The sequence below is a fragment of the Benincasa hispida genome, chromosome 3 (assembly GCF_027475165.1).
Source record: "Benincasa hispida cultivar pf3 chromosome 3, pf3_genome.v1.1, whole genome shotgun sequence".
Classification (NCBI taxonomy): domain Eukaryota; kingdom Viridiplantae; phylum Streptophyta; class Magnoliopsida; order Cucurbitales; family Cucurbitaceae; genus Benincasa; species Benincasa hispida.
The window spans coordinates 14,611,206-14,683,294 of NC_143480.1; the positions used below are offsets into that span (position 1 = coordinate 14,611,206).

The 72,089-nt window shown below is 34.8% G+C and overlaps 3 protein-coding genes and 1 non-coding gene across 7 annotated transcripts; 1 reads left to right on the forward strand and 3 right to left on the reverse strand.

The window, feature by feature from the left end:
• Positions 1 to 24,474: 24,474 nt before the first annotated feature.
• LOC120074854 (small nucleolar RNA SNORD96 family) lies at positions 24,475 to 24,565 on the forward strand. The gene has a single exon (XR_005481130.1). It is a non-coding gene; the product is annotated as a small nucleolar RNA SNORD96 family (small nucleolar RNA).
• Positions 24,566 to 25,656: 1,091 nt separating this feature from the next.
• On the reverse strand, positions 25,657 to 27,806 carry LOC120072779 (Tetratricopeptide repeat (TPR)-like superfamily protein). The gene is made up of 2 exons (XM_039025269.2): positions 27,407 to 27,806; positions 25,657 to 27,110 (listed from the first exon to the last, which is right to left on the reverse strand). The coding sequence occupies exons 1-2, from the start codon at positions 27,724 to 27,726 to the stop codon at positions 25,811 to 25,813; spliced, it is 1,620 nt and encodes a 539-aa protein (XP_038881197.1). The 5' UTR covers positions 27,727 to 27,806; the 3' UTR covers positions 25,657 to 25,810.
• A 13,609-nt stretch (positions 27,807 to 41,415) lies between these two features.
• LOC120073145 (zinc finger CCCH domain protein) lies at positions 41,416 to 43,244 on the reverse strand. 3 transcript variants are annotated; one of them, XM_090312144.1, is made up of 4 exons: positions 43,105 to 43,242; positions 42,693 to 43,018; positions 42,324 to 42,608; positions 41,416 to 42,240 (listed from the first exon to the last, which is right to left on the reverse strand). In XM_090312144.1, exons 2-4 carry the CDS (start codon positions 43,000 to 43,002, stop codon positions 42,236 to 42,238), a joined length of 600 nt encoding a protein of 199 aa, XP_090168270.1. In that variant the 5' UTR covers positions 43,003 to 43,018; positions 43,105 to 43,242; the 3' UTR covers positions 41,416 to 42,235. The 3 variants fall into 3 exon arrangements, with proteins under 3 accessions (XP_090168270.1, XP_038881722.1, XP_038881721.1); XM_039025794.2 differs by having other exon boundaries at positions 42,087 to 42,608; positions 42,693 to 43,021; positions 43,105 to 43,244; XM_039025793.2 differs by having other exon boundaries at positions 42,087 to 42,608.
• A 155-nt stretch (positions 43,245 to 43,399) lies between these two features.
• SCL13 (SCARECROW-like 13) lies at positions 43,400 to 46,655 on the reverse strand. Of its 2 annotated transcripts, none has more exons than XM_039025792.2 (2): positions 46,468 to 46,655; positions 43,400 to 45,490 (listed from the first exon to the last, which is right to left on the reverse strand). In XM_039025792.2, the coding sequence occupies exon 2, from the start codon at positions 45,283 to 45,285 to the stop codon at positions 43,645 to 43,647; it is 1,641 nt and encodes a 546-aa protein (XP_038881720.1). In that variant the 5' UTR covers positions 45,286 to 45,490; positions 46,468 to 46,655; the 3' UTR covers positions 43,400 to 43,644. The 2 variants fall into 2 exon arrangements, with proteins under 2 accessions (XP_038881720.1, XP_090168269.1); XM_090312143.1 differs by lacking the exon at positions 46,468 to 46,655 and adding an exon at positions 46,315 to 46,465.
• Positions 46,656 to 72,089: the final 25,434 nt, after the last annotated feature.

Below are 72,089 nucleotides of genomic sequence, written 5' to 3' on the forward strand. Positions count from 1 at the left end.
TTTCTGAAGGCTGCCCTTGGTATTTATAGAGCATCCATGGTGAAAGGCGGCTTCTCTCTCATGGTTGTACAGATGGGACGACTTTAATTTCTGATTGATGCATCGAATATTTGTCACCGAAAAGCTAAATGTACTTGTGATCGTTATCGGTTGTCAACTTAATTCAGATTCGACTGTCATCAGTTTTCTGTCCCATCACGATTAATTAGCCTTTAACCCAGATGCGCCCACCATGTTGTGCTGACCAAGTTGCGCCGATCCTTCTTGGGCGAATGTTTACGAACACAATCATCGTAAAGCCTTGTGGTGAAGTTGCGCTCGACCAAAGATTTCCTATGATCGCAATTCTTGCATTGCGTCAACGCATATTCTGCACAAAAATACAAAAATCAACTGTTCTAATGCGATGAACGCATGCGACCGCGATATTATGAAATTGATACTTAATGGACGCAAATTAACATATTTCATTAATGTAATCCAACATTGTTTAAGAACTTAGCACTATGATAACTTGCATTTCTGCCCGTTATCACACCCCTAAATTTAAACAATGCATGTCCTCAAGCATAAGCTAAAGATTCCTTTAGCAAGTCAACCGTAATGTTCTTTTCCTAGATTTCTCAAGGGTACTTCGTTCAAATCCTATATACCAGAATTTCCCTAAGTCTTATTCAAGTCTCTTCTTAAAATATTTCTAAGACCTAGGGACTGCAAGATTACCTTTCAAAAGGACTTTACTAAATTCCAGAACATCACATGATTTTATCCTTGTATATTTCTTGTCATGATTATTTTTTTTTCTGACCTTGCGCTGATCCAAGTATCTTGCCTTCGTTTTGGCTTGCCTTCACGGGTGTCATGCAGACATCCAACTACAAGCAATGCACTCTTTCTCAAACTAAACTCATACCTATTTGGCAATGGAGTTGCGGTCATTTATTTATGCGTTGATCCTGGTGACTTACTTTCGTTTTTGCTTGCCCTTACGTGTGTCATGCGAACATCCAACTCCGGGTAAGTGCCTTTCACAACTTAACTCTTATCAACATGGGTTTCCCCTTGCGTTGACAGTGGAGTTGTTATTCTCAAATTTTTTTTATAGAAATAGTAAGGTCAAAAATAAATAGCTCACCCCCAAATTTAAAATGAGGCAATGTCCTCATTGCCAAAAGATTGAAATAAGTCATGCGTGTTCTTAGAATGCTTTGTAAAGAGAGTTTAAAAGAAAGCTAGCAAACCCCTAACTTCTAGAAATATTTCATGAGGTGATTATCTTAAGACTAAGTTGACTCTAGTATATACGAAAGAAATAGAAGCATATTTTTCATCATTGAAATCATACTTGGCAAAGAAACAGCATGCGGTAACCTACTAAAGTTATCTACGTCAAATGATTGCGATAATCAAAGAGGATGCGATGATAAAGCTTTTAAAACTAACACGTGATGTGATAGCGCAAAATTTGAAATAAAGATAAGGAAGAGTACACCCCTAAATTTGCGTTGTTGCCTGCATTGTGTATTGACGCATCCATCTTTGCGGCAATCTCTCTTCTTTGGATTGCGGTGATAGAGTGAGATAATTTGCTGCTTCGTATAACACCTCCGCAATCTTGTGCCTTAATCATTGTAAACAAACAAAGAGAGGATCAAATGATTTTAAACAAAATAACAATTTTTTTTTTAGAAAAAGAAATGAGTAAGAAGTAGGTAGCTAAATGATAATAAAAGTGACAAGGAATAAGATTTCACGAATCAAGTAAGGGGTATTCCGGGTTTTTCAGCTTCACGGAGGCCTTTTCTGGCTAGAAATCACCTCCGCAATATGCCTTAACTCGCTGTCCATTAACCTTAAATGTCTGACTTCCATCCTCAGTGATTAGCTCCACCGCACCATGTGGAAATATTTCTTTAATGATGAAGGGTTCGGACCAGTGTGATTTTAGTTTTCCCAAGAAGAGCTGCAGACGTGAGTTGAAGAGCAAGACCTTTTGCAGGACTTAGAGGTTCTTACCGCATGTGCATTTGTTATGTCAGCGCTTGGTGTGCTCTTTATAAATCTTCGCATTTTCATATGCGTTGTTCCTTCATTCTTCTAGCTCGACCAGTTGCATTTTTTGCGCTTCTCCTGCTTTCTTCAAATCAAAATTCAGTTTCTTTACCACCCACAATGCCTTATATTCCAGCTCCAAAGGCAAATGACACACCTTGCCAAATACCAACGCATATGGGGACATACCTATTAGTGTTTTAAATGCAGTCCGGTATACCCACAACGCATCGACAAGCTTTGTTGTCCAATCTTTCCGCAAAGGCCTTACTACCTTCTTAACTATCAGCTTAATTTCTCGATTGGACACTTCAGCCTGACCATTCGTTGCGGATGGTATGCGGTGGCCACTTTGTGGAGGATGTTGTATTTACGCAACAGCTCTTTGATATTATGGTTGACAAATGGGATCCTTCATCACTTATGATAACACGGGGAGTGCCAAAACAAGTGAAAATATGTTTCTTCAGGAATTGGGAGACGGCCGCCGCATCACTTGCGGTGCATGCTATTGTCTCTACCCACTTGGAGACATAATCGACGGTTAATAAAATGTAATGCTTACCACTCAAACGGAATGGCCCCATGAAATCAATCCCCCATACGTCAAATAATCAAGCTCTAAGATAGTGTTCATTGGCATTACATTTTTCCATGAAATGTTACCTGTGTGTTGGCACCGATCACATTTCATTGCATAGTCAGCCACATCCTTGAACAATGTAGGCCAAAAGAATCCACTCTGTAAGACTTCGGCTGCGGTGTGCTGCCCTCCAAAGTGCCCACCATATAGTGAGTCGTGGCATTGTGATAATATGCATTGTTGAGCAGCATTTGGTTCGCATAATCAAAAAATCTGGTCTGCCCCTCTTTTATACAGATTCGGCTCATCTCAATAATAATGTCTACATTCATGCTTGAGCTTCTTCTGTTGGTGGTAGGTGTAATCTTCGGGAAATTGCTCGCAAACCAAATAATTGACTATGTCTGCATATCAGGGCAATTCTTCTATATGGAACAGCTGCTCATCCGGGAATACGACACTCACCTCAGACTCATTGCGGTCAACCTCAGGATTTTCCAGTTTAGATACGTGGTTCGCGACTTGATTCTTTGTTCCCTTCTGGTCAATTATTTCTATATCAAATTCTTGAAGGAGGAGAACCCATCCGATCAACCTCGTCTTTGCGTCCTTCTTTGTCATTAAGTATTTGATCGCCGAGTGATCAGTGTGGATGAGTACTTTTATTCCCAACAGATATGCCCGAAATTTTTCCAACACAAAAGTTACCGCCAAGAGCTCTTTCTCTGTGGTGGTATAATTTATTTGAGCAGGGTTTAATGTTTTACTCGCGTATGCGATGGGGTGCAAGATTGTTTTTCTCTTTTGTGCTAAAGCTGCTCCCATCGCATACCCACTTGCATCGCACATTATTTCAAATGGCAGTGTCCAATCCGACGCAATCAATACGGGTGCGGTAATCAGCGCATTTTTCAAAACTCTAAATGCGTTGAGGCAGTTGTTGTCAAACTCAAATTTCCTGTCAGCCTCTAACAACGCACTCAATGGTCATGCTATTTTAGAAAAGTCTTTGACAAATCGTCTGTAGAATCCAACGTGCCCCAAGAAGCTTCGTACAACCTTCACGCTAGTTGGAGGTGGAAGTTTTTCAATTGCTTCGATTTTTGCTTTGTCCACCTCCAACCCATCCCAAGAAACCTCGTGTCCCAACATTATGCCCTTCTTCACCATGAAATGACATTTTTCCCAGTTGAACACCATATTCATCTCTTCGCATCTTTTCAGTATCTTCTCCAAATTGGCTAGACAGACTTCATAAGTGTTCCCATAAACAAAGAAGTCATCCATAAATATTTCCACAGAGTCCTCAAGATAATCTGAAAAGATGGCCATCATACACCTTTGGAATGTGCTTAGCGCATTGCAGAGGCCAAACGGCATGCAGCGAAAAGCAAATGTCCCATATGGGAAGGTGAATGTGGTCTTGTATTGATCTTCTGGAGCTATCATAATTTGATTGTATCCAACATAACCATCCAGGAAGTAGTAGAAGTCATTCCCTGCTAGTCGGTCTAGCATTTGGTCAATGAATGGCAGAGGGAAATGACCTTTCTTTGTGGTCGCATTCAGCTTGCGGTAGTCCATGCAAATGCGCCATCCAGTGATGGTTCTTTGTGGTATTAATTCATTATTCTCGTTCGAGACTACAGTCATGCCGCCCTTATTCGGCACACACTACACAGGGCTAACCCACATGCTATCTGCTATAGGATAGATAATGCCCGCATCCAGCCATTTAATGATCTCCTTCTTGACGACCTCCTTCATCGCAGGGTTGAGTCTGCATTGATGTTCAATTATTGCTTTATGGTCATCTTCAAGACGAATGCGGTGCATACAGTATGCAGGGCTAATTCCTCTAATGTCGGCGAGCATCCAGCCAATTGCTCGTACATGCTTCTTTAGAATGCTCATCAACGCATTCTTCTGCCCCAAAAATGCGTACTTTAAATGGGTTGGTAGGGTCTTGAATTCAAGTGTTGGTGGCTCCACTAAGGAAGGTTGCGTTGTTTTTCTTTCTTCTTTTTCTGTTGGCTCTACTTCTTACTTTGCGATCATTTCTTCTTCCTTGCTTTTTTTTGTTATGATCGCATTGTAGGTAGCAATGGATGTGCTGGCATCCTCTTCTTCATTCTCTTCATCAAACTTTTCTTTTTTAATTGAATTCTGGTCATCATCAAAGTCATGCAAGTCTTCTTCATCTGAAAACTTCATGGCACGAATTATGTTAAACTTGAGCTTCTGTCCGTTGATACTCAAAGTGATTTCCCCTTTATGCACGTCAATTTAAGCACGACCCGTTGATAGAAAAGGTCGCCCTAGAATGATGGGCACATCGTTGTCGACCTCGTAATCTAAAATGATGAAGTCGGCTGGTAGGATAAATTTGTCAATGGTTATCAGCACATCCTTAACCTTTCCCTCTAAATGCATCAGAGATCTGTCGGCCAGTTGAAGAGTCACTATTGTGGGCACAAGTTGCCCCACATTCAATTGTCTAAAGATTAACAGAGGCATCAAATTTATGTTGGCTCCCAGGTCACACGGGGCTTGTCCGATGTATAGTCCTCCTATGGAGCATGGTATAGTAAAGCTCCCAGGATCGCTCATCTTCGGTAGAATTATTAATTCTGAACTTTGTGTTAACGCCACCGTGGTAAACTTTCCAACTCCCCTCTTCTTAGTTACCATATCCTTCAGAAACTTGGCGTAGGTAAGCATCTCCTCAATCGCTTCACTAAAAGGAATGTTAACATGTAATTGCTTTTGCATAGATAAGAACCGTTGGTACTGTACCTCTTCGTTCTTTTTCTTTCTTAGTCTCTACGGGAAAGGGGGTAACTGAACTTTCACGGTTCCCATTTCAGTTGGCTTTGAGGTTAACGAAACCTTCGGTTCTACTGCTTCTTTTTCTTTTTCTTCTTCTTGCGTCACCGCAATCTCAGGTTCAGCTGCAATGGAAGTGTTCAACTAAGCTCCTTCTTTTCTCCCTCCACAGTCTTCCCACTGCGTAATGTCACAACCTGACATTGCTCTTTACCTGATCCCCTCGGGTTACGTGGAAGTTCAGTTGAACTCGACAAAGCCCCTTGCAGTCTACTCTTCAGCTCACTTGCAATCTGGCCCATCTATAATTCGAGATTGTGGATAGACGTAGCCTGACTTTGAAGCACGGTCTCGTTTTTCTCTATGTATTGCTTCAACAGACTCTCTAAAGAAGAGGATTGCGGTGGTTGTGAGCTACTTGCTTGGTTGCTCGTTTGACCGTTGTTGCGTGGGAAGAATCCTGGTGGCCCGTCTTTCTACGCCACAGGTTGGAAATTCTGTTGTTGATTCTTTCAAGAAAAATTGGGGTGGTTCCTCCACCCGGGGTTGTAGGTATTCGAAAAAGGGTTATTTTTTACAAAGTATACAGATTGTGGATTTTGCGGGCAATCTTCCATCGCATGCCCATCATCGCAAGTCGCACACCTTGCGGTGTTTTGACTGATTGCATTGATTTGCCCAGTTTGCGGTGTTGGACTGCTGATCGCAATTCCTTGGATTAAATTCATCATTGTGGTCATCTGGTTTTGTAGTGAAGCAATAGCACCATTATTTGCGTCAGTGTCTTTGAGTTTCAATCTCTGGTCACTCTCTCTCAAATCTTCATGGTTCTTAGAGATGCGATCTAAGATATTCTTCGCCTCCTCATATGTTTTATCAAGCAAACCACCAGCAGCTGTCGCATTGGCAACGGTCTGCGAAGCAGGATTCAAACCATGATAGAAAATCTCCATTTGAAGATAGTCTGGCAACCCATTGTGTGGACAGTCTCGGACCAACCTCTTAAACCTTGCCCAAGCATCGCTGAACGATTCGTCCATGTCTTGTTCAAAATTTGTGATAAGTTTCCTTCGTCTGGCATTCTCAGTAGGTGGAAAATACTTCTTCATAAACTTTTCCATGACTTGTTCCCAAGAAGCGATCTCTCCCGGCTCAAGAAAATAAGCCCATTTCCTAGCCTGATCACAGAGAGAAAATGGGAACAAAGTTAGTCGAACTTCTTTGGCAGAGATGTTCAGAAACACAAAAGTATTGCAGATTTCAATAAAGCTTAAGAGGTAGACGTACAGGTCCTCGCCACGCCTTCCTCCAAATTGACCTGTAGTCTAGATCATCTGCAGCATCACCGACTTCATTTTGAATCGGCTTCTGTCGAGGGCAGGCCTCATGATTCCTGGAGAGAAATCATAGAGGTTTGGCGATGCATAGTTCCTAATGGGTCTATTGCGATCGTTTGCCAACAGGATTGGATTCTCCATGACATTGTTATCATTTGGTGCTTCATTTCCAAGCTGCTCCGCCATCTTTTCTTTATCTGACTGTGGTTGATGTTGGCGGTCTCTCAATCTTTGTCTAAACATCCTCTCAATCTTCGGGTCATAATTTTCCAGAGATTGAGAGTATGCAAAGAAATCAAAAAAATTATCGTTAGCAAACTATTTTGTCGAAGTCCCCGGCAACAGCGCCAAAAACTTGATGCTCGATTTTATGAAGTGGAAATGTGGATGATATGCGTTGGTGAAATTGCGTTGTGCACTCAAGTTTCCCCAGCGGAATCTAAGTGTAAATTCCTCTGAGTTTCCTGGTAAGTCCAGAGTTGAACACAGGGACTTATGAAAACAGATTGCGTTGGTAGTTTTTATGAAAACCTTGCGTAACCAAGTAAATAAATTGTTGATTTGTTATTGATTGAGTTAATGAGAAAATAAACAAATGCGGCAGATTTGAGAAAAGGCAATTATGTGATAGATGCAATGAGTATGCAATGAACGGGTTGAGAAGATCTTTAGCTAGCATTGCTTGGGAATGCGTTAGACTATGCGATCATGTTACAACCATGCACAGCAAGTCATTTTCCAATGCAAATGCAATGCTCCTAAGTCTAAGATGCATGTGTTGAATGCAAAAGTGTCCATAGAGCTTATCCCTAAATCTCTACTCTTGTCTTATGCGATGATGCAAAATGCATAAAAGCAAGGTGACCACATACAATCATATCCTATCTCTAGGATGCATGCGATGCGTTGATAACAAATAGTGCTCATTCCTAAGCTTCTATCTCTTGATTATGCGTTCTAACCTGGCTCTTCCGAGCCTAGATTCTAATCTGACCTTCCCAAGTCTAGATCCCGTCTTTAAACTACCCTCTCGAGTATTTCTAATGGATGAATGAAGCATACATAATACAAGATAATTACAAAGCATGAAGATTCCCTAGTTGTGCTAGCTAAATGCCTCTCAATCCATTCAACTGGTTTAGCTACTCATGCATAAATAACAGAGAGTGAACAGATATAGAGAAGGAAATTCCATTTTTATAAATGAGTTTGAGTACAAAATAACAATGGAAGTTAAAGGTAGAGAGCCTGATAGCAATTCCTTGCTGATCGAGGCTTTTACACTGCAATCTCTATTCGGTTCTAAAGATGTTCCTGCTTTCGCAGGCATCGGCCCTCTCTCTGTCCTTAAAGCTTCCGGCGCTCTCCCAAGCTTACCGAAACGATCTTCCGGCACAACCTCCTCCTTCGCGTCTGCCTTAAAATGAAAGAAAATTATGAACAAGACGTGCATATGAACTTCGAACTAAGGAATGGTGAACTGATCAACCCCTTTTCTGAAAGCTGCCCTTGGTATTTATATAGCATCCATAGTGAAAGGCGGCTTCTCTCTTATGGTTGTACAGATGGGACGACTTTAATTCCTGATTGATGCGCTGAATATTTGTCACCAGAAGTTGAATGTACTTGTGATCGTTATCGGCTGTCAACTTAATTCAGATTCGACTGTCATCAGCTTTCTGTCCCATCACGATTAATTAGCCTTTCACCCAGATGCGCCAACCATGTTGCGCTGACCAAGTTGCGCCGATCCTTCTCGGGTGATTGTTTACGAACATAATCATAGCAAAGCCTTGTGATGAAGTTGCGCTCGACCAAAGATTTCCTATGATCGCAATTCTTGCATTGCGTCAATGCAGCACAAAAATAAAAAAAATCAACTGTTTTAATGCAATGAACGCATGCGACCGTGATATTATGAAATTGATGCTTAATGGACTGAAATTAACATATTTCATTAACGCAATACAACATTGTTTAAGAACTTAGCACTATGATAACGTGCATTTCTACCCATTATCATCTACTCAAGAGATTGAAGGCCAATTTCATGGAATTAGCAAGGGTTAAGTGGAATTCTTCAGAGGTATACTTGTTGAAACCCTTTTCTGTTTTAAAACTTATTTTAGCATGCTTTGTACTCCAATTAAGTGTAATTAGAGTGCTTAGTTATTTTCTTTACTTCCGCTTTATGCATGTTTATTCCTTCAACCTAGCATACTTATCTTTCAATTGACATTTGCAAGGCTGCCACCTGGCTTCCTTACTAGTTAATTAAGCTGAACTCCTCAGCTTAACTTCATCGCATGGCCTTGCGGCCACTTAAGCCTCTTCCTGTCAGCGCATACAAGGTTAGTCGCATACTTCCTTCATACCACTTTGTTGAACTTAGCCATAACATCCCCTTCTCAGACCTTTAACCGCATAGTTAAACAAAACAGCCCGCATGGCGCCTCATAGCTCCAACATACGGAGTCTTCTATTTTCTCTAAGTGTCAACTTCTTCCTTTTTCACCCAAGAAATCCACATTCCATACTAAGCATAATTTCTTGCCCTTTTTCTCAACTTGTCATTGTTTAACCTTCTCAACTTTCTTTGCGTCGACTGCTTTACAATCTAAGTGCATCATTCAGTAAGCATACTTAGCTTAATTTTGCATTAATCTTAATACACATCTTTAATGAGAACTTAAACTTAATTAACTAGTAAAACAAGTTCGGGAGTTTACAATTTACCTTCCCCTTAAAGAAATTTCATCTTCGAAATTTGCTCTGAACTTCTCACGTGAATAGGTATGGATATTTGTTTTTCATCTACTCTTCAGCTTCCCATGTAGCTTCCTCAACTTCATGATTCATCCATAAGATTTTTTCTAGCGGAATAGTCTTGTTCCTCAACACCTGCTCTTTCTTGTCTAAAATCTTAACTGGTTCCTCTTCATAAGATAAATTCTCCTTCAGTTGCAATGGCTTCTTTTGGAGAATGTGAGTAGGGTCGGATCATATTTTCTTAACATAGACATATGGAAAACATCATGTATCTTGGATAACTCAGTAGGTAATGCTAACCTGTAAGCTGCTGATCTTAGTCGTTCAATTATCTCGTAAGGTCCTATATACCTTGAACTTAGCTTACCTTTTCTACCAAACCTGAGTATTGATGCGTCATTTTATGTGGTGAAATTAATGAAATGAATTGTGGTGATAAGACTACGTTGAGCAACAAGTTTTCTCAGCAGAATCCAAGTATAAACCCCACTGAGTTTCCTGGTAAGTCCAGGGTCAAACTCAGGGACTAGGGAACACGGTATGCGGTGGTAATTTTTAAGAAGACTTTGCAGTAACCAATAAATCAAAGAGTTTTTTTGGGTTATTGTTTTCGGTATAAAAAGTATGCGGCGAATTTGAGAAAATATTGATTATGCGGTAGATACACTGAGTATGCAGAGGAACGGGTTGAGAAGGTCTTTAGCAAGCATTTCCCAGCAATACATCAAACTATGCGATCATGCTACACTCATGCGACAACAAATCATTTTCTAATGCAAATGCGGTGCTCCTAGTTCTAGGATGCATGTGATGAATGCGATAATGTCTATAGAGCTTATTTCTAAGTCTCTACTTTTTGCCTATGCGGTGATGCAATATGCACACAAAGACAAGGTGACCGCACACAATCTTAACCTACCTCTAGGATGCATGCGATGCGTTAATAGCAAACAGTGCTTATTCCTAAGCTCCTATATCCTGATTATGTGTTCTAATCTGACTCTCTCGAGCCTAGATTCTAACCTGACTTTTCCATGCCTAGATTCTGTCCTTAGACTACCCTCCCGAGCATCTCTAATGGACGAATGATGCATACATAATACAAGATAATCACATAGAATGAAGATCCCCAGTTAAGCTAGCTAAGTGCTTTTCAACCCGTTCGACAAATTCAGCTACTCATGCGTAATAAACAGAGAGTGAACAGATATAAAGAAGTAAATTCCATTTCTATAGATAAGTTTAAGTACAAAATAACAATGGAAGATAAGTATAGAGAGCCTGGTAGCAATCTCTTGCTTCCCAAAGCTTCACTGTTAACTCTATTCTGTTCGAAAGATGTTCCTGCTTCTGCAGAAGTTGGCCCTCTCTCTGATCTCGACGCTTCTGGCACTCTTCTAAGTTCACCAGAACGATCTCCCGGCACAATCTCGCTTCTCTCCCTTCCGCCTTAAGTAAAAGAAAAACTAAGAACAAGGCTACTTCTAACTATGGAGAGAATTATCTGACTATCGAACTAGACAAACAGACGAACCCCCTCTCTGAAGGTTGCCTTTGGTATTTATAGAGCATCGGGGTGAAAGGCTTATTCTCTCTTATGATTGCACTGATGGGATGGCATTAATTCTCTGTCTGATGTGCCGAATATTTGTCACCGAAAAGTCAAGTGTACTTGCTACAGTAGTTCATTAACGACTTGTCAACTTAATTCGGAATTAACCGTCATCAGCTTTCTGTCCCATCATGATTTATTGTGCTTTTCACCTTGATGCGCCCACCAAGTTACGCCGGCTCTATGCAGGAATCCTTCTTGAGCAGATATTTGCAAGCACAAATCACCGTAAAGCTTTGCAGTGATGCTGCGCTCGACCGTTGATTTCTTGTGATCACATTTTTCACATTGCGTCAACACATATTCTGCACAAAAATACAAAAGTTAACTGTTTTCGTGCGATGAATGCATACGACCGCAATATTATGAACTTAATGCTTTTTGGACGCAATTTTATATATTTTTATCAACGCAAACCTTTATTGTTTAATAATAACTTAGCAATGTAATAACGTGCATTTTTGTCCATTATCAAGTATCCCTTTCCATGGGGGTAACTTCAGGAATACTCGATCTCCGATTTCGAACTCTAACTCTTTTCTTCTCTTATCTGCATAGCTCTTCTATTTGTCATGAGCTATTTTCAAATTTTTCTCTTATTAACTTAACATTTTCTGATGTCATTTAAACCGATTCTGGTCCTATCAATTGTCTTTCACCGACCTCATTCTAGCACAATGGAGTTCTACAAGGTCTTCTATACAAAGCCTCATACGGTGCCATAGCACTACTAGAATGGTAACTATTATTATAAGCAAATTATGCTAACGGTAAGTGTGTATCCTAGCTACCTTAAACTGCAATCCACATGCTCTCAACAGATGTTCCAGGGTCGGAATTGTTCGTTCTGACTGTCCACCCATCTGTGGATGAAAGGTTATACTAAAATGCAACTTAGTACCAAGTGCCTTTTCTAAACTAGGCCAAAACTTTGAGGTAAACCTTGGATCTCTATCTGATATAATAAATATTGGAGCTCCAAATTAGTTCACAACTCGATCAACATATAACTTAGCCAGCTACTCAAGGGTAGATGCGACTCTAACAAGCAAAAACTTTGCTGTCTTTGTCATCCTATCTACTATTACCCAAATGCTATCATAATCACTGGGTGTCCTAGGTAAACCAAACAGAAAATTTATGTTCACATGTTCCCATTTCCATGTAGGTACTGGAAATAGGTTCAACAATTATGAAAGTCTCTGACGTACTACTTAACCTACTGAAAGATCAAACATTTTTCTACATGTCCTTCTTTATTCCTGGCCACCAATAAGATTTCTTTAATGTCCTGTACATCTTGGTGCTACCTGGGTGCATAGCATAGGTTGAATCATGTGCCTCTTCTAGCACTGCATTTTTCAGCAGCTCATTGTTAGGAACACATAACCTTTCATCCTTCATCAAAGCTCCATCCTCTCTCAAAACAAAATCTGATCTCTGCTGTTGTTTAACTTATTCGATCAACTTATTGAGATTATTGTCTGCCATTTGAGTCCCGATGATATCATCTACTAATGTAGGTCTTACCTGGAAATGAAGTATAATTTCTCCTAAACATCCTACTGTTAATGCTGCAATAGCTCCTTTAAATTCCTGTAATAACATTTCCTTTAAAGAATTGAACATGTCTCTAGAACGGTTTGATTTTCTGCTCAAAGTATCTACTACCACATTAGCCTTACCTGAATGGTATGTTGGGGTTGATGACCTAAAGTCTCGTGTCCTATAGTTTGTAAACTGTTTGTACGAACACTTGTGTTATTAATATATGATATTTACTTCACATCTTGCATTTTGCTCAATTGCTTGTTTTATTTGCTTTACCATAAACCAATAAACATAAAATCCCTGGTTATCTGTATGTGACTCAAGCATGTATGCGGTGACATACAAGTAGATCATGTCTTGAGTGATAACCAAAATGGTCTGTAGTATATGGATATAGGAGGGAAACCTTATCCTGGTAACGCTACAGATGCGGCCGATTTCGTGGAATGATCACAAGTGTTGTGACTTGTCACAGATGGTCTGATTCTGATCATTCGTGTTGGGGACATGTGGGCGGGGGCGTCCTATACAAAGAGTTTGTATAAGAGCTGACCACAAAGTGTTAATGTCTCATTATATAACACCGTTCATGACAGAAACTTCACTTCACTAGGATGACCATAGGTAACATGACCTCAATCCTAAGTGAGTTGGGAACTCCTGTCATTGAGGGCAGTCCTTTGATTTATATGGGTGCGAGTGGCCAGGTCGTCGATTCAAACCTACCATTTGGGGATTTGTCTGATTTGGGAGCTAGGAACTCAGCTACACAAGATAGAATTGACTCCTTCCCCGAGGCAGGGGTAAGTAGATAAATAGCTCCCTTAAGGGCTGATTTCGGGGTTTGAACGATGTGGCGCCACACACCTTCTCTTAGCTCGAGAGATGTTCACACATAGTTGGACTATGTTGTATTGTTCATTAGAGGAATCACTGGTACTTAAGAAGTGAGATGTAACCACAGGGACAAAACGATAATTTGACCCAGCTGTACTTACGAGCATCTGTGAAGGGTCATCGTACTTATAATTGGTTATATCCGATGGACACAGAAATATATTTGTGGTAAGAAGAGTTCAGTTGTTGGTCTTTAGTGGAATGCCTGACAGTTAACGGATGGTGAATCTCGTGGCTAAAGAGTTTAGTCGACTATTCACGGACCGTTGGAGCTTCGAGCCACAGGTCCATTAGGTCCCCTGGGTAGCTTGGATAAAGTCGAGAACCATTGTTTGGGTTAATTTGAAATGTTCATATTGACAAGAAGAAGTTCGATTATATATGATATAATTGAACTAGTTAATTATATATGATATAATTGGCTAAATGTATGAGATACATTATTTTTTTTAGGAAATTAGATATAAATATGATTTATATCAAGTAGAGGAGAAAATACTATAGTAGATATGTAATATCAAACTATAGGATAAAAATATAATATGATTATATTTATTATTAATTAATTGGTTAATTATATGATAATTAAGCCAATTTTTCACGTTTGGACGTAGGTTAGTGGAATGCGTCGGTTATTGTAACCGATGAAATAAAAATGAAATTGTTTCATTTTGAATCATTCGTCAAATCGTCCAAAAGAAAAGAAGAGAGCGTGTTGGTAAATCGTAAACAATCGCTTAAGCAAATTGAAAGCCTATACGATAGTAGCTCTACGCCTAGACGATCGTCCACCTCGCGCCTAAACGATCGCACACTAAGTCTTAAACGATCAGATAGCTTCCCTAAACATCGTATAGTGTGTCATGTTAGCTAAACGATCGTATACCTTTTCCTAAACGATTGTTTAGTAAAATCTACACGATCGTGTAGTTTCTCCTAAACGATAAGCATCTTGCTATGTGATAGCGCTTTTTTCCCTCCCACTTGCTTATCGCCTACATGATCCATGCTTCCTCCTTCCTCTACCAAATTCACCAAAGACCACGCTTTGGTTCTCACTCCGAGAATACTTGGGGCTCTTTTCTGGTAGTGTCGTACCCGCGGCGTTCGTGTTCGTGTAGTTGTTTGTGCTGTTGTAGTCGATGCTGCTACTGGGCATTGGTTAATCGGGTGGAGGGTTCCGCTGCGTTGAGTTCCAAAGTTTGAAGACTGTCGTCAATTGGTACGACACTCTCTCCCTTGTTATATCTTGTTCATAGCATGTCGTTAATTAAAATTTGTTTGCATAACTATACGTTTGAATGTATATTGTTGTATTTCGGTCACTATGAGATTAGAGTGATCCGAACGCGCTCATGGAACTCTTTGGTAAGAGATCCTTCATGATAGTCTATGATGCAATCGTAATCTTTTATCAATTCCATTTGTTGTCTCTATCTCAGATTTAACTTCTTCTAATCAAAGATATATTTCAATCTCTTTTGGTCTGTAAAGATATGGCATTTCTCACCGTACAAGTAATTCCTTCAAATATTTAATGCTAGAACAACAACTGCTAATTCTAGATCATGAGTAGAGCAATTACCCTCATGTTTCTTCAACTTCCTGGATGCATAAGCTACGACCTTACCATCCTGCATCGACATGCATCCTAATCCTTGTCTGGATGCATCGTAGTAAATCTCGAACTCCTTCTCTGGCATTAGAAGGGCTAAAATTGGTGCAGTCACCAATCTTTACTTCAAATCTTGAAAACTTCGTTCACAGTTATCTGTCCATTCAAATGTGGCATCCTTCCTAGTCAAAATGGTCAATGGAAGAGCTATCTTTGAGAAACCTTCTACAAACCTTCTGTAATAACCTATCAGATCAAGGAAACTGCATACTTCGTTACTAAGGTAGGTCATTCCCATCTAACTACAGCCTCAATCTTCTGAGGATCAACAATGACACCGGTTGCAGACACCACATGACCTAGAAATACCACTTGGTTGAGCCAGAATTCGCATTTGTTGAACTTAGCATATAACTACTTCTCACATAGTGTTTGCAATACTATCTTCAAATGCTCTACATGTTTTTCTTTACTATTTGAATACACCAAGATATCATCTATGAAAAAAATTACAAATCAATCAAATCCATAAACACTGTTGGGGCATTAGTTAGGCCAAATGGCATAACTAGAAACTCATGATGCCCATATCTAGTGTAAAAACTGTTTTAGGGATACCTGACTCCCTAACTTTCAACTGGTGGTAGCTTGATCTCAGATCAATCTTTGAAAATACCAATGCTCCTTTTAGCTTGTCAAACAGGTCTTCAATACGAGGTAACAAATACTTATTTCGTATAGTTACCTTATTCAACTGTCTGTAATCAATACATATTCTGAGTGTGTCATCTTTCTTCTTCAGAAATAAAACTGGGTCCGATATAGCCCTTATCTACTAATTCCTGTAGTTGAGCTTTCGATTCTCTCAACTCAATTGTAACCATCCTGTACGGTGTCTATGAGATGGGTGTTGTCCCTGGTATCACATTTATAGTAAACTCCACTTCTCTATCAGGTGGTAATTCTGATAACTCCTCAGGGAAAACGTCAATATGAAGGATCCTAGATGAGAAGATCCTTGAGCGAAAGTGGATCGTCTCAAATCCCATTTTTACAGAAGTCATAATTTTACAGAGATAGAAAATAATTATGCATTTAACAACAAATAATTACAGCATGCTAATAACGAAGTTGTAGAAAATTAAAATGGGTTAGAAAATCCTTACCTTTTGAAGAACGTTTTCTTCAATTGGAAAAATCCTCGATCTCCAAATTGGACAGCACCACGATGGAAACCTTAGTATTCTCAGGCAGAGAACCCAGGAGGTATGGGCTCTAACTATTTTGGATTTTCTTCTGATGGAAGGGAATTGATTGAGAGAATAAAAGAAGGAACAACAGTTTTCTCTAAGAACCGAAAACTCCTCTGTGAGTTTTTCCAGGAAGAAAAAGGAGACCATGTAGCAACCGTTCCCACTTACGTACTATGGAGAGAAAAAAGTGGAGAGAGTTACAACTCCCTCCCATTAATTAATTCAAAATTAATTAAATAATTAAATAATAAATAATTATTTAATAAATAATTTGATATATTTTAATATGCTAACTACCTTATCATATAATATATATTAAACTATATGTTATATCAAATATTAACATATAACCTATAGTTTTAATATTGTATCATATACAATATAACCTATAGTTTCTTTTCTCTCACTAATGACTTTTAATATAAATCACATTTATATTAAATTCAACTATTTGAATCCAATTCATATAATTAATATATAAATTATATTCAAATACTTATTTCCCCTTATAAATACTTAATACTATAATCTATCAAATACATCATAGTAATTGTATCATATATAATTAAAATTTAATTAATTATATCATATATAATTAGTTCCCTCAATTAATTTGAACAATTCAAGTTAATTCAAAAATTGATTCTCAATAAAACCCGTTGAGCTATCAAGAAGACCTCATGGACTTATAGGTTGAAGTTCCAACGATACTTGAATAATTAATTAAACCCTTCAATTAAAATATTCACCATCCGTTAACTAACGACCACTCCACTAAATACCATCAGTTGCACTCTTCGCACTATATATATATTTAAGTGTCCATTAGAATAACTAATCAACAGTATGATGACCCTTCAAAAATTGCTCGAAAGTAGAGTTAGGCCAAAATTACCGTTTTGCCCCTATAGTTACATCTAACTCCTTAAGTACCACCGATCCCTCTAATGAACAGTAAATCAAAAACTATGATCTAACCTCTTTAGGGCCAGGAGAGGGTGTGGCGTCACATTGTTCAAGTGATGACAGGCAGAAATGTACGTTATTATAGACCTTTTATTTAGAATTATGAGGGTTATTGAGTAGAATATGCGGCGATTATACTAAGAATTCATGAGAAAACGAGCTTGCGTCGATCGACATTAAGAATCTCGGCTAACCCACTATTATGCGTTATTTTGCGTCCAATTGTCTATTCTTGTAGCTAACGCAGGAATCGATCGCATGCGGGGAATCTCTCCATCGCATAGGCGAACGCATACCTTCGATGCATGGATATTGCGCCATTAACCGTATACGTCCATCACATAGAAGTTGCGGCTATAGAATAATAACCATAGTAGAGGGATGAACACAAGGGTGGTGGAATACGTTGATACTTCGAAAACCAAGCATGAACACATACCTTGGGAGTATCAAAAAGTGATGTTGACATTTCACCTACCATGCCGTTAGCAGTAGAGATTCAGAGCAGGTCCATCACGTCGTTAACTGCAGAATTTCAGAGAAGGATCATTAATGTTGTTGGCGATCAAGCTCTATAAATAGAAGCCTTGGAGCACAACTTGAAGCATCTGAGTTTCTGCCTTCAGGAAAATCCTTGTGATCCAGACAAAAGCGTGAAAAGATAATCTTGAGAGTTCTTCATTCCTTCTACCATTCCGAGTGACGACCGGAGCTCCACCGGAGATAGATCTCGAGAGAGACTACCCCACCGCCCATCTATGGCACCACCAGCAGCCTTGACACACATCTGATGGAAGCAAGACATTGCTTCCATCTGGCCCTCCATATCTTTTTTATCTCTGTATTGTATTACATTGTGGCTTAAGAGATTAATACATTTTGTGATCAATGCATTTCTCTATTTCCTTCGACTCCATCTTCATTTTTTTCTTCTTATCATCCTTTACTTTCATTGCACAACTAAGTAAGACTGCTAGAGTATCGCATACTTAATCATGTGGCATAGACATATGAAGCATGTAGCAAACCACCGAAAGGTATGCGTTGTGCGAGTGTTGTGAGAAAATCCTATTTGTTTAGTGTGATGTTGTAACAATGCTTGTCTATGAGCTGATCAGCGGTCGCTAACTGCCCGGGAGGGTTGGTGGTGGAACGCATTAATAAAAATAAGCAGTGTTCCTAGAGATAAGAATAATATTATGTCAACCATGTTTATGTGATTACCTTGTCTTATGAGTGCATCATTCATCATTTAGGCATACTTAAAAGAGTAGTCTAAAAATCAAATCTAGGCTTGAGAGAGTCAGATTGGATTACATAGGTAAGAATAGAGGCTTAGAGATAAGCCCTGTTTGCTGCTACACAGCGCATGCACCCTATAGTTAGGATAAGAAAGTATGCGGTCACCCCGCATGCGTCCAGAAGTAGGATATGGTGGTATGCGGTCATTTTGTTTATGGGAGCACGTGAGCAAGAATAGAGACTTAGACATAAGGCCTCTCGACACTATCGCATATACATCGCATGTGTCTTTGTTAAGTGTGTTTAGCATAATCGCATAGCTTGCATTGGTTGGGGTTACCCTTGCGATCAAGCTTAGTGATGCGGTGAAGTCATCCCTGCCATTTATCCATTTTCCCATGCATTTTATTACGCGTTAATAGTTGTCGTGTCTCTATCTCTCATAGTCATACTTCCACTGTTTAATCTGTTAGTTAGGAGTAGGAGTAGCGCATAGCCCATAACCTTCAATATTCTTTTATTCTTCACCGCAAACACTTTACTTTATAACATTTAGCTACAATTCTCTAAGTTCGACCTTGGATCACCCGAGAAACTTGCGATCTCGTTATACTTGGCGAGAAAGCAAGAAAACTTGTAGCAGGAACGCATGGTCATTACATATATTCTTAGACACATATTGCATATCTGACGCATGACCAGCAACGCGTGGAGTACGAACGATAAACGCATATTTATTTACCTTCATTTCGTAGTTAATAGCCACTTATAGAAATTTATCATTGATAGCCAACTTAGTGAATTTAATTAATAAAGTTGAATCTCGAACTAAAATGTAAGTGAAATGCCTAGAAGTTATCACTAATAGCATGTTTATTAGTGGTAAAAGCTATCATCGAAAAGAAAAAGGACTTATAAATGTTTGGGAAGGACAAGAAATGGGCAAAAAGGTGTTCAGTGGCTATGATTGATAGAAGCTACTACTGATAGCATGTGTTACTAGTGATAGAAGCTAATACTAATAGCATGTTATCGATGATAGAAGCTACCCGATAGCATGTTATCGGTGATAGAGAACCATCACTAATAGCATGATATCAGTGAGATCATTGATAGCATCTTATTAGTGATGTTATCAGTGAAAGAAGCTATCACTGATAACCACAATATGAGTGATGTTAGTGTAGTGATAAAACTTAGGTGATATCTATATATCGAGTTTCTTTCAAAGGTGATAACCAGTTATAGAAGTCTATCATTGATAACCTTAAGTGTTAATATTTCAATGTTGATTCTAATTGATGAAAGTCTATCAATGATAACGACTGATAGCTGCTATCAGTAATAGCCATGATAAAAGATTATCAGTAATCAAAGTTGTTGGTCTTCTTTCAAAGTTGATCACTATTTATAAATCTATCATTGATAGCCACTGATAACCTTAAGTAGTATTATTTCAATTGATGAAAGTAAATCAATGATAACTACTAATAATTGATAGCAAATTAAAAGCTAATATTTCAAGATTGTATTAATTTTTTTTAAAATTGAAAGTTATCGCTGATAGCAACTATCATCGATAGCAATTGATAGAAGCTATCAGTGATAGCAGTTATCCGTGGTTATAATTGATAGCTGCTATCAGTGATAGCTTTTAATTTGAGAAAACCGGGAAGAAGCGAACAAAATGGTGGCTAGGCATGAGTTTTTAATCTTTTATCATTTTTGATCTATATATACAATTATTTTATCATTGTACTACATATTCTATTGAATTCTATTTATGCAACTAGCCCAAAAAATAATATACGTTAGATTTTTACTAAACTATTTGCTTAGGTGGATATAAAAGAAAAAAAAAATACTATTTTATGTGGTGAATCTAAAAATATAAAACAAAATCTAAATTACATTAAAAAATTATCTAAAAGCTCACATTTAATATTTTATTTTTCGAATATTTTGTTTATCCATTACATTATTTATTATTTTATTTATTTATTTATTATTATTATTTTAGAACACCACATTAACCATTTTTTTTCTTCTTTTTTTGTGATCCGATATGGCCCATTGTTCAACTGTTTTTTTTTTTTTTTTCCCTCAAAAAAAGGGATAACAACTAACAAGCTAATCTTCTATCAATTTGGAATTTCATCATTAAATCTTGAGTTGGAAATTTACCAAAAATGACCGAACGTAAATAGTTAGTTATGATCATCCCCATTACATTTTTCCCACAAAGTACCCCATTCCAAATTTGTTCGATTTGACCTCTTTATTTTCGTTTTCATGGTTTTGATTGATACTAATCTAAACTTTAAATAATAATAACAATAATAACAATGACAGTGATAATTCCGTAACTACTGACACATACTTTATACCAGTTTAACTATAACCTATAAAATCATATTATATTTTCGTATAAATGTTTAACCTAACAATGTGAGAGAGACCGCTTATAACTTAAAGGATTGACTATTGTATTTTTATGCCAGAGATATGTGGTTAAAAATTTGAACACTTTTAAAAGTTCAATAACATTTGAGACACAAAGTGAGTCTGCACTTATAATTCAAACTTAATTTAAAGCTTATTTGGAATGATGAGAGAAAATGATATTTTTCAAACAAATTATTTTTATTTAAATCCTTTTGGTAAAAACGAATAAAAATACACTTTCTATAGTGTTTCAAAGGCTATCTTGAGGAGTTTGTTAAACATTCAATTTTTTTTAAAAACAACTCATTTTCAAAATTAAATTAAACTAAACGCACCTTTAATCTTAATATTGGATTTATATAATTTTAAATTGGTAATCTAGTTTGGTAAAGTAAATGAAAAATCTAAAATTTCTATGTGGGGTGTGGGTTGGTTTGGGTTGGATTGAAACACTTTTAGACCCAATCCAATTGCTAAGATTGTAAATTTGTTGAACCCAAATAACCCTCATTAAAAAATGAACAAAATCCAACCCAACCATGAGACATTTGGATTGGATTAGTTCGGGTTACTTGGCTCATTTATTTTTTAAAAAAATCTATTCTAAAAGAAAATATAATGTTAATACGTAAAAATTTGATTGAACTATTTTTATATATTGAATTAATATTAACAACTCAATTTCAATTTATATAATGCAAAATCTCTTTTCAAAGTGCTAAAAAAATTAATTTTAAGAGTCGTTGGAAAATAAATTATCCAAAAAACTAATAAAATTAAATAAAATTAAAATAAATATATGTATATCTAATTGTATTATATATATATATATATATATTAAAGTTAATAATAAGTTTGAGTTATTTTAGATGACCCATAAACTAACTTAACCTATAAAATTTTCATTTATTTGACTTCATCGGATTAGGTTGGATTGATCGATTTTTTCGGGTCATCGGATTTTTTTAACATCCCATTTCAATGTATATAGTATTTTATTTAAAGTTGTATCTTCACATAATTATTTAACATTTTTTATGTGTAATATTTAAACACCACACACATACACGTGTACTTGTATGGATGTGATGTTGAGTTGAGTACGCTCCAATATGGGAAATTGGCAGAAATAGCACTCTCAAGTTTTTACTTTTCAAAATTTACATGTTTTTTTAGAAGTCCTCAAACTAGTTTTTCTTGATTCATCTCAGGCAAGACTGACCATCTAGATTTAATTTTAAAAAATTTCTGTTAATTTTTCCAAATATTATGTAATCTTTCCAAATCTTATATATTTTCAAATTTGCTACAAATTCAATTATCTTTACAAAATATTATATCATATATTTACCTAACTTTTCAAATCTTTAGCCCAAATTTTCACAATTATATGAATTTCCAAATTATGTAAATGGTTTTCAAGTGATTAACTTGTGATTTTTAAAATTTGAGAAAGATCAAATTTTGAAAATTAAGTAAGATATGAGAAATAAACAAAATTTTAATGTTAATCTAGCCGAACATTCATTGAGAAAGCCCAAAAATATAGAATGTTGGTGTTAATTTGTCTGGACTAGTACTTATATTTTATATATTTTTCATATCTTACCTTTTTTTTTTTTGTAAAATTTAATGTTTTTTCAAAATAAAAAAAATGCAATCACTTGAGATTCATTTTGATAATTGATAAATTTATTCGAAAGTTTGAAAATTTATATAATCGTGGAAACAAAAATTGTGCTAAAGATTTGAAAAATTAAGTAAGTATTTGATATAATATTTGGTAAAGATAAGAGAAAATTTGAAAATATATAAAATTTTAGAAGATTACATAATATTTAGAAAAATTAGTAGGATCTATAATATGTTCGAGATGTACCGAAAATGTCCAAAACAATCGAAAAGTTAAACAAAAATTATTTTTTCAACTACATACATGGTCAATTTCATTCGAAATGAACTGAGATAGTTTCACGAGTTTTCAAAAAGTGCCGTGGGTTTGAGAAGTGAAAACTTGAGATATCCTTATGTACCCATTCCACATGTTAGGTATAGTTTGACAAATTTCTCTCCCATGTATAAGTTAATACATAAATATTTAGTCATACATTTTTGTTAAGAAAGAGAACTATTTAACAATAGTTTGATCTTTAGTTATTCTAGGACAAAAAACAAAATTAATATTTGAATATCATAGATATTAGCAAATTAGTTTTGCTTAAAAAAAAAAGGAAAATTAGTTAATTCCTTGATTTGCTAAGAATAAGTCACATGGTCGATGGAAAAGAAAAAACTTAATTCTAAATTTTAGAAATTAATTTTAATTAGAAAATGTATAACTACGAACTCGATGGACGACTATATCCCCCCCTTAAGGCAGCTCTAGCCCTAGACAATTCAAAGGCTGAGATTGATTTCAATAATAATCCAACGGCGTACAATTTCCAACCTCTCCTATATATTCAACCTGGACGGCCGAAATTCTTCATTCACAAAGCTCCATCGCACCGACCTATTTCTTTCCAGAGCTCGCCCTCGTCTTGTTTCTAGGGTTTTTACAATTTGCACCGATCGCCTTTTTCTTAAATCTCCATTCTTCGTTCATTTACATGCTTTCTTCTCCTTTTTTATGTTCGGATTCAACGATTTTTCTTCTTGTTCACTTTCATAGTATTGCTGAATCTGAGTTTGATTGAATTGAATCTCTGCTGTTTCTGTACTATTTTCTGATTGTTGTTTGTAATCGTCATGGTGTTTCATAGAGATGATTCTTACTCTTTGATTTGAGCTTTTTTTGTCACTGTGAATTTGTTCAAATGCGACGGGAAACTTCTGCGAGGAAGTCTCTTACTGAGAGGAAGCAGTCTAGTCCTATATCTGCACAGTTCCGAGTAAACGTCGTATAAAAAAGCCTAACGACGTTGACGGATTTCCTTTTTAAGGATATCCTCCGTTGTGGGTGGTCTCATATTCCGTCGCCTTGTGGAGCAGCGTCGCTGCCATTACCACCTGGGACTGGCCATGAGACAGACATTTTAGTTTGATTGATTTTGTATTGTTAAGTTTGTGTTCATGTGACGGGGGATTTTAGATCCAATCCCTTGCTAGATATGGAGCGAACATGTCATGTTCGTATATTGCCGGAGTAAACGTCACAAAGAAATTCCCGTCGATGTTGATGGCTCCTCCTTTGGAGTCTCCATCGGCTGTTGGTATCATATTCCATTGCCTTGTGGAGCAGCGTTGCTGCCTTTACTTCTTGGGACTGGCCATGAGACCTACATTATTTGTCTAAATTTCAGTTTCTTTGTATTTTATTTACTGGACTGCCAATGATGATATCGGTTAACAAAATACCATCTTTCGGGACTGAACGGCATTTCAAGCCTTGCTGTCAAATCCGATATTCTGAGGCCTTTTATTAAGATTTAGTGTGCTGTTTTTTTCTTCTCTTTTGCAGATTTTGGAGATGTTCTTGGAAGGTGAAACTATATATCATGGTTAGAGACTGGTGGCAATCTGTCTGTTTTGATCTTAGTACTGCGAAAGCTGCCTTTGGGGGAGTTAGAACATAATAATGTACATTGTTTTTTATAGCTTCATGAAGCTTATGCTTGATGTTCATTGACAAAGAATGATAGAAATAAATTTTCTGAGTTCTGAACATTGTTTGCAACTTTTTTGATACAATTACGCAATGAATCTCAACTTTGAACCTTATGTATTGATGTTAAACTGTTATCCAATCGGGAATAGGATTGTGATTGTAATATAAGATGGTTTAAATATAATTCCATTTAGTTTCACAGTTGAATGTGTATAGTTTATTGATTTGTAAAAGCACATTCTTAACCTGCGAAATTCTTGATGTTTATTCAACAAATATCCTTTCACACATCCCACTTTGAACATTGCTTTTTGGTGCCCACTGGCCCTGGTATCTCTGCAAGAGCATGTTTCGCTTTGTGCAATCTTATAGTGATCATGTTTATTTTAGCAAATATATAGAAACCAAAAAAAAAATAAATAGCTGATGGGTTGCAACAGAGCCAAAAAAATTGAAACTTTGACGAGTGTTCATTGTCATGTACGTTACATATAGGATTCATTATGAGGTTTGACAAGACTCGATGAAATCTAATGTGTTGTTCAACTGTTTATACACTCGGATTAGAATGGGAATACAGAATAGTGTGATTTGATTTTGTTTTACAGATGAATGAATTCAGTTTATTGGTTCGTAAAGGAATACTTAGTATTCATAAATGATAACATTCGGTATTTATACAAATCTTGTCAATCAGCCAATCCATTCTCTATGTTCAGTTACTAATCAGTTGAAACTTGTAACTTTGACTTCGATATGGGTTTGTGTTCTAAAATTCCCTCTTCAGATCCTACTTTGAACTTGGTAGTTTTTTGGTGCCCAAGGGGCCAAGGGTCTTGATTCTCTGCAAGAGCAGTCTTTTTGATCTCTGTGCAATCTCAGTATATTCATAAAGCACATATGAGGAGAAACCTAAATTTTTTTAATTCTATTGAATATTATTGACAATGTGTTTCAACAGTAAGCCAAAAAAAACGGTAACTTAATGAGTTTTCTCATGTACATTCTACATATAGTAACTTTGGTATCGGCTTAGCATAAATTTAATCTCTACATTAGTGTCCACATAGTTCAGGAGTATACCCTGCATCCTTCAAAATTGGAGTTATACTGTTAATGGTTCTATAAATCTCCTCAGTTTGTTGATGAGACTTATCACTCATGACGAAAAAGTGAAACTCCCTTTGAATCTCAATTCTACTATAACCAGGATCCTTACTCATTCCTGATTTCTTCATCATAGCTCTAATCTCTTCAACATTGTCCCACAGCCCAGATGTGGCAAAAGCATTTGAGAAAACCACAAATTTCCCAGAATTTTCAGGATCCAATTCAAAGTAATTTGCTGCAGCATGTTTCATCAAATCTATATCTTCATGAACCTTACAGCCCCCAACCAAAGCCCCCCACATAACAGAGTGCTCCTTGCAAGGTGCATCGAGGACAAGGTTGTAGGCTTCTTGCAACCTCCCAGCCCTGGCAAGAAGATCAACCATGGCAGCATAATGTTGCCCTCTTGGTTTAATTCCATACATCTTTGTCATCAACGAAAAGTATCTCAACGCTTCGGATACAAAGCCTCCATGACCACAAGCAGCAAGAACCGCAAGGAAAGTAACATAATTTGGTCGGTAGCCTTCATTTATCATACTATGAAATGATTCCAAAACTTCAAAAACTCTTCCATGTTGGCCATACCCAGATATCAAAGCAGTCCATGTAATTACATTCCTATTTGAAGATTTGTTAAATGCCTTATGCCCATCAGATAAGCTACTGCATTTGAAGTACATATCTACTAGGGCACTAGACACAACAACATTATCACCAATTTGACATTTAATCAAAACTCCATGTGCTCTCTTTCCATGTTCCAAAGAAGCTAAACTAGCACAAGCTCTCAAAACTGATGCAAAGGTATATTGATCAGGCAATAGACCACTTTGTCTCATCTTAAAATAAAACTCCAATCCAACTTCTCCAAGCCCCTTCTGTACATACCCAGCAATCAATGAATTCCATGAAACCAAACTTTTCTCCAACAAATTTTCATGAAGGATATATGCAGTTTCTAAGTCACCTGATTTGGCATATAATATCAGTAGTTTGGTGTTAATATATTCATTGGGTACATGTCCAACAACAACCATTTGGGCATGGATTCTTTTTCCTTTCATGTACTCTTTCCTGAAAATGCATTCTTGTAACAGAAGACGGTAAGTTTTGGAGTGAAATTGCAAGGCCATACAGCACAAAAGTGCAACTGCTTCAGGCAATCTCCCAGTCGAACATAAGCCCCTTAACGTTTTATCCCAGAATGAGGTATCTTCTTTCTGGTGTGGCTTGACCTGAAAGCTGGGAATTTCTAAGGAGATAGGTACTTAAGTCAAGTCAATGGGATATGAAAGAGTAAATGTAAGTTTGTTAACATTCTCTTTATACAAGAAACCAGGTCCAAGAAAAATGTAAAGGAAGTATACAACAACCCAAAACCCTAAATTCCAAAGGAAGCATTACAGTTAAATTCAATCCCAATATCAGTACGAAGCTGGAAATTATGAAATGTGAAACAGCAGAACTGTGTGGGGAGCAAATAAATTTACACATACAGTCGGGAATTGAGAAAGAAATGAAGAAGGAAAAGGGGAAACCTGGGGTAGGCGGATTCAGATTTATGCCGGCGGCGGCGATGAACAATGGGGATTTCAGCTGCAACAATCGACTTGGTGAAGAGATGAATCACGCCGGAAAAAGAAGGGCGACAGACTACAGAGGCGCATTTGAGCATCTGGATGAAAGAGAACAAGTTGGGGTTGAAGGGAAGATGGTGGTGTGAAATAGGAGAAGCTCTAGCGGCTGAGTGGTACGAGTGACGAAGGTTTTGCGTTGTATAAAAGAAACTGCAAATGATCAATTCTTCATTGTTTCTTTCTTTCTTTGACTTCTGACCTCGATGAAGAAGATCGTACATACAAATAAACACTTAGCTAGTTTGTTTTCTTCAAAATTTGTAACAATCTAATCTCTATAATGAAAAATTCTGTCAAAATTGGGTGTTAATCCTATAATCATTTAGAACATTCTATAACAATTCTCTCAAACTATCTTTCCTGGCAATGTCTTAATCTTCCAAGTTAAAACATTTGGTCCCTAATCACTCTGTCAATCTAATCTATTTATGTAAGAGACCCTCAAAATTTAATTGCTACTTGATAAAATTTAGGATAAAATTGTTATGAATTTGAAAATATAAGAACTAGATATTAAAAGTTAGCTCTTACCCACTTTGGGGTGGTTTCAATCAATTATCACTTTTTTTTTAATTTTCTTTTAAAAAAATATGTTTATTGATATTTATCAATCTACTGAGACGCTTCAAATTAATAATTCTCTCAATTTTTAAAAATTACACGGTAAGACCTTTGGTGATAAAAATAGTAAAATTATTATTATGGATATTAGAAGGGACATAATAATAAATAGATAGTAAGTTGATTGTGTTTTTTTTAGTTATAAATAGAGGGAGTAGGTTGGGATTAAGAGTGAGAAGAATTTATGTGAGATTTTCTTTGGGAATTTGGGAGAGGATTCTCAACCCTGTACAATGTGTTGGGGTATATTGTAATTTTTACATGATATTACAATATAGTTCTATCTTTTAATTTCTTTGTTTGTTCTTTATGTTTTTGAGTTCTCTTGTTAGGAAGCATGCTAACAAATTGGTATCAGAGCTGTTCATCCTGGAACATCGATTTTGATAATGGGTCTTGATCGATGGAATGAAGTACTCTCAGTGATATATAGAGAACAAGAGGATTGCAACAAAGGATCAATGATTCTTTGCAAAGAGATAGAGAAAGAGAAGAAAAAAGGCCAACATCTATCAAAACAGAGGAAAAAGAATCGACAAAGAAAAGCTCAGAAAAACTAAAAACGCTAAAGGTAGTTGTTCCATCAAGTTTTGTCGAGAGGAAATTGACATAGAAGGTAAGACGAGAGATAAGGAAAAAAGAAGGAGGAAATAGGGAGCTCAACAACATAGGAGAAAAAGAGAAAAAGAACACAGAATTGAAGATGGAGAAATAAAAAAAGAAAAACTTGATTAACCATGGCCATTGTTGATAGAAAAGAGTGAAATGAATGAAAAGAAGCACTTGGTGGAAGTGGAAGTGTGCAACATTGAAAAGAAAAGTAGTTGATTGACTGATAAAATATCGTTCGAGGGAGAAAATTTCGATTATCAAATGGTAAGGAAAACGAGTTGGTATTCAGATAAAGAAGAAGAAATCGGTAGCAACTTAGGAGCTGAGATGGCAAAGGAAAAAGAAAAAATAGTTCAAAAGCCGCAAGATTCAAAGGAGGAGAGGAGAAAAAATTATGAAGATGACGATAAGAGGCGATGGCATGGGTGGTTGGAGATGATAAAGAAACCACAAGGAGAGACAAAGCCACGTACGAAGATTGGAAGAAGACGGCGTGGGCAGATTTGAAGGCCGACTAGTAGCCAAGATGACATTGGATCCAAAAGTAAGGAGGATAGGCCAGATCTAACGACGAAGGGAAAGGTGGCCGACGATGAATGCAGTCAGATTGTTGCCAAGAGAGAGAAAATGGGACAATCAGGTGAAAGATGAGGACCACTAACGTGTCAACAGTTTATAGGAAAGATGTTTAAATGGAAAAGGGATGCCCACCCGAATGTAATAGGTTGGGTGAGTTTAAAAATTTGGAGTTCCATTATTATATATTGATGAAAGTGAAGAACGAAATTGGCATTGGTGAAAATGGAAGGGAAATGTTAGTCCTAGTGCAATCCATGTGTCAACTGTTTGGGTGATAGGAATGGAATCATAACCTTAATTTTGGAGTAATTAGATGAAAATTGAACCATAAATCAATAGCTAATGATGAAAGTTTTATCAGGAAAGCAGAGGAAGGGTTGGGCGAGAATGGAAAAAGGGAAAAATTCGCACAAAGCCAAAATGGGAGGCGAACAAAAAAATGATGGAGGAAAGGCTTACCGATAAACATCGAGGTCAGAGGAAACGGAAGAGTGGGGGAAAGTCTAGGACACATGAAGAGTGGGCTTCTATTGACTACTTGGAAGGAGTTTTTGTCGATGAAAAGGGAAGAAATTGTTGGGATGATACCCTAAACTCTCGTTGGGTCCGGTAGTTTGTAAACACTATATTGAAAATACGGTTGTGATGTAATAATATATGATATTATCTTCATTATTGTCTATGAAACATGAAATATTTTATTTGCTTTATCACAAACCAATAAACTATGATTTTTGGTTGTCATTGTAACTTAAGCATGTATATGAAGACATACAAGTGGATAATGCCTTAAGTGATAACCAAAATGGTCTGTAGTATATGGATATAGAAGGGAAACCTTATCCTGGTGACACTACCGAGCGGGGGCATCCTATACAAAGAAGTTTGTATAAGACCGGACCATGAAGTGTTTAGTCTTGTTATATAACGTCGTTCATGGCAGAGACTTCACTTCACTAGGATGACCACAGGTAACATGACCTTAATTCTGAATGAGTTGGGAATTCTTGCTTTTGAGAGCAGTCATTTGATTTGCATGGGTGCGAGTGGTCAGATTGCCGACTCAAACCTATCACTTTGGGAATTCGTCTGATTTCGGAACTGGGAACTCAACTACACAAGATGGAATTCACTTCTTCCCCGAAGCAGGGGTAAGTAGATAGATTGCTCCCTTAAGGGTTGATTCTGGGGCTTGAACAATGTGGCGCCACACATCTTTTCATAGCCCAAGCGATGTTCACACATAGTAGGACTTGTTATATTGTTCATTAGAGGGATCAGTGGCACTTAAGGAGTTAGATGTAACTACATGGGCAAAACGGTAAATTGGCCCAACTATACTTACAAGCATCTGTGAAGGATTATACTGTTGATTGGTTATATCTGATGGACACAGAAAGATATCTGTGGTGAGAAGAATGCAGCTGTCGGTCTTTAATGGAGTGCTCGACAGTTAACGAATGGTGGATCTCGTGGCTAAAGAGTTTAGTCAGCTATTCACGTACCGTTGGAGCTTCAAACTACTGGTTCATAAGGTCCCATTGGTAGCTCAATGGATTCAAGTTGAGAATCAAATTTTGGGTCAGTTTGAAGTGTTTAAATTGACAAGAGGGAGTTTGATTATACATGATATGATTAAACTAGTCAATTATATATGATATAGTTGACTTGATGTGTGAGATACATTAATTGGAGGAAAAGGATATAAATAAGATTTATATCTAGTGGAAGAGAAAAAGACTATGGTTTATATGTTGCATATGATGTGATAATAAAACTATAGGTTATAAATATAATATGATAAGTTAGTTATTATATTTATTTATAATTAAATAATTATGAGATAATTGTTGGTGGTTTTCTTCATAACCGTGCATGAAAGTGGGAGGTTGCTTTCAGTTTTCATAACTGAAGGATAAAATGAAAATAGTTTCATTTTGCAAGAGATCGGAGAATCGTTTCACTAAGTTATGTACTGCCCATCATATAGCTAACGAGAGCCTACATGATAGCTCAAGTTTTCCTAAACGATCATGTACACGCGTAGTCAACCTAAATGATCGCGCGCAAGAACGATATTCTCTAAACGATCAGACCCAATTAGCTAAACGATCGTGCACTTTTTCTAAACGATCAAGCACCCATCTATACGATAGACTCCAAACCTTTCCCACTTGCTTGGTCATTGAATACAATCGTGTTTCCTCCTTCCCTCTACCAAATTCAACAGAGCCCATACCTCTTGGATTCTCACTCCGAGAATACCAAGGTCACTGAGTGGTGGTGTCCTAGTTGCTGCCTGTTCGTGTAGAAGACCGTTCGTTTGCAGAGCGACAACGAGTTTTGGTAGACGATTGACTTGGCGATCATAGCGACAACGAGAGGTGTTGTTTCTAGTGAGACCGAGAGAAAGACAGAAGAAAGGTTCTTCAAAGGTGAATCTTTCAGTTCTTTTTATTTAAGTTTTCATAGCATGCCGTAATTTGTTCTGAATTGCATAACTTGTATATTTGTTTGTGAATGATGTATTTCTGTCACAATGAATTTGGAACGATCTTGCTTCCGCTCATAGGAACTCTTCCTTCAGAAATAACTCCAAGGAATGGCGGCGTTTGGAGGTTGATCGTGTATATTGTCCATGAATTACTTGATGTAAGCATCTTAATCCGCTATTTTAATATGGTGTTTGATCGTTGGCAAACTAAGGTAGTGACGGGGAGGTTTTACAGCGAAAAGAAACCAATGGCAAACACGAGGTCGAAGAGGCATCATATCCATTGAAAGAAGAGCATTCAATTGACAAAAATGGAAAAAACTAGATGACGATCAGAAGATGAAACGAAGGAATGAGAAACTACCGGCTAAGATATGGTCATAAAAGTGAAGATGAAAACGTACGAAAAACAATAGAGAATAGACCTATCGGCATTCACCGATGGAAGAATGAAAAAAATGTTGCTTCCCGAAGTTGCAAAGAATAGTTAGAAGCGATGGGGAGAGAAAACGCCAATAGTTCATTGGCTGGAATAGCAAAGTGATTGACGAACCGAATCAATTTTTGTATCGATGACAAAAACTAGTGAGAGATTAAGGTTTTTGTGCTAAAAATTACAGAGGAAAATCAGCTACCATGGATAAGAAGAAGGTGTAGGAGCAAAACATTCGTGAAGAGGAGGAAAACAAATTTCATACCCATGTAAAGTGTCAGGAGGTGGGATTGGAGGTTGGAAAAAGAGGCATCATCAATTTTTTTTAGGATTTTGGGGTTAGAATTGCGGGCTCAATTCTTTTTTTTTTAAGGATAACAAAATTAGGATTTTTTTTTAATATATAATGACAAAAATAGGGTTGGAGAGAAACTTTTTCTAAGAATAGGTGTTTGGGAAAATTATTGACAAAATTGGGTAGTGAATTCGTATATGGGGTACACGATTACCATGTGGCAAACTCGTGTACCCGGTACACGAATACCGTTTAATCCAGTCAGCACCACGTCAGCTGACTGGTTGACTGGTCAGATGCAAACTCGTGGACCCGATCCACGATTTTCTTTTTTTTTTTTTCTTTTTTTTTTAAAGTGTGTTGACTAATTTTTTTAATTGTAGATGTACAACAATATTAAAACTTTAGGAATGGGTCCACAATTTCCTTCATTATTAAACTTAATTATATATTTAATCTACAATGAAAACATCTTGCACTCATATTAAAAAAGAATGTCATGATATTAAAGAATATTTACAATTAGTTCTTTAATTTACAATTTAAAAATGAAAGTTTACATGAAATTTAAAAACGACCCCCCTGGCCTTTACCCTTTATTGGGGTTGTCTTCGTGTCCCTCTAAATTAGGTTCACCCTGTTGTCGATGTCATCTATGACGAATACGTCTTCAATCGGTGTTAGCAACATTGAGTCGTCTTGTTTGTTGAATAATACCTTCTACATTGACCAATGTTTGCTGACACATTGAACCCAATTCTGGTAAGTTGTTCTGCACTGAATTTTGTTGAACATCGCCGATAAAATTATTCTGTACAAAAAAATATATATATTAAACAATATTCATATCATATGTATGGAAAATGTTTGATTTTAAATCTCTTACCATGCAGTAATAGTAAACTTCGTTAGGTGTGATAAATCGCCTCGTGATCGAATTATACTAGGAAAAGTAGCGTCTGATACAGCTGACCCATTTGTTAATTCTCCTTTTGCACAACGATCAAGTCATCCATGCCAGTAGGATAAATATTCCGCATGGATTCGACGCTAGTCTTGGTCGTGCTTACCTCTCAAATCGATTTAGTGTAGTGCTGGGAGTGTATATGACAACGAAGATATCGTTTGTCGCAGATCGAACTGTCTCAACACACGATCTGGATGATGTCACTCTACTATATGGAAGCATATAAGAGGACTAACAGTCAACCAGATGTCTTCACCATCATGATAATAATCAGGTAAGGATGACCAAATCTAATGTGTGTATGGCGTCCAAATAATCTGACAAAATAATAATAAGTATACATCTAAAATATTTTAAATATTCATTTATATATACATTTGCTACCTGATTGTGCATCAACATGTCAAATATTTTTCTGTACACGAGCAACATATTTGCTGATTGTTTAGAGGCAGCTAATACACCACTCCATCTAAAATTATAAAAAATACAATTAATTTATATTTTTACATAAAATGGTAACGAAATAAACATATAAATGAAATAATACCTGACACTAAATGGACGATAATCTGGGGGTCTGTAGCTGAACTTGTGGTGCTATAATTGAAATCGGTCATAAGCCCATACTTGTAGTAGTATTAGTGGCCCTGCTATTTCCAACGCTTGTGCATTGGAAGCCCGACAAAGTTCTCTATACAACCATGCAAGATATGTACCACCCCACGAGTACGTACCAGCGTGCTCGAAATTAGACAATAGTGGGAGGAACATGAGATGCACTAGAGTATTTGACTTGTCAGCAAACAAAAATCCTCCAATAAGCTGCAGGATGTATGCTCGTGTATACCTACGTATGCTGGTGTCGTCGGCATCGGGAGGTAATTCTGGAAACTGGGACGTCAACCAGGGGATACTCAATCTTGATCCTTTTGAAGGATCTCATATCTAAGAGTTCCATGAGCGCATTCGGATCGCTCCGATCTCATTGTGACCGAAATGCAAATATATACATTCAAATCATACATTTATGCAAACAAATCTTAATTAACGGCATGCTATGAACAATAAATTAATAAAGGGATAGAGTTCCATACCAGTTAAAGACAATCTTCAATCTTTGGAACTCCAACTCAGCGGAACCCTCCAAGTGATCTACCAACACCCGACGGAAACGACGACTGCAGCAGCACGAACAACGCAAACTCACGACCGCAATGGGGATAACACCACCACTAAAAAGCCCCGGGTATTCTCGGAGTGAAAACCCAAAGGGTGGGATTTGGTGAATCTGGTAGAGGACGGAGGAAACACGAATCGTGTAGGCGATAAGCAAGTGAGAGGGAAAAAGTCGCTATCGCATAGCAGAAATGCTTATCGTTTAAGAGGAGCTACATGATCGTGTAGGATTTACTGAACGATAGTTTAGGAAAAGGTACACGATCGTTTAGTAAAATCGACACACTATACGATCGTTTAGAGAAGCTATCCGATCGTGTAGGCGACAGTGTGCAATCGTTTAGGCGCGAGGAAGACGATCGTTTAAACAGAGAGGAGCTATTGTTTAGGCTCTCGATTTTCTTAAGCGATCGCTTAGAATTCTCCAACGCGCGCTTCACGAATTCTTTTGACGATTGAACTCCGGGCCGAGTAAAATGAAAACATTCTTGATTTTAACTCATCGGTTAGAATAACCGATGTTGCCCCACTAACCCATGTCCGAACGTCAAAATTGGCATAACTATCTCATAATTAACCAATTAATTAATTAATTAATATAATCATATTATATTTATATCCTATAGTTTGATATCACATATCTACTATAGTATTTTCTCCTCTACTTGATATAAATCATATTTATATCTAATTTCCTCTAAAATAATGTATCACATACATTTAGCCAATTATATCATATATAATTAACCAGTCCAATTATATCATATATAATCGAACTTCCTCTTGTCAATTTGAACATTTCAAATTAACCTAAATACTGGTTCTCGACTTTATCCAAGCTACCAAGGAGACCTAATGAACCTATGGCTCGAAGCTCCAACGGTCCGTGAATAGCTGACTAAACTCTTTAGCTCTGAGATCCACCATCCGTTAACTGTCAGGCATTCCACTAAAGACCAACAGCTGAACTTTTCTTACCATAGATATATTTCTGTATCCATCAGATATAACCAATCATAAGTATGATGACCCTTCACAGATGCTCAAGTACAGCTGGGTCAAATTACCGTTATGCTCCTGTAATTACATCTCACTCCTTAAGTACCACTAATTCCTCTAATGAACAAAACAACATAGTCCATCTATGTGTGAACACCTCTCGGGTCAAGAGAATGTGTGTGGTACCACATCGTTCAAGCCCTGGAATCAGCTCTTAAAGGAGCCATCTATCTATTTACCCTTACCTCGAGAAAGAAGTGAATTCCATCTTGTGTAGCTGAGTTCTCAACTCCCAAATTAGACGAATCCCCAAAATGGTAGGTTTAAATCGACGACCTGACCACTCGCACCCATACAAATCAAAGAACCACCCTCAATGGCAGGAATTCTCAACTCACTCAGGATTGAGGTCATGTTACCTATGGTCATCCTAGTGAAGTGAAGTCTCTGTCATGAACGGTATTATATAATGAGACGTTAACACTTCGTGGTCAGGTCTCATATAAACTCTTTGTATAGGACGCCCCCGCTCGCATGTCCCCAACACAAATGATCAGGATCAGACCATCTGTGACAAGTCACAACACTTGTGACCATTCCACAAAGCAGGCCGCATCCGTAGCGTTACCAGGATAAGGTTTCCCTCTTATATCTATATACTACATACCATTTTGGTTATCACTCAAGACATGATCCACTTGTATGTCACCACATACATGCTTGAGTCATATACAGATAATCAGGGATTTTATGTTTATTGGTTTGTGGTAAAGCAAATAAAACAAGTAACTGAGCAAAATATAAAATGTGAAGTAAATATCATATATTAACAACAAAAACATTCGTACAAACTGTGTACAAACTACAGGACACAAGACTTTAGGGCATCAACCCCAACACCTTTCAGATCCTCTGGTAGAGCGCTTAAGAGCTCTTTACAAACGTTCTTCTAGTCATACTGTAGTGAACCTGTCAATGGTTGCCCGTCCATTCGTAACCCAAATTGTATGGTAACATCCTGCAGTGTAATCATACATTCCCCATAAGAGAGGTGAAATGTGTGGGTTTCTGGTCTCCAACGCTCAACTAGAGCAGTAATAAGGTGTCAATCAAGTTGGATAAAACCAATTTGTGCAACTCTAAGAAAACCTACCTGCTGAACATAGGGAATAATGCGGTGATCAAATGGGATAGTATGTTGTGCAGTTGCCTTCCTTCTCTGACAACTCAATTCTACAGTGGAAGAACTATCCCATACCGATTGTGAACAATGCGTATTTTGTTAGTATAATTATACATGATTAGAAGGACCAGACTCCATTACCTAAAAAGTTCAAATTACATTACATAATAAAATCCATGACATAAAAGATACATAAAAAGTACATAAAAAGATACAATTATATAAAATAAATTCATTACAAAAAAATACAAGTACATAAAGAATACAAGTACATAAAATATATAATTACATGAAAAATATAAGTACATAAAATATACAATTACATGAAAAATATATAATTACATGAAAAATATAAGTACATAAAATATACAATTACATGAAAAATATAAGTACATAAAGAATACAAGTACATAAAATATACAAGTAAAAAAGAATACACCTAATGACCCAAAGACGAAGCACCTACTGTACATTGTGGACAAGTGCATCTGTTATGTCCTTCTCTCTTGCAAATTGTACATCGTACTTTTTGGCTTGCCTCTCTCCAATTCATTTCATTATGAATGCGCGTACTTTTTGGCCAACCTTGTTCTTTTAGTAAGTCTACATTTGGATGAACTTCTGTAAATGATAATTCTATCCAATAATCTGGGTGTTGAATTGGATGGAAGCGGGCTTCATAACAACGCTTGAAATTGGACAATTATTAGCATTTATCAATAAGTAGTAGGTATGTCATACGCATGTAATTACAAACTACAATTACATAAGAGCATGGAATCTTAAATGATTGCCACTTATTGCAAGAACATGTTCCTTCTTTCAAGCTCAAAACTTGGGTGTGTTGTCCTTTATAGGGAGAAATATACTTATGCCAGTTTGTACTTCGAAAGTTTGACTTTCCCTGTCAATGAATGTCACCGTATGTGCAGATGCTTGTTTTTCCCACCTCTTAAGTTTTTTTTAAGGCATATTCTGTATACATGTCCCCAGATCGAGTGCTTCACTGATTTCTTGTCTCCGACATTCAAAATACAGTATTGTGAGATAGAATGTTAGCCTAACCAAAGAAGTAATTGGTAATATTCTAGCACCTTTGAAAACATCATTCATGCATTCAATTGCATTGCTTGTCATCCACCCATAGCAGTACCCACCGTCGTGTGACTGAGTCTTTTTTCCAAGTCAATGTCTGAAAAATATTCTAAACATTCAGGGTGCAATTGTTTCAATTCTTTCATACACCGAATGAACTTACGCCTTTGGTGTTGATTTCCTGCCCTAAGCACCAAATTTTTTAGTTGCTTTGATTTGTATTTCATATTGAAATTACTAGCAACATGTGAAGACAATATCGATGGTACGCTCTAGATTCACTCCAACCAATTTCTTCATTATTAATTGCAGGAAGAATGCCCTTATGTCTATCAGAAATCAAGCAAATACCTTCTCTAACATATTCACGCAATGCCCACAAAAACTATGACCAACTGGACGAATTTTCACCTTTGATGATAACAAAAAGCAAGGGGAAATATATGTCCGTTTGCATCAATAGATAAGGCGGTCAATAATTTCCTCTTATACTTCCCGTAGAGATGAGTTCCATCGATTTAGATTAATGGCTTACAATGGTTAAACCCTTCTCTTGCAGGACCAAAGGACCAAAAAATTTGTCTAAAAATAGTCATACCTGGCACATCGGAAGAAAAACCAATCTGTTCGTGTTCTTGGATTGTAATGGACAAGAGCACTCAACCAATACGGAAGCTCCGCATATGATTTCTCCCAATCACCAAACACATCAATCAACGCTTTTCTCTTGGCTTGCCACACCCGTCTATAATTAACATTATAGCCATATTGCTTTTTAATTGCTTCTTGGAGTAGGGCCACAGGTACTCCAGTATCAGCTCTAACCAAATTTTGAATTTCAATACTCATAAAATTTGAATTAAGCTGTGAATGATCCTGTGTCAATTCTGAAAACAAACATGAGTGTTCCCCTTGAAGTTTGGTGATTTCGAACATCCCATGAGTTTTACTTCGACATGCTTGTAACCTCCAAGCCCAACCGTCACTCTATGATTTACATCTAACATACCAAAGATCAGCAAGCTATAAATATTCTTTGGTATTAAACAACAACAACATTCCTTTTTATATTAAACTGCAGTTATCTACACCTATATTCCTTTCTTCCAAAGTAGACCTTAGTTCACAAGTTGAATTTGTCATTTCCCAATCTATTTGGATGAACATTTCCGACGGTACCAGCTCAAGAACATGTTCCCCACTACTGTCGTTTCCAAATAATTCATCAACTTCAACGTCAATGTCAATATCTCCATCATTTCCAGGTTCAAGAATAACTAAATCTTCAGAACGCATCGACATATTTATTATGATTTTTTCAACGGTTATAGTTGACAAAAAATATGTTAATATGTCAACCCAACAAAATCTAATTTCTAAGTTTAACATATAAGATCTAAATATTATACATTTAAATCAGCCCAAATCTAAGATTCATAAACTATACATTTAAATCCGCCCAAATCTAACATCCATAAACTATACATTTAAATCAGTCCAAATAAAAACAAATTAATATATTCATGAATCATACATTTAATTCTAACTCAAATGCAAATAAAGTAATATATCCATGAATCATACATTTAATTCAGCTCAAATGCAAACAAGATAATATATATATATATATATATATCCATCTTCATTTTTATAAACATATACATATATTTGACAAAATCAGCCCAACAAATAGACAAATATATACATATATTTCTAGATTCAACCCAACAAATAAATCATGGATCCATAAACTACACATTAAGTTCAGCCCAAATGCAAACAAAATGATATATATAGGAAAACAACGTAGAGAAAGAATTTTACCACAGAAGCGTTCGGACGATTTTAGACGGACAAACAAATGGAGGACGATTTCGGACAATTTTGGACGGACGAACAAATGGAGGCGTTTGAATGCACAAGATAGAAGCAAAATGACGAAGATTTCAGAATTTTGGAAAGAGAAACGCAACAAAAGAAGGCAGAACGCTCGAAATTGGACGGAGAAGGCAGAAGGTCGGATGAGGAAGAAGAAGGGTGCGGCGGGATTTAATGGAGGAGGAAGTCGTGTACCGGTACACGACTTAATGTAATTGTGTACTGGGTACACGATTACCTTAGTCAACCTTGCATGATTGCCACGGCAGACTGCGCGTGCCAGATGGATAGGAACTCGTGTACCCGGTGCACGATTTAGTGTTAATCGGTACACGATTTTAAATACCTATTTTTTAGAATACTTTCCTTCCTACCCTATTTTTGTCATTATATATTTAAAAAAAATTATTCAAAAAAAAATTCCAAAATTAGCAAGGAGGTGGTTCTATGCACGTGTGAACTGACAAAAGAATAAGAAATTAAGGAAATGGGCTAGGGCTAAGGTCTGCTCTTTTTGGAGTGTGGGCTTCAAAGGCCTCAAACAGGCTTAAGTCATCAACCAAGCAATTCGGGACCAGGGAAGTGGCAGCATTATTTTGGGTTGGATTATGCGTTAAAAATACTTAGCTAATTGCCACCCTTAAGGAAGATGGGGTTTGGGTCCTAAAAGGGGTGAACCAGCAAGGGGAACATGGGCCTAGCCCATTAGGGAAGATTTTTAAATTTCAACACTACTGCAAACCGTGTGTAGATAGGCCCATGAAAATATTGTGGGGTCTTTGGTTGCTTATTGGGCTAAACCCAAGTGAATTAGTGAAGCCCAAATGTTTTTCAAAGTTAAAAAGAAGGCAACTCTGTCCAATGTTGAAGAAAGGACTGGTGATCTGGGTTAGTGCATTCATTAAAATTAAAAAAGAGAGAAGAATTTTCTGTGATTGTGTTTTGTAAGCACACCTTGAAGGCAAGGTGTCTTCAAAGGGTGTAGTATTGTAACATCCCTAGTTATAAAAATACTAGAATTATTAGTAAAATATTAGTATGAGTATTAGAATGAACAAATTAGTAAATAGAGGTAGTAGGTTGACATTAAGGATAATGAAGAATTTTATGCGGGATTTCCTAATTAGAAAATTGGGAGAGGATTCTCAACCATGTAGCATGTGCTGAGGTACATTGTAATTTCTTCATGATATTGAAATATAATTCTATCTTTTAGTTTCTTTGTTTGTTCTTTGTATTCTACAGTTCTCTTGTTAGGAGGTATCGTAACATACAAGTATAAATAGGGTAGAAAAGACACCTATACCTCCCATAAATGCTATTTAAAAGACTTGAAATAAATTATAATACAATAATTATAAAATAAGAAGATAAATCCTAACTCAAAGTAAAAAGACATTTTGAAGCTATGCTCATATTAGACGATTAAAAAGCCTATTGTGGTTAAGGCGATGGTTATTAGAAATTTAGAATAATCAACACCAATCCTTTCATGCAGTATCTCTCTCTGTTTTTCTTTCTTTCTCTAATACTTGCCTCCTTTAGTAATTGAGTGGAATGATCTCACAACTAATTGTTTTAAAACCAATTTATATTTGAGATTAAAATATATTGATGTGTTAATCTCATGTTCTCCAACCACTCAATTCAATTGTATCGAACCCCAACTATACATTTTCCATAAGTTTGCTTGACCAGTAATACAACATATATGATCTTACATGTTACACAATCATCTTCTTCCTCTGATCTTTTGCTAGAAGACTCTGGATTTCTGTCTCCTGTTAAGGCCAAGCCAATCGACCATCCTCTGTTTCTTCCATTGTTGAGCATATTTGTACCTTTATGTTGCCTTCTATACAAACAATTCAACCCAAACTAAAGCAAACCCACTTAAATTTGCAAAAAATGAAAAGAGGGTTCATCAAAAGTTACCTTAGTACGCATAACCTCGAAATTTAATTTGAAATCCCTACTTATATATATCTGGTATTGGTCATAATTTACAAGAACCTTATGTAGTTTTAGAAAGAACAGGAAGGGTTAAAGATTTCCCCGTGTGAGATATCACATTGTTCAAAGAACCCAAGATGCTGTTGAAATAAAGGATTGTCAACAAGGGCATTCTAGTGTACTATAGATTCTTATCCAAGGCGTATAATTTGATCATGCCATGTGAATCGTTAAAAACATGTGAAGTGTATGACTAACCCAATAACGAAAGTTTTGTAAGGGTATTGGAGGAATGAAGGCCAATGATTTGATACTTTCGAAAGATGAAGAAACCTCATATAGGTCATTCCTCTTCTTGCCAATTGTTTTCGAGATGAAAATCATATTTATCTGATAATGTTATTGCCGGTTGATTGTTCACTTCTGCCATTGGACAAACAGTTTACCCTGAAATTTGATCCATCAAGTTGTGTAAAACCAATACAAAACAAGTTCGAAAACAGAGTATGAAGCTCAATAATTGGTGCTACCTGCAATGGTAGTTTGGTGCTGCGATTCGTCAGTAGATGGCTTCACAGAAGAATTCATCATTCTTGCTAGATGCTTGATGTGATTTAGCCGTAACACTTTAGATGATCTACTTTGATCATATTCCAAGTTAAGATCCTCACACTTACAATTTGAAGTTGATTCTTCCACGAAACTCATCTGTGAATACATTTGGTGAATCCCAATTGAACGTGCAAGTCGTCGAATATGACTCAAACGAACCCTTCCTTGAAAAGTTTCAGCTTTTGGGCCCAAAGTTTCAAAACCTATTAGTGGAATAGCCAAAGAAATTAACTCAGAAAAAAATTATCTCACCATTTGGGTATCTTTAAAAAACAGATTTTTCTTACTGGAAGACATTGTGGAATCTGGATTTAAGGATTCTTGTTCATGGTTGAAACCAACGAGAGTAAGCCCATTTCGTTGCAGATCAAGCTCAGCAATGGAAGTCTCAGCGACTGCCTTATAAAATTTGGTTTCAGAAAAGCATAGATTCGTTATTTTTACATTTCGAGATCTTAACCTTCGTAGTTGGTAGTTTCGTCGGCGTCTTGCAAGATGCCTTTCTCTCTGTTCTGTGCTCATTGACGATCTTCTTTCTTTATCCCTTATACGACGTCGTTCTCGCTCTCTCTCCCTTTGCAATGCCGTTTCTTCCATTGAAATTGATGAATTCCTTCTTAAACAAACCAATAAACAGAATTAACATAGCTGAGACATGATCTCCATCAGGAAATTTAAAAGAATCCGATTTGATTTTACCTGATTTTAGGATAATTGGAAGAGAATGAGAGAGGTTTCTTCCCGTATAAAAATAGAGAATGATTGAGCTGTCAGAGACAAATTTACGGCAAAGATCTAACAAATCAGCTCTTGACACCTAAATATCAGTTAATTTTATCGTACAAATATTTAATTTGTGCAAAATTAGAGAGAGAGGTTTCTTAGAAGATCCGAAAGAAACGCCCATTTCGATGTTAATAAGCATTACTTAGATTTAGATACGCCTCCCTGGCATTTAATAGAGTGATTAATGTAATCAGAAACTATAACGCGATTTATCTTTGTAACTATAGTGCTTAACACAAGGACAAAATTCTTTGGCCAAAGTTGGAAAATTTACAGCAAGTTTCAAGATTTGGGTTCCTTCCTACAAACAGTAAGAGCTTTTTTAACCTCACATTCTATAAATCTATATGGGTTATCATCGCTCCACGCTCTAAGATGTACTCGTAAAGGAAAGCTCGAGAGCAAAAATTTTACAGAATCTATTAGTCAATTGGATTTGGAGTTTAGAGGCTCTCATCTCCATGCAGAGGAGGTTGCCATTGGTCTGTTTTTCCAGCCAAGGTAGATGGCCCCATCCACTTCTTGGAGTCTGTAGTTCTCATTGAAATCCCTCAACATATTCTTGATAGCTCCTGTTACAGATGAGCTCATTGGATATGAAGTGAAACCAGCCATCCTCATTCTCATCCTCCACTTGCCAAGGAGTTCATGGCGTTCTACCCTTTCAAATCCCTCACAAGCTACCATGTTCACTATGTCTCGGGCCACACAATGTTGCTCTGCCCTGATTCGCTGCTTGTCGTCTCTTGAACGAGCTACATCTATTGACTCGAACATAGCAGTGTAATAATCTAGCGTCTCTATAAAACGATGAAGGAATGGGGATGTGTTCGTGTTGGATTCCTGCTCAACTATGGTTACTACTTTTGGTGACAGACTTTTAACCAGCCTTAAAAGCCGGTCTCGGTGATTATGTGTGCTAACGCTCTCATCTGGCATGTGGTGTAAGGCATACGGAAAATTCACAGCCAATGCTTCTCCCGGTCTTATTCTAAGATTACTGCGTTCAACCTCACAACCAGACATTGCAGCAGCATGAAATTGGAAGGGAATTCCCTTTGATTGAGCCAGCTGAGCTAACTTCTGTCCCACGATTTGCAGTCCCCCTCCTCGAGCATGAGCTGATTGGGAATCATCCACGCCCGTTATGCGAAGAACTGGGGGACCACCAGGCCGATTGGCAAGATCCTGGATGAGGGGTATATACTGACTACCCTGTGCGATTTGAAAATCAATAATGTGGATTATCGGTTCATTTACCATGGCCTCCCAAATGACGGCATTAGCAGAAGTATAACCAAATTTGAAGTACGGGCAAATCTGGAATAGAACAGACATATATGACATTAGTTCAGAACTTGTTGGCTCTTCACACTTTAGAGCCTTGTATATTGCACTCCCAGATCGTTCCAGCCTCGCTCTAAGCCCTTCCAACAAGTAAGCTCCCAACCTCTGAGCTGGATCACCGGAGACAGAAACCATCTGCCCTAAAACATCCATAAATAATGTCGCCACATTTAGATCCGAATCATGAATCGCTTGGGCACAATGGATAAGTGTGTCCTGAAGATTTAGTCTAGGAATCATTTCAACCACCTGATTCCAGTTACGCTTTGCCACTGATGCATCTTGATGTGTCCCACTCCTGAAAGAACAGTAGCAGCTATCTACAATGTCAGATTCAGGCCCCAGCAAAGAAATTTCTAATTCTTTCAGCTTGTGCTTTAATTCGTTATCATCATCAGTTACAGAGCATCCACTTAATGGTGATCCGCAAGTGTTGTCAAAGGAATGGTGTTGATCTGAAGAGCATGATTGAGAACCTTGAGGTGAGAAGGGACTCCTGGAAGACAGAACACTCACAGCAGAAGGGGAATTACAGGCACTCAGATCAGCAGTAGCCGGGAATGATTCCAGAGTAAAGAACTGATCCTTACAGGAAGAGAAGTTAACACTGTTTCCCTGGCTGCTTGTGTCAGGAGAGACATGGTTTCCCATTACGTGAAAATGAGATAAATAGTAAGGATCCATCTCTAGCACAGATTGTTGATACATCTCATTGATCACAGATGAAGCCTGCCGATTCGCTTGCATTAAGAAATCAGAAATGAGCCCACAGTAAGAAGATTTCCACCGCTAGCAGTTGGTATAAGAAGGGTTTCCAGGACTTGTTCAATGGAGTTCTAGTACTAACTCCTAGGCAGACATTTTAGGACTCAGAATTCTTATATGATCTGCAGTAGTTAAAACAATTGCCTCCTTTACCCGTAAAAACTGGAATATTGAAGAATCCCCAAATCTGCAGAGAACAGAACAAAAATCAATACTACAGAATTAAAGTGTTGAACCAAACAATACAAGTCAACGCTGGAATCCAAAAGTGAAACCACATATTAGATCCTACACAATCATATCAAACATGCATGAGCACAAATACAGGCGGGTCAAAAACCCAAATTGGTTACCCAAATTCTCAGAAGCAACTTCATATGAATTGAGCCATAACACAATTTTTCAACATATTCCGTGGGTATAATCTAAGATCTGAACTAGAGAAAATGATGAAGTTTTCAGCATTCCCTCCAAAAATACGAAAAAAAAAAGGCATCGTGCTTACTAAAAATAGATAAAAGATGGATGATCTCTTTCATTTCAATCACCACTAGGCAGCACAAGTCATAGAGATATTTGGATAAATCAGTACGAGGTTTTTGACTAGAAACGCCATTTCTTCACAAAATACAAAATTACCAGAAAAAATAATACGGATACTCCTCCATAAAATAGCCACAACTCAATCGAAAGCTAAACAAGGGAAATAAATCTAAAAAATTAAGCTGGTTCTGCAAATCAAGTACATTAGCAGATGGCACAAAAATTAGTTTTATGATTTCAGTTTCAGAAACTCAAAAAGCTAAACTTCCTCGTCAATTGTACTACCTCGAAGTCAGCACGTTCAATAAAATTAAAAAACGATCAACGAGTGAGAGAAAAAAGAAGATGAATACATCACAAGTTTTCAATAAACACCAGAAAACAACCAAAGTGCGCAGCAGCAAAGTTACAAATCGAAAAGGTAAAGAAGAACAATTCATCCATGTTTGAGAAATCAAAGAAACTCACCGGACGCCAAATTAGAAGTCAAACTCACAAATCAACAACCACCACAATTATCAAAGAAAAATGAAGAAAAAAGAACTCCAGGAAGAAAGTGATGGCGACCGCCAATTACAGAACAGAGATTCATTCGGGAAATGAAGAAAAACGATTGCATACCTTGATCGGAGCAAAGCAAGCTCAAGAACTGAAACGCTTGTTGCGCAAGTTACGCAAAAGGAATTCTCAAGAACATCTGGCGCAGGCGATGACAAATAAAGAAGCCTCGCCGAGTGTCGTCGGGCTTTATATGGCGGTTGAGCGGACCTCAAATGACAGGATTGCCCCTTGGATGAGAATTTATTCACGAAAATGTCCATGATAAGATGGAAGTATTTTTATGGACGGTTTACTCCCGAAGAATTTCAATTTTTTTTGTTGCTTGTGGAGGAATCTATGCCCCTTCTGGAGACAAAATTCAACATTTCTTCTCTCTCTCTTCGCTAACGTAATCTATTACATGTTAAATATTTTTAAGCTGATAAAGGAAATTCATAATTATAAATTATAATAAACAATTTTTTTTCGACTAGGATAATAAATGGTCGACACTAAATAGTTTTATGTTTCTTTTTCTATAGTTTTTTTTATTATTATTATTATTAACTATTCTATTTCAACTACCTCATGTGCACCTCCCACGTGGTTTCTTTATGATTGATTTGTTGTTATTGTTATTTATTTATTAATTTATTTATACATAAGTTTGGATTTTTTTTTATTTTTTTTTTATTTTTACGTTTTTTTTGCAATTAGGCTTGGAAGTTGATATAGGACAAGATAAATCTAATCCATCAAATTCTAGTTATTTTCAATAATGGAAATTTGTGTCAAGCATAAAGCAATATGGTTAGATTTTAGAGTTGCTTTTAGTTGATACACTAATTCAACGATAATTTCAACTTTAAACAAATATTTAATTGACTAACATTTTTATTTATAATTACGTTAGTGTGTAAATTTGACTTACATGCACTACAAGAAAAATGAGCTCCCCGACGCCTAAATCGATCGTCGAGAGCTCGATCGTTGAAAAATAAGATCTCTCCCAACGACGTAATGGACCATTGCGAGTTCCTAAGGAACTCCCGACGCATAAAGAAGTGCGTAGGAACTCTTGATGAATCTCTCGACGCCCATTGGGTGGTGTCGAGAGATCCCATATGGTAAAAACCAGATATTCTCCTTCCCCCATTCCCCTTCTTCTCCATTACCCAAATTTAAACTTAGCTGTCGTCGCCCCTTCCTTTTCCCCTTTGTGCCGTCGCCTCCTTCCTTCCCATTCCCCTTTGCCGCCGCCTCCTTCCCCCTCCCCTTTCGCGTTGTCGGTCGCCTCCCTTCCCCTTCCCCTTCTTCCCCATTAATCCAAACTAAAAACTCCTTCTCTTCGCGTCTCTTCTTCATTTCCTCCGCCGTTCATTTTCTTGCCGTCGCCATTCCATTACTTGCCGTCGCCATTCCATTACTTGCCGTCGCCATTCCATTACTTGCCGTCCACCACTCTGGTGTCCTTCGCAAGCTTTCAATAGGTTTGCTCACATCCCTTTCATTTCCTTTCTCTTATTTTGCGAATTCAAGCCATTTTTTAATTTCTCATGAATTTGAAATCCGATAAGTCTTTGAAATCTGATTACTAATGCTTTGATTTATTGTCATTTGACATCTATCTCATTTGTTGTTCTTTAAATTAAATCTAATGTTTCTAGCATATGGTTTTTTTTCCTTGTTGCACTAATTGATATTGACTCATTTCATTACGTTACAATTTCTGCAATTTGGTGGATTGTGAATGTTATTGTAGATTGTGGATGTTATTGTGAATTGTGAAATATGTATGTTACATGTAATTAATATTATGGATGTTATTGTGAATTATGGATTATGGATTGTGGATGTTATTGTGAATTATGGATTATGGATTGTGGATGTTATTGTGAATTGTGGATTATGGATGTTACAATTTCTGCAATTTGGTGGATTAAGTCTTTTTTTTTCTTTTAATTCTTAAGGTTAGGGATTTAGTGACTTGTTTGACTAAAACTAATTAAAAATATATTTCAAATTTACTATGATAGAGAACAATTATCTCTCAATAACAGTAAGTGTTGATGAATACTTTGATTTAGATGACGATGATGAGTAATCATGTATCTACTCAATTCTCTTTCTCTATTTACACGTATTTCATATTAATTTAATATTGTTTTGTCTTTTTTATGTTTGTATAGATACGATGTCAACCCCTAATAGGCAACAAGAGGCTAAAGAATTGTTGCTATCCTAGTTATTATCTTAATGAATTGTTGGCTATCAAGCGGTTATAGTAGTCAAACGACTGGATTTTGATGTGTTTTTTTGTCGTTATGTCATTTTTGTAGATTTACGATCGTTTCGGAGTTGAATTTGTAGGTTTTTGTATGTTTTTTTTATGTTTATGAGAAGTTTTATGTTTGTCGTGGGGGGTGGGTAGAGTTTGATTATACTCGTTTTGCTCGTTTTGTCGTTGAACTTAAAGTTTTTGTGTGTTTATGAATATTTATAAAGTTCGAATGTGTTGTGGGGGGTGGGTCGAGTTTGGTTTAGATTGTTTTTGGGAGAAAGTTTGAATTTTATGTCTGTTCGTTCTTGTTTATGATGTTTTTGTGTGTTTATGAATGTTTATAAAGTTCGAATGTGTTGTGGGGGTGGGTCGAGTTTGATTTAGATTGTTCTGGGGGAGAAATATTGAGTTTTATGTGTGTTTGTTCTTCTTTATGAAGTTTGAATATGTTGTAGGGGTGGGTAGAGTTCGGTTATAATCGTTTTGGAGTTGAACTTGTAGGTTTTGTGTGTTTATGAATGTTTATGAAGTTCGAATGTGTTTTGAGGGGTGGGTCGAGTTTGGTTTAGATTGTTTTGGAGAGAGTTTGAGTTTTATGTGTGTTCATTCTTGTTTATGAAGTTTGAATATGTTGTGGGGGTGGGTAGAGTTCGATTATGCTCGTTTTGCTCGTTTTGTCGTTGAAGTTGGAGTTTTTGTGTGTTTATGAATGTTTATGAAGTTCGAATGTATTGTGGAGGGTGGGACGAGTTTGGTTTAGATTGTTTTGAAGAGAGTTTGAGTTTTATGTTCTTATTTATGAGTTTGGTTTAGATTGTTTATTTATGAAGTTTGGTTGGACGATTATGACATTTGTGAATGTTTTTTATTTATGAAGTTTGAACGTGTTGTGGATGTTTAAAGATTATGACATTTGAATATTTTTGTTTTATTGTAGGATGTTGTTCGGATATGAGGTTGGACGATTGTTCGAGATGTTGTGTTCCAGACGTTGTTTTATTTTTTGTATTTATTAACGTTGTTTTCATTTTATTTTTTTTTTCATGTATTTCTGAAAACAAGTTTCTTTTATTTAGTATCGACTTTGTTTTATTGTATGATCTTGTAACTTTTTATTTATTTGTTATAGTATGGACTTCGTTTTCTTTGTTTTATTTATTATGTGAATCTATTTGTATTGGTTAATAGGCTTTACAGGTTATTCAGATCAATTTTTTTTTAAAAAAATTACATATTATAGATTAAAAAAAATTTAAAAGTCAATATTCAACCAATGAAAGAACTCCCCATACATAGAATTTGTGCATCGGGAGTTCCCGTAACTCCCGACGAATAAAAAAAATTGTCTAGAGTTCTACCGGACATCGGACGCATAGAAAATTAGAATGAGCCTGAAATAGATTGGCGAGGACCCAAAATCCTCTTGTGGTATGATTTTGGGTGAGCATTCCATTGGAAATCAAAATTGTATACATTGGATAAGGCCGCAAATATTGCATACATTGTGTGCTATTTATTATTAATTCAAACATAAAAATTTATTTATAATTAACTACCTAATTATCGTCATTGTGAAAACTTGCATTATTAATTTCTCATCTTATAATTTGTGAAAATGATTTGTAAATATAATTGGTCAAATTATATACATTTTCAAGCAAAGGAATGAAATTTCAATTATTTTGGTCAAGGCTAATTACATGGGCATGTGCCATTGTTTCAGACCAACCAACCAATTCAATTACAATATCCTTAATTTTGAAAAAGGACTAGCTATAATCTAAGCCCAATTGTGATCTTCATAGTATATTAATAAAATGATACTTTCTAATTTTTTCTTGTAAAAAAGAAATGATATTCATAGCATATTAACAGATTAAAATAAAAAATAAAGATATTAATTAAGATAATATATGATATTAGAATTTCCCATGCAGGTAAGAAATTTGTGCTAGGATGAAGATAATAATTATTTATTGAGAAAAACAAAAGTTCAACATTTCCAAATTTGGTTAAAATTATGGAGAAAATGGAATTATTTCTTTTGAAATAAGAAATTATAATATATTAAAATTGGCCCTACCAAGTTTGTCTTTATGTATTTACATATATTTATATATTATGACGTGATACCGAGGCTAGAAAATTGCATGGTTGAGGAAAATGTGAATTTGATAGTCAAATTTAAAGATTTCTTTCTAAAAGTCATATGGATTAGAACTAATCCAATTATGATGCAGTGTAATCTTTATCTTTATTTAAAATATACCAATGATAATACTAACTTAAAATATTTAAAAATTAAAGTGAAATTGAAATTTAAAAAGACTATATAAAGTTTATTTCCTTCCCTTTTTATATTTTTCTTGAAGAGGTAGATAACATTTGTAGATATCATGCACCAAAATGGGAAATGTATTTGACCGTCACATGATATTAAAAGTAATTTATTTGAAGGAGACAAGAATATGTCTTGGAAAAGAGAAAAGCTCCATGCTAGGAGTGGTGCTTGGCACACATACTCCAATTTTATATTAGCAAACGGGGGGAGAGGGCAGGGAAAGGAGATGTGGAAGCTTAGAGTTTGAAAGTGAGATTTAAGTTACCTCTATAGAAGAAATTATGGCAGTACATTTATGTTAGACCTAAATCTATTTCTTTTCTTTCAAGGATTTGGTTAACAAGTAAGTTGCACCGATCGCATCATCCTATTGGATCGAAGTGTGTTTGACACACCTGGACTCCTCAACATCAACATATGGGCTAAGGTTGAGGTGTCGAGGTCGAGGTGGGTCTAAGATCCAATTCTCTTCCTCTCTTGACTAGTGTTTCCAATCTTTCAAGTTTTTTCTCATTTTAGATTTATCCCTTTGGTCCATGACATCGTATGAAATTCAATAATTTATTCTATTTTTTTTTTATTATTAGAAATAATTGATAAGCTAAACGAGTTAAAACAAAATTAGTGATTAGTTTATAGTTTTAATACGTATTAATGAATTAAAAGGTTGACTTTGAGATTTAAATGATGAAATTACAGCAAATTAAACAATCAAATGTTTGTTGGGTTTAGTTCCAATTGCAGACATTATAATTGAGATATAATTCTTTAATTAAAATCAAATAAACAAAAGTAAACAAAACTATGGTCAAAGGAAAAAATTGGAAGTGAGGGAAAAAGATAGAATAGGAAGAAAATTGGGGAAAAGTTATTTGGTCAGAGATTGAAATTCTATTGCCCACTGATTTCATAAAGTTTGTACCTTCTATTTGTAAAATTGTACCTTTAATTTCAACTAACCTCCAAAAACAACGCTATTTATAATTAATAATTAGCGGTGGGGATTGTTCAAAATAATACAACTATAGTTTAATTAATTGAATTATTTAGCTAAAATGACTTGGGATTTTAAATGCATTTTTTTTCCTTTTTCTTAATTATGGTTGTGGTCTTGGAATTTTAGGTTTTAAAAAGACGACTTTAATTCAAAGTTTTATGAGGTTTGAATTTGAATACGGTCTTCAAAGGGCTTTGCTTTTCTTTTCAATTTCATTAATTATTGAATTTGACTCCAATTAGTGGGCAGTTTATACGTAGGTTAAATAATTTTTTTTATTGCCGTAAAATTAAATAATTTTGGTGCTAATAAACTTTTGGAAGAATATCTTCAAGTTATTCCATAATCAACTTTAGCTTGAAGAATATTTTATCATTCGGATAAAATGTACACAGTCCATAAATCTTTAGATCAAAATATTCTTTTAATAATAAACTAAGCTCTTTTTAAGGTATTAAGTAAAAATTTTCAATAAATTAAGCGTAAATTAAGAACTAGATTGAAATTTTTTTTTTTTTTTTTTTTTTTTTTTTTTTTTTTTTTTTTTTTTTTTTTTTTTAAGATTGGCATCATTTCATATTGTTGATGCACCACAACAATTGATTCGTTCAAGGAAACTTACGAGTTGAATTTATTTATTTAAAAGAATAGAATTATATATTTACAGGTACTTGTCATACCACTTTGATATCTAAACTTGAATAGTAGTGTAGCTTGCTTATAGAGAATTAAAATAAACAAATTTTCAGTAGAGTTACAATGATTTTCTTTATAAGATTGTTGACCATAGTTCTAGATTTTTCATTTGGATTAGGTTTTAAGGAAAAAAGAAAAGAAAGACAATCCATGTTCGTATAAATATAATTTTAGATGCATGATATAATATTCAAATCATATAATATTGTCAAAACGAGCATAATTAACAAATATATGGATAAGATCCAAAATTTCATATTGGGAGCACGACTTTATATAAGATTAAATTTTTTATCACATTAACGTCTCAATTTGTGTGAAATATAGTTTTTGAACTTAAAAAAAATGTATACTAAATCATTGACATCTCCATCTCGATTATGTGTCAAATATGTAGTAAGACATTTGTTTTTTTTTTTAAAAAAAAATAATGTAACTATTGGGAACAAAATTCAAAATTTGAGATTTGATTAGAAAAAAATTAAATTTTTTTTGTCTAATACAACGGTTAATTTTTAAGCATTTTTATAATTTAAGAGATTTTTAGATATAACATTGAAAGTTGATTTATCTATTAGACATTTTAAAGAAACTTATTAGTTAAAATTGAAAGTCTAGATATTTATTAGTCATAATTTTAAACATAAGGATTAAATTTGTACTAATTTGAATGTAATTTAAAATAATGTTAAAGTAAATAACAAAACAAAAAATTTATATGTAAAAATGGTATTGATATACCTTAATTTCTAAAAATATAAAATAAATAATCAAATAGTTACTAAATTAATCTAAAATTTTTATATATAAATACAAATACATATGTGAAAAAAAAATGAAATTTAGTTTTCTAACCGGTTATATATATTTGAAAATTTGAGGGAAAAAATTGGTTAAAAGAAAAAAGAAAACAACAAAAATTGGTTAAAGAAAAAAGAAAGTGGGGAGGGAAGAAGCGCTCTTGATCTCAAGTGAGCTATAGGGTTTGTGCCTTTGTTTTGGTGTTATTTTCTTTATAAAAGTTATAATTTAATTTTTATAGTTTCAAAATTAAAGAATTTTAAGATTTGATATATATATAACTAATCTTTATGATTGGCTAAAATTCTTATAATAGTCTATCTTGTGAAGACAATTTAGGAAAATATTATCACTAAAGTTTAACTTTTTCTAAATTATAGAACAAAACACAATTTAACCTCAAAATTATAACATATTTGTATTTTTCTGTTGTTTTGTAAAAATAAGTAGGAAGGGGAAATAAGAATTAGAAATATCATCTTTTTGAAAAAAAAAAAAAAAAAAAAATCGATCCGACTGGACAAAGCAAAACGACAGCGTATGGAGGTCTTAGTCGTGAATCGACGGCGGATAGGGAGATGGCTGAAATGGACGAAACCAAGGGGCTGACACGGTTTCGTGTGAATGACATTTTCGTAATTAAGTACCAAATTTGGAGTATTTAAATTTAAAGTTCTCCTACCTAGAAGGGTAGACACACCTAGGGATCTGCGAAGAAGCAGTATGCATCTTCGTTTTTTAATTAATAATAATAATAATTTTTTTTTTCAAAGCAATTCTTTCTTTTTAGTTAGTGACGTGCCATTTTAGAAGGTTCAGCTATATTTCCGCGGAGCAGGAATTGGGTGGTTCACAGTGTAGGTTAATACTACAGTACTCTACGCGGTAACGATGACGTCATAAAGTCGTCCACACAAATATCCATCACCGTCAGTCACCAAAAGGTCGTCACTGCTTCCATACGCGTTCTTTGGATTTAGACCATCTACCAATAAGATATCGCCACATACAGGCTGTAATTTGTTTAAGGTCACCGCCGATGTGATATCTCTCCCTCCACAGTAATTAAACACAATTTTGTAGTAAAAAAAAAACATTGTTGATTTGATTAAGAATGTTAGTTGAGGATTACCGACAAATGAGGTTATGGATGAGGTTGTAATTAAGTTGATAAGGACACTGAAGCGTGGGCCATGGTTTTTAGTGTGCAGAGGCAACAAAATGGAATTTTAAGATAAATTTCCTTCCAATTTAATTCGTAATGGTTTACTTAAAAGCCAATGGCCCACTCGAAACTTTAGCGATATCAATTGGTCGGTGACACCAACTTTCTGCGAGAATCCATAATCAAGAGAAAAAGAAGAAGGGTTTATTTGCTCCAATCATCTTCCTTTATCTAAATATTTAGATGAAAAAAAGAGAAACATTCTTGCCACTACCACAATAGATTTATTTAATAAAAGGAAAATACATTCACATTTGAAAAGTTCTCTCTGAGGTGATCAACTCTAAATCCTATTTAAAAAAAAAAAAAAAAAAAAACTTATGTCTTTAGTTTTTAATTATCCCAACTTCAAACATTTTAGAAAATTTGGTACATTAGCGTAACTGCGTGGGTGATATAACGGTACTTAAATAGGTTTGGACATTTTGCTAGACTCGAAGCTGAGTATATGGAATTAGGTCTTGGCCCAATCCACTCTCTCTTAGGCGTATCTTGGTCCTAAAATGCTATTTTTGGTATGAGTTTGTTTTTTTTTATTTAAATTATATTGTCTCTAATCATTCTAATTTAAATTCCTTAAGCTTAATATACTAGGTCAATTGTGTAAGAGGTATAATATTTTGACAGAGTGTTCTTGTAATTAGGGCTAGAAAGAGACTTTTTTGTGATTGTAATAATTTTTTACATAGTAAAACATTTTCTGGTTTGTAGCTTTTCCAGTTAACTTTTGTGTTCCTAGATTTATTGTTTTCATTTAATTTCTCTTTATTTTTCAAATTATTCCTCGATAATAGTAAGAGGTTTCTCCTAAAGGGAACATAACCTATAAAATAATAAGATCAGCATAGTGATATGGTGTATGACACTTGCCCAAATGCTAAATTAGAGAGCAAATAAGTAAAACAAGTTAATAGTTTGTAAGTGTGAATCTATCTCCCTTATAATAACTTATTTATAAGGACAATGTTGACTTAGCTTGTCCCATTTGGACATTTTGCTATATTCGAGCCCCGAGCATATGGGGTTGGGTCTTAGGCCCACTTAGGTTGGTCCTGGAATGTTATTTTTTGTCTGAATTTTGTTTGCCTTTTTTTCATAAAAAAAATTTATATTGTCTCTGATATATATATATATATATATATATATATTTTATTTGTTTCTTACGTTGATTAATCACTCTTAGTAGGGGTGGAAACGGTTCGGTTTGGTGGTCAACGGTTCGGTTCGGTTTCAAATTCAGTTTTGACATTTTTAAAAAATCCATGTTATATTCTTTTTTTTAATTAAAAGCGATTCGGTTTTAAATTCGGTTTTACTCTTTTTTTAAATATATAAGTATATATATATATATATATTAGTTAAAAACGGTTCGGTTCGGTTTCAAATTCGGTTTTCAAAAGTGAAATTGAACCGAACCGAATTTTTCGGTTTCACTAAGTTTTCAGTTCGATTCGATTCGATTTTTAGAAACGGTTCGATTTTTGCAATTTGAATGACCATCTCTAACTCTTAACACGTCTTTATAATATGGGGATTGTCTGTAATTTAAAAAGGAAAAAGAGGTAAACAGTAATTTAAAGTGATCGTGGGTTACGTTTTCTCGTGGAATGGAGTGTGACATGGATCCAAAATGGGCTGTGACGCCTCCCCTGGTCACCACCATGGTACGATAATCACTGCCATGAATTTAAAAAAAAAAAAAGAAAAAGAAAAAAGGATGACGCAAAGAAGGTGGCGCCACACGAGTCATCAATCCACGTCAGGTATGGACAGAGGGAAAGCACGTGCGATGACCAAGCTAGTAATATCGATCAACTCCTTTAGTTAATTAAAAAAACCACGATTATAATAAATTGATTAAATGAGATTAATGGGAATAAAGAAATTAGAAAGGGTTAAAATAGGAGGGGTCCAGATTAATGTAAAGGGAGGAGGTGGAAGGAAGTTAATAGAGTTGATGTGGTCAATGATGGTGCAGCCAAATCTATGGACTGATTTGGGATTTGCTTAGCTTTCTTTTTTAAAAGAACATGCAAACGTGTGTGTGGAACTATCTTTTTCTTTTTCTTTTTGGTTTTAGTTTTGTTTTTTTTTTAAAAAAAAATAATAAATAAAAGTAAAAAGGAGAAAATAAAATAAAAAAGAAAAAGATTTACGAGTAAGAAAGCATAAGCCATAGATTTGGATTGGTCATTAGAGGGATAATGTGGGGATTAAAAGTGAGTATATCAATCAATCAAATCCCACCGCTCCTCCCACCTTCCAAACAAGAAAGTGACTTCAACGTTTCACAAATTTTTACCATAATCTTTTTCAACTTTTAACACATCATTAATTTAATCATCCATAGTATAAATATATTTTTTTATAAATATTATTCCTTTACCTTCCATAAACAAAGTTCCTAAGTAAATTTACCGTTCTATTTCTTAATAAAAAGAAAAATTTGTCATTGTATTCTTTAATAAGGCCCTTTCTCTCTTTTTTTAATCTTATTTCTTTACTTTTCCTAAACAAAATATCCTATGCAAATTTATCGTCATATTTATTAATAAGAAGAAAATTTTTATTCTTGTATTTCTTAGTAAGACCATTTTTTTTTAGTATTATTCCTTTACCTTCCCTAAACAAAGTACTCTATGCAAATTTACCGTTCTATTTCTTAATAAGAAGAAATATTTACCTTTGTATTTCTTAATAATAAGTAAAATTTATATCATTAATTATTTACTCTAAGAGACATCATAGAAAAGAACAAATTCTCAATCTTTTTTCTTCCATATTATAACTATTGTTCACAATTGAAAAATAATAAAATGTAAATTAAAATGTTAATATCAATACAATAATTTAATGTTTCTCATTCATTTAAAAATAATTTTTAAAAAAATTAATATGTCCCACAAGGCAGACGTCGTCAATTTCGAGCTGGTTGTCGTCGTTGACTTTGAACTTTAGGTTGCTCTAGTTTCTCTTGATGTTACTCTTGTAGCTCTTGTACCTCTGCAAGCATTTCGTAGTATAAATATTCATTATGCTCTCCACGGTCACGCCCATATCCATGCATGTATAAGAACGATGGACCGACCTCTGAATCATAATATCTTAAACCAAAAGGTGGCATCATCATCATCAACTAGCATAACCATTCTGACGCTGCATTTGCATCATACGAGGCAATTCTTCCACATTGTGGTCGACCTCATGAACTCATATTCTTTTACTCGAGTAAGTCCCCTACTGATAACCGGTAGAAATACAAGTTATTAAAGCTCAAATTATTAAAACAATGGGAGAAAGCGATGTTGAAATAGGCAATATTATGATTGAATGCGCCAAACTAAAAGAAATTACGATCACTAATGCTCATCGCATAAAAGCAGTTAAATTGTGTTATTTTGTGCAGATACAATGCGATGGCACGTCTGAAATTGCGATCCAAGGGAACAATGCGATGGCGCATATGAGTTTGCGATCCAAGAGTACCTCAAAGATGATCGCATAAAAACCTTACATAAAGGCGACAACATAATAAAACATGATGGGACGTAAAGCTAATAATGGTCAATTCTGATATATAGTTGACGACCGTTGAAGACCATACTGTTGCAAATACGACATTGAACTTCTGGTGACTTTGAGACGGCGCAACAAGGTATGGAAATTAATGTCACCCATCCATGCAATCATTAGTGAGAAGAATTGCTTCTCCTAGAAGTCTATAAATACCCAATGTTACCAAACCAGAGGGAGCGCGCGAGGAATAAAGGCAAAGTTTAGGGAAGGGAATTACTTTCTGAGAGGTCGAGAGACTGTCAGAAATAGCACAGAGGAGAGACACCCAACCCTTACGAGAGCAAGATTCTACAATTCGGGAAAGAGTTGAAGTGATAAAAGCAGGGTAAAAAGCAAGAGGAAGCAAGACATTGTTTATCTGACTTGATACTTCTTACACCATTTATTGTTTTGTACTCAAACACTTTATTCGCAAAAATGGAAACTTCATTCAATTTATGATCAGTCTCTCCACACCATGCATGAGTAACTAAATTTGTGAATGGGTTGAGAAGTACTTAGTTGGCATGACTTAAGCTATGCACTTTATGCGATCATCTTGTCTTATGTATGCCTCATTCATCATTTGGAGTACTTGAGAGAGTAGTCTAAAGACAAAATCTAGGCTTGAGAGAGTCGGATTAAATCGCATAAGCAAGACTAGAGACTTAGAAATAAGTTTTATCTGTTACATTCCATACACATCGCATGCATCCTAGAAATAGAAAATTTGGCCTTATGCATTGAGAAATGCAGTGCTCAATATTTGTGTATAGCATGATCGCATGACTTGTACAATAGCTTAAGAAATGCTAGAAAAACCTCTTCTCAACCCCTTAATCGCATACTTGTCACAACATCACCATTTCATTGCTGCGCATTTAATTCCATCACATTAGAAAATCTAAGTTAAATCACCATCGCAATAGGATCAGAGAGTCCGTCGCATATCTATTTAGTAATCCCTACGTTCGACCTTGGACTTACCAGGACCCTAAGAAGGCTTATACTTGGACTTTGTTAGGAAAACTTGTATGATCATCGCATCCACATATCCTTTCATCGCATGATAAATCAACGCATCACCTACGCCTAGAAACTAGTGGAGGAGCAATAAATATATCGTACATAATGTATCTCCTCCATATAGCTCCTGTTATTATTGCATATAGTAAGAACCTGGTTTGGATTATTTGCAACATCACGAAGGTGACTGTTGTTCGATCTCTGTGAATAATATTTAAAAAAAAATAGACAATATTTAAAATAAATTTAAATTAAAAATAATTAGAAAATATTTAATTATGTACAAGATGAGTCACAACTGCTCCTAGACGAGTAATGTAGCGCCTTGTAATAATATTGTATCAATTAATGTAATTTCGAGTTACATTCCTCTCAAATTGCCTGATTGGAACCCCCGTTGCAGTAAACCTTGCACGATAATGCCATCGTGCGGTCAAATATGCAACTTTTTCAACCCAATTCCAATTCTTAGGTCGATGTCATGCAGTAGAAGTTCAGTATTGCATTTTGATGGAACATCCTGTTGGAGACCAAATTGTTTGATCATTCTGTTAGGAAAATGCCACTTACCAATGAGAAAACATACGAGAGGATTTATCGTTCACCATATGTCTTGACCGTTTGTACATAAATTAGATAAAATGTCCATGATAGTTTTGTAAGATTCCAAAATATTCTGAAAAATAAAATATTTTATTAAAAATATTAAAGACAGGTACATTAAAAATATGTATAAAAAATTCAATTGGGTTTAGTATTCATGTACCTGGTTAAGTTAAGGTAGATCAAACATGTATCTATACTGATCAACTACATGCGTAGTTGACCTAATTACACAAAATTCGTCTCTCTACCTATATTATTAAATTAATATTTTAGATTTTAAATTAACTATACCAGTCATATAAAAATATTTGTTAAATTAAATTAAATTTAAATAAAATATCAAGAACTGTAAGGTCGTCCAGCTAATTGATCATCATTGACATGTCGGAGCTATGGAGCCATTGTTGGAAATTATTTCCAAGCCCATAATTGCAAAAGTATCAGAGGCCAGCAATGTCACGAATGTTAAGTTTTGTTGCTTTGCATAGTTGTCTATACAACCATGCCAAAAATGCTCTACCCAAGAATATTGTCTCACGTCACAGAGGTTGACTAACAATGACAAGAACATCAAACACACGAAGTGACTTGATTTGTTAGAAACAAACTTCCACCCACAACTATAGTACATATGCTCACATATATTTCATGACAGCTTTCTCATCTGCATCATCAACAAGCTCACGAAATTGTGTCCCTAACCGTGTAAAACTTAACCTCAATTCCTTAATTTTATTAGCAGGTGGGGTCACACCGACTAATATTCAGCCAGTCATTATACATTACTCTGGTAACTGGCTTGCCATCAACGGGTAATCCAAACAAGACTTCTATATCTTATAAGGTCATAGTGCACTCTCCAATATGCATATGAAATGTATGCGTCGCTGTCGCAACGTCATCACGACGCAGAGTGGCCGATGTCATTCCCTAACGATCTCTTTCAAGGTGAGAGGTTTGGAGTCACCACCAATCATCTTTGAGGTGTGATTGGTCACCTTTTTAAAAATAAAAAAAATGGTATGCAAAACCTATTGGAGTTAACAAGCAGTCAGTAGAAGAATTCAGAATCATTAAGCAATATAATTCATCAATTTTAGCATCAAATGAAGCATGTTCACCAAATAAAAGGAGGGTTTCATAAAAACTCACCTTTAAAGACTTTGAACTTCAAATTCAGCTCCAATCTTTTCAGGTACAACGTGTTGACCACCAAAAGATTTTCCCTACTATTCTCTTTGGACGTTAGATTTATTTGTGGGAATCAAAATGAACTAATTTTTAGGGAATTTTGAAGAAGCATCTTTCTGGTTTTTTTTCCAACTCAAGGAAGAAAAACCTCATTCTTTAGCTTTTTCTCTATTAAAAAACCATATGCATGGCCTTCTTTCCAGCTGAAAATCCTTAAGTTTTTGTACAAATACATCATGAAAATCCTTTAATTTTAGTGGATTTTTTCCAATCAAAATTTTCTATTAATTTTGAAATTATTTTTCAAAATCAATATTAAATTTCATCATTTTAATTCTTTAATTAATTCTATTATTTAATATCAAATATTAAATTAATTAAATACCAATTTCACAACTATGAGTCCCTATTCATGTAATTAAATATTTAATCATATTTAAATATTTTTCAATTCTCCAATTTTATTTAGTTTGATAATTAAATGTGTAATTATATCACATATAATTTAATTCGAACTTTAACGTTTCAAATTAAACTCATTATTCTATTCTAAGATTTAATCCGTTTATGAGCTAGTAGGGGGACCTAATGGACCTATAAATCATGGGCTCCAACGATTCGAGATTAATCAGCTAAACTCTTTATACTGAACTAAACAACATTCGTTAACTACCAGGTTACTCCACTAAAACCCAGTAGTTGCACTCCCCTCACTATAGATATAATTGTGTCCACTCGATATAATCATAATTAGTAAGTTAACCCTTCATAAGTTGTTTGTAATAACGACTGGTTCAATAGCTGTTTTACCCCCGAGATTACCTTTTGTTCCTTAAGTTCCACTGATTCTCTAATAACAATTAGTTTGCGATCCAATCAGCAAACCAAGTCCCTCTCGAGCCAATGAGAGGGTGGGACCCCTTGTTCAAGACTCAGAGTCAGCACTTAAGGGAACAACCTTTCTATTGTCCCTAAAAGTGGGTAAGGATGAGTTCTATCTTGCACCCTATGTTCCCAGCTATCTACCTGGTCTTACCCCTAAAATGGGAGGCTTATTGAGTTGGCGCTGTTGAACCAACTCTCACCCATACAAATCTAAGGATAATCTCGAATAAATAGGAGTTCATAGTTAGCTCAGGATTAAGGTCAAGTTACTTAGATCATCACTTTGGAATTGTCAGTCTTAAATAGTAAACAACGTTATAAAGTAAGAGTGACTAATTTCTTGGTCCGATATTATACAAACTCTTTGCATAAGATGCCTCAACTCGCAAATTTCTACATGAAAGAATTACGATCACTCCATTTGTAGCACTTTACAACAATTGTAACATCTACAAAGTAGGCCACATCCAATAGTGTTACCAGAATAAGAACCCAACCTTATTAGTATACTATAGACCATTTTGGCTATTTACTCGAACTTGATTCACTATTATGTCTCCACATAAAGTTCAAGTGCTCATGTAATAGCCATAGATATTTAGTTTATTGGATTTCGATTATTTCTAAAACGAAATGAGCAATTCATACATTCAATAAAAATTTATTGAATTAATACTTCAATAACATCTTTATTGATCAATATAATAAGTTTGTTGTTTGCAAACTACGAGTTTTAGGACATAAAACTCAACAAACTCCCACTTGGACTAATACTCCAGTGGTAACACACATATGTATACATAATGTTGTGTTTTGAGTTTTTTTTAGAGAGAAATACAATAAACTAGGGCATTATATACCCAAGATTTTCCTTTACTGGGTATCATATACCTTATGTATCAAATACCCATGGGTTTTTTCTCTCACTTTCCCTAGATTATATAACTCATAGTCCTAGATTCACTAGGTGGCCCTCAAACACTTTAGCCGAGAGGACCCCCATAAACATATTAGTATACAGTAGACTTCTAATTATCAACAAAAAGGGAATGCATTTTATAATCTTAACATTTTTTATTCTCGACGCTATTACCAAATATTATGACTTGAGTTTCTACTAAACCCATGTTATGGCTAAGTTGTCACACAACCCTCCCACTATATCGAGACACTCTCAACTTTTTGAGAAAAAATGCATTTGACCCGTCTTAACAACCTTTGTTACAAGGTCAGCTTAATAAAAAAACTCCTGTTGATTTTTTGTTGCTACTATGAAAATTTGATACAATTAGGATGATTTAACAAGTATACTTTTTCAAGTAAAATAGCATTTATCGATACAAATACATGATTTTCTCCTAGGTTGAAGGAGTATACTTCTTTTGGGTAGCCTACAGATAAGCATACTATTTGAACAATGTTCCAATACCTTAGGGTTTGACACTAATACATATGTCGATTTTTTCCAAATTCTGGAATATGTAGACATCCTTTACTTATGATAAACAACTTTTATGACCTTGCCACATCTCATATGAATTTTGAGAAAACACTTTTAATGGAGTGATGTTCAAAAAAAATATATAACAGTCACTACTGTGTATCTAAAAAACGATTAATGCAACTAAGTAAAAGCTCATCTTACAATCGAACCATGTTTAACAAGGTTATGTTTTTCTTTTCGATACACCGTTCTGTCGAGGCACTAGGTGTAGAGAGTTATTACTGAATTCCATGTTCTATCAAATAGTCCTGAAAATCTCAAATTTTCTGTACTCTCCACCTCAATCTGATCGAAGTGTCCTAATTATTTTACCTAATAAGTTATTATACACCTTGAACTTTTCAAATGTTTTAAACTTGTGTTTTAGGTAAAGATAACTGTACTTTGAATAAGCACCACTAAAGTCAATGATATAGTCATACCCTCTTTGTACCTTGACATTCATCAGACCATAAAGGTTTGAATGTTCGAGCTCTAAGGGTTATTTCGCTCTTTAAGACTTTTTCTTATAAAAAAAAATCTTTTGGTCATCTTATCTCCAAGATAAGACACACATAGTATTAAAAGATTGTCTTCTAACTTATTTAGATGATTACTTTTAACCTTTTTCTTAATCCTATGAAGACTTATGTAACCAAATTTAATTGCCAAAGATAAGTACTTAAAGAAACCTTGGCCTTAGATTTTTAGTCGTTTAAATATCTAAATATTTGAAATGGCCTTTGATTTGGTTGGTTTTTAACATAGAAGCTGTTTATAGTAAAACAAACAAATAATAATAAAAAGAAAACTTCTTTTGCTAATGAACATTCCATATATAATAAAAGGATACTTTTTATACAATTTTTTTTTTTTATTTATAAAAGATAGATACAAAACTTTTCATTACTTTAACAAGAAGTACATTATCTAATAATGGATCCAACTTTTAAAAATAACTTTAGGAACTCCCGCTGGATTTTCTGAGATAGCCTCCCTTTGTTCATAACTTTGAGAGCTATCTCTTCTTCTGTAAACAATCTTCAGAAACTAATTTCCTTGTTTTGCTTTTTTCGCTCTTTTTTTCGCAAGGTGCTTCGGGCAGTTTCTCTTCCAGTGCCCATTTTCATTGCATTAGAAACATTTTACTTTATCTGTAACTTTGACTTTGCCTTTACGGCCAGTAGAAGCCTTCTTTTTTCCTTTACTCTTTTTCATTTGAACACTTTTGTTCTTGGAAGAAGAAACAGAGTCAGATTTTATCTTAGAGGATGATCCTCTTTTATCAGCAGTGACAACATTTACCTTTACTTCATGTCCTCTAGTTCTTAAAATAGACTGAAAAGCCAGAAGTTCGTTGAGAAGAGTGGTCAAGTTATGTTCTATTTTGTTCATCAACGCATTAGTGCGAAACTGCAAAAAGCTCTTCGGAAGAGATTCTAGAATAAACCAACTTGACTTTTCTCGTCTATGATAGCTCCGTTTACTTTTGCTATATTGAAATGGACTATCATGTCCAGGACATGTTCTCTAACAGAGGTCCTTCTTTCATACGACAGTTGTAAACGCACTTGATAGCATCATGTCTCAAGGAGAAGGAAGGTTATCTAAGCATCCCCCGCAGAGATTCCATAATCTCTTTAACGGTATGCATGTTATCGTGTTTCTTCACCAAAACATCATATATGCTGGCAAGAATATAGGATCGGGTTTTTTCATTTGACTTTGTCCACCTGTCATATGCTTCATGAATAGTTCGGTTTGCGTTTGAGCTGGGGATTGGAGAGCATTCCCCAGTTAAAATGAACCACAAATTATCTATTACCAGTATTATATTTAGATTCGATTTTCATGAAGCATAATTGTCCCCAGTAAGTTTATCAGAAGCCAATAACTGTATTAATGAGTTAGTCATTCTCAAAGTATAAAAAAATTCTATTAGTGAGTTGCCTTTAAATCCAATCATATTTTAGCAAAGTAATAATGTACCCAAAATTTCATTATTTTATTTGGAACGATACTATAGTGAGTCAGAATAAGTACTACCAACGGGCAGTCAAATATTCCTTCACTAAAACAAGACATTCTTGACTAAATACTATCTCCAGAATAACTCTTATTCCTATAGTCATTTAGTTACCGTTTTCGGTCAAGAACTTACTAACACTTAATAATTCTGTAAGTGTAACCCTCTATTTTCAGAGTTCAAAGGTTAGCGGCCCTAACGATGCTACCAAATTAGAGAGTCAAGGTTAGGAACCGACCTAAGAAATCATATCCATTCTTGGAGTTTGAGTTGTTCTGAATCCCATGTTACAACTCTCCGAGGGGATAATCGTCGTAAAACGACTAGCGTAGATCGCATAAAGTCGACAAGCAGACGAAACATAGGAATCTCACGGTCTAAACTAATGGAAGAGATCGCAGGACATGTTGACACACATCCTTCACCCACTTATTATGAACTACTTCCTCTATTCACCTTGCTATTGACCCATGCAAACACTTTCCGAATGGAGGTCACTTCAGGGTGACACGAAGCCAAGCATACAGTGTGAACTCTTAGGGACGTGAGAGCTAAGAACAATATATCGTATATGCTATTAGTCTCCCACTGAAGTGTTCTATTTTGATTTGGGTAAATATTTACTAAGGTATGTTCCGGCTATCTAAAACAACCTAAGTCTAAGTGAATTTCCAAGTATAACGATTATATTTGGAATTAACCTATGATATCTAGGTGATAAACCAATTTTAAAACCTCACATCGCTCACGTATGCTTATAAAACCGGGTTAACAATGCTCAATTATTCGACCATAATCCCCAGGTAGGAGGTGTTCTGTAGATCGTCCACTTAAGTATCTCCAGCCTAAGACAAGATTATACACTGCTTGAGTTTGTAACTATTGTTTTACAAGATAACGACCTATTTTAACTATTAAAACAAGTGGTTATTTATTAACCTACCTGAGCATGCAACTTATCTTTGTTATGGATTTTAAATGTCTAACCCAATTTTATAACAACTTATAAAACCTTAGACATGCTTTGCATCCATAACAATCATCAATCATTTTGAGATTCAATATAACACCTTATATTAAACATATGAAATTCTAAACATGCACACTATATATTATAACTCTTTATAACATACTTTCAATGCATAAAACATGCTTCCTATGGTGAGATTTTAAATCTACATGACATTTTATATGCACATACAAGTTCATAATGCACATACAACATTTATTCATAATGCATAAATAATTAAACACACAATGTTCTAACAAATATATGAAATATACCGGTAAATATATTTGATATGTACTCAAATATAACTCTGATTTCATGGCAACTTGTTGGTTTTTTCTAGCGAATCATCGTTATTTTTAAATATACCTTAGAACATTGTATATACTAACAAACATAGGAAATATAAATATAGTGAAATAGATTATTGTATACATAGACAGTACAATACAAAACATAATATATTTTAGCACAAAACATATATTTAAGTATACATACCATAAAACAAGAAATCTAAATACAAAACCATCATTATTTATAGAAAATAAACGATTATATATATCATACTATATATATTCATATATCTGCTCGCCCTGCTACGTGATCGATTGAATCTACTCGGCCCGCCGTGCAGTCGACTAAATCTGCTCGTATTGCCATGTCGTCGACTAGATTTGCTTGCCTCATCACTATTTATCGGATTTGCTCGCCCCCTCCCCTCCCCCGGCCCCGTGCCATTGAACGAATCTTCCCTCCCCATCACCGTCCATTCGTCCCTCGCCGCCGTTGTCATCAGTTCGTCTCATGCGATTCGTGTCAGGCCGTCAATTCACCCTACATCCATTGTCGGATCTGCTCGCCCCACACCGTCCGTCTCCCACCTGCAATTCACACCATCGAAAGGAGAAAAAAGAGAGAAGGGAAAGGAGAATAGTGAGGGAGGAGGAAAAAATTACCATGAAGTTTGGGAGAGAGAGAATGTGTGTGTGTGCACATGGTGGGGGGGTGCAAGACCTACATTGTAAATAGCGACTGACATTAGTGGAAAAACAAAGTTCATTAGGCATTTTTTTTTTTTTTGTAAAAAATAAAATGTTCAGACATTAATGTAATATAGTCCTTATTTTAAAACCTTCTATGTCGAAAGTCCTAAATTAAATAGTAGAAGTCTGATGATCTGTATAGTGTGTGGAGGCTAGTCTTGTTGCGATTGCCTAAAATAAAAAAGGAAAATTTAAAAAACTTCAAATATGAAATGAAAATTTTATTAAATTCAAAATTTGATATAAAAGATATGAAATAGAATTTTTTTTAAATTCTAAATATGATATAAAATAAATAAAATGAAATAATAAGGTAGGTTTCGAGTTGTAATTGCAATAAACCTGTCTCTAGTTACAAAAAATGCAGAGGTTTTTTCTTCAATTTTTTTTTCAATCACAATTTTCACCAACATTATATTGAATAGGTAAATATTTACTTTTTTTTTCTGCATAATTTTTATATTCACATTACTTATATTTATATATATTAGTTTCAGAGTTAGACTTGCAAGATAAATTTTTCATCAGCTATACATGTCCCACCATCAATAAGTAAGTTTCAAATTCTTCTCAGTCTTTTTAGTTCTTATACTTTTAAATTGATATATTTTAATATTTTTATTTTGAATATTTTGTAAAATTAACTCTAATTCAATATGGAGAGATATTTTTTTTTAAAAAAATAACAATTGAGATGAATATAAAGTCATCATCTTTAAACCAAAAAAAGTACCTATTGAAAACTACTTCCAAATCTTGGTCTAAGAACTAAAATTTCTTATTATAACTATAGTATTCAAGTTATCATAATTACTTTTTTTATTTAGTATAGTTATCATATTTACTTATATTTATATAATTGTTGTGAATCAAATCAATTAACATATAAATCAATGAATATTGTTTTACATTTCTTTTATAAAAAAATTTCAATCATATTCGTATGTATAGTGCCCCTTACAAAAGATTCCTAAATCCGCCGTTGTGTTGAGTTGATTATTATAATAGTCAGTTATTGACTTATTGTTTATTTTGTATTTGAAATACAAAATATTTTAGTTTATAATAGTATGGGTAGAAAATAGTAAAACAAAAGATGGAAAGAGAGGATGAATAATAAATAATAAATATTGTACAATTTGGAGGTGGTAAAAAGCCACCCATTGCCAACAAGAGCGTAACTCAACTGGCATAGGGTTTATACTATCAACCTCGATATTTAAGGTTCGATTCCTCCACCCCACATTTTAATTACAACAATACCTTTAAAAAATAAGGCCAATAAATTTTAAAAATAGTGCATTTTCAGATAAATAACGTACCTCTTTTGCTTTCTTAGTTTAATTTTCTTTGCTTATTCCAACTTCGGGAAAACATTTTTTTGATCAATTGTGTGAGGAAGGTTGAGAAAAATCGATAGAGTTTTAATTATACATGTAATAAATGGACTTAATCATATATTTTCAAATAAGAAGTCAGTGGTTTAAATATATAGACACTGAAACTTTACTATATGAATATTTAATGCAAACAATCTTTCACTTGAAATTATAAACATAAACAAATCATAAGATAGTATAAACAAAAATTGGCATGATTATAAGATAGTACACAAAAAGAATCATAATTCCATTTAATTAACGTTGATTATGGAGTTCAACTATGCTTCGTAAAAAGAAAGTTGACCGTATAATCAAAACCTATTAATGCTACTAAAATAACTTGAATATGGAAGGGACAGTCAATCTAAAGACTTGTATTATTATTATTATTATTATTCCGACTTATTAGTTTTGGTTTGATTATTATGTTTTGAATGATTACATTTTTACTCTTAAATTTTAATTGATCATTACGTTTCATATGTTATATTTTACTCTTCAGTTTTATTAACGTAGATTTTTCATTAAATACTTACTTTCAGTCATTAATATTTTGAATTAAGTAACTACAAGTTAAAGTAAAAAACCAAAGTGAATATTAGTAAAAATTTAGGGTAAAATTGAATAATATAAAAAAATATGAACCAAATGAAAAAAAAAAAAACTAAAAATTCACGGATAAAAACATAAGATTCTAAAATCTAGGAATCAAATAGATATTAAGCTAAAAATTCAGGATTAAAGTGTAATATTTTAAAGTTTAGGGATCATATGAACATGAGACTTGAATTTTAAAGAATAATTTTGAAAAATCCCTTTTAAATACGGACAATTGAAGGATTGAAAAATCAAACTTATAATCTCAAGAAACAACATGTCAATTATCGTTTGATTCAGTAGACTATGCCTAGAAACTTGGAATTTTGTTTAATTTTGTTTGGTGAATGGGAAGTCCATTTTGGTTGGTTGGGAGGCCACAATTGAAGAGGCTTTCAACATGTTGGTCCAACCCAAAACCATTGGATTTTAGTGGCGCAAATATATTTCATTTCTTTTTCAAACAATTTTCTAAATATTTTATTACAAACACCATCTCAAAATTTTAATATAATTTTTAGTTCTATTTTTTCTTCTAAAAAAATTTCAGCAATCACATTACCATATATTATTTTAATAGGTCTTTTTAAATAAAAAAATATTTTAAAATATTTATAATTTATAACAAAAAGTTCTAAAAGATTTTTTGAAATTCGAAACTTTTTTGTTATAAAGCGTAAATATTTTTGAAAATTTTCTATTTATAAGAATTTATTTTTTTTAAAAAAAATTAAAGATAAAGTAGAATATAATTTATTTTAAAAGGATTATAAATCAACAAGTCTCCAATGATTTAAAATTTAAAGATAAAATAAATGACATATCTAGATGAATATCATAGTGTATTTGATCAAAAATTTTTAACTTGGTGAAATTGAATTATATAATAATTTAGTCTGAACCTCGAATAAATTGAAAAGTTTATTTGAGAAAGGGTGTGAAATAAACTTAACTTTAGAGTATATTTCAAGAAAAATGTCTCAAATAACTTTTATTTTTATTTATGGGGTTTCATCCGATATATATATATATTTTTTAAAATTTTTAACTTACCAAACTACCCTTATTACAATTGGTTATTATTGTTCTTTATTATTAATTTCAATATTTGATTTTTCGAAATTGGCAAAATAATGTTTTTATTTATTATTATTATTATTTTAATTTCGGATTGAAAATTGGAACTTTTTTTTGTAGGTTTTAATTGTATTCAGTAAAATTACAGCAGTAAATCTTATTTAAATAGGTTGTAAATGGAAAATCTTGCCAAAGTTCACTAACATGTCATTGTCAATTGAAATCTTATATAAATAGGTTGCCAATTGAAATCTTATTTTTTAAAATACTTATAAAAATGAGTATGAGAAAATATGGAAAATTTCCTTTCTAAAAATAATACAAGAGGGATTATTAGTGGGAAAAAATGGGTACGGAAAAATATGAAGTTTTTTCCCCCTTTTAGTTTATTGTGTATTATTTTTTTAAAAGTAATACTGAGGGAATATTAGAAAGTCATTATGACAAATTATTTTAAAATTGACTTTAAATCTTATTTTGGTTCCGAATTTTAAATAATGTTCTATTTTGATCCTTAAACTTTTAAAAACGTCTGTATTAGTCTCTGATCCAACTTTGAATGTCGTTTTATTTTTTGTCCCTAAACTTTTAAAAATGTTTATTTTAGTCCCTAAACTTTTAATAAGTGCTTATTTTGGTCCTTGTTATATATTAAGATTTTATTAATTTTTTAACTAAATGGCGAGGTGATTTATATTTTAGGATGGTTAAGCTACCAAATAAGTTAGCTGTACTAAAAAATCTAGAGTTTCAATTTCGAATAAGGTAGAAAAGCGAGAGAATTTAAAAGTCATTTTTAGTTCAATATTTTGGCATGTTGGTTATTGATATTTAACTCCACCTTCATCTTGCTCAATACATCTAGAGTTAAGTCATTAAAAAAAATACAAGCTTCTTTACATTTCTATTGAAGAATTAACGTAATTTCAATAATATACTAAAATAAACACTTTAAAAATTTAGGGGCTAAAACAAACGTTTTTGAAAGTTTAGGAGCCAAAATAGATTAAAATTCAAAGTTCAATGACTAAAATATGATTTAAATCTAGACATAATGTAAATATCGAAAGTTTTTAACATTTGTGTGATATTAGGTCTTGATTTGACCCATTTACAGATAGAGATGTCCAATTTTCCCATGGAGATGGGGCCCCGCGCCGAACAGGGCGGGGATTCCCTGATTAGACGGAGAATGGGGAAGGGAGTGGGGGAAGAAAATTTCCCGTGAGCTAAACGGAGATAGGGACGAGGAATGCATTCCCCGTCCCCGCCCCTGCCCCGTTCCCCGTCCCCGCCTCGATTAGCTTCTACATATTTATTTAGTATAGTTATCTAATGTTATGTTATTATTATTATCAGTCCCGATTAGCTTCTACATATTTATTTAGTATAGTTATCTAATGTTATGTTATTATTATTATTATATAAATATTACATTTAAATTTCAAATTTGATTATTTATTGGGAAAGATAATGAATATG

Coding starts and splice junctions, on each gene's coding strand:
- SCL13 (XM_039025792.2), bottom strand. CDS start 45,285: ATGCAAGCGAATCGGCAGGCTTCATCTGTGATCAATGAGATGTATCAA.
- LOC120073145 (XM_039025794.2), bottom strand. CDS start 43,002: ATGGAAGAAACGGCATTGCAAAGGGAGAGAGAGCGAGAACGACGTCGT. Junction 42,609..42,692: donor AGATTCCACAATGTCTTCCA/GTAAGAAAAATC, acceptor TTCCACTAATAG/GTTTTGAAACTTTGGGCCCA.
- LOC120072779 (XM_039025269.2), bottom strand. CDS start 27,726: ATGTACGATCTTCTTCATCGAGGTCAGAAGTCAAAGAAAGAAAGAAAC. Junction 27,111..27,406: donor TCTGAATCCGCCTACCCCAG/GTTTCCCCTTTT, acceptor AGAAATTCCCAG/CTTTCAGGTCAAGCCACACC.